The following is a 70,784-nucleotide window of genomic DNA, read 5'->3' as shown; positions in this document are numbered from 1 at the left end:
CGCGACACGCGGCCGACGGCGGTGCCGCCGCAGGAGGTGCCACGCCATTGACCGCCGCGGCGCGGCCATTATTTGATCTGATTCCATTACGGGCCGCGATTACGCCGCGGCGCCCTACAACCAGCACCGGTAGTTGGCGCTCAAATCAGATGGTGATTGATGGCGAATGGCGCCAACGCCACGCCCACTTCCCCGTGGCGGGCCGAAAATTGAAAGCCGCCGACCCAGAAGGAAGTAAGCTCCCGTAATTAGTGCTTATGTATTACGTCGGGGATAATTGGAAATAATGGAGAGCATGGGAAGGTGGCGGTGCGAGTGAGGTGACCAACGAGCTGAGAAACGGCGCCGGCGGCCAGGTGAGGGCCATGATGGCCCCTTTGGCCGCGTGTACGGTGGGCGCCCGGTGAACAGCACCGCAACACAGCAGCAGGTGAATGGTTCTCAACTGGCGGGCTGTTGGAAACATAGAAGCATCACAACAGCAGCTAGCAAACAGCCGACAGGTTTCCGTGTCGTGTATGTTTTTCTCTCTCGCTCCTCTACCCTGTTTCTTCTTCTGCTTTTCTCTTCGGATGCACCTTGAAACCAATGGCTTCCGAAGATGCCGTGTACTTAAAATGACCACATATCACAAGTTCGTTTGTACTTCATGCTTGCGGATGATATATCAAGATGCTTCCGCTGTCGGGATTGACGCCAGTTACAGTTTACGGCTCTGGTGCTGTCGAGCTCCATGAACCAACGTGAGCGAGTTAGTCAGGTGGTGAAATCCATCACCCTTGGTCGTGGTCCAGTCATGTGATTAGCACCGCGGATTAATGCATTAAATGAATGCATAATGCATGATCTAGAGGTCTGTTCTCAATATATATGCATGCTTCAGAGACTCAAGCCTGTTAGCTATTAAACAGGCTTTCAAGCGCGCGAGAGCATTTGAATTGCCTTTCAAAGAGTGAGAATGCCAGTGAGTCCCCGGCATGTTTCCATGACGACGGATGACACGCCGCCGCGAACGCGTATGTTTCGGTGCTGTGACGATTGAACAATGTTCGATTGTTTCACATGAGCGTGTCGACATGAAATTCGTTCGAAAGGTACTTTGAGTTCCCACGTACCGTTATTAGCGCGATCATTACCCGACACATGACGTTTTGATAGATTGGTCGATTATCCACGGCGCCCGATTTACAGCGGTCGATTATCCACGGCACTTTATTTACACGGCGAGGGAACGAGAACAGTCTTTGCCAGCCCTCCATATGGTGTAATTTAACCAAAACTGATTCGCTTTTGTAAGCTCAGCTGTCTAACCGTTTTCGTACTTGGGTGATGAGCTGATGAAATGTTAGGTGGTTGCACCAAAGCATGTGATGTGGTTTATCACCGCCTGCAGCACTGCAGTGGGCGTATGCGTCACTAACCCATGATATAGCTGCACGGGTTGCCGGCCCACCGCAGTTTCACTACATTTGAAAGATATGATTACTACGAATGGGCTTCCCTTACACGGTATCTTTAGCTGGACTGCCTGCTTCCTTTCTCGGGTGCCAACACTATTTAGATGCATACGTTGTTTCATCATGCGAGCAGTTTCATAATGAGTAGCGCTTTTATGTCATTGGAGGAGCCTTTCCCCGACCACAATGTTTGTCATGGCTGCACAACAAACGGTTAGGAATTCTAAAAGCAGCAAAACATCTATATTTTGGAGATTGTCCGGTCTTCTCAGCCCCACCCCACCTTGAATTTGCGAAGTTCCGCTCGTGGTCCCAGGTTTTCGCAGTACCTCCGATTCACTGATTACCGAGCCACGTGATACAAACTCAAATGATCTCGCTTCGCCTCAAAATAGTCGTCTTTGGTAAGTCTTAAGTGGGACCCGAAGGATTTATCGTTTGGAAAAGTGAGGACACAAAGATCATACCCCGAAATACTTCTTTTGAAGTACGGCAGAGCGCGCAGCATCTCATTTTATCCAAAATGTCACTTAATTTCCTATTTTAAGGCATGCTACATTAAACCATACTATCACACCGTGGCCATTTCGCCTTCCAAACTAAGACCTTGGGAGCATTTCTGAACAGATCTCGGGATCTTCACGAAAAAGACGCTACGAAAGAAATTACGCACGGAAAGCCCTTGTGAGGATCGACAAAATTATCTCTTTGTTTATTTATGCTTTATTGAGAGCAATCGCTGTCAAATACCCTGAATGATTATCAGGGAGCAGGGGCGTAGTTTCACTACATGAGTTGGGGTAGGGGGGGGGGGGGGCAAATGGGCAAATGTGCCAACAAACGGTATTCTCTCCAGATTTGTGTCATTTTCTTCCCAAATTTTTTTGGGGAATGGACCCCAAGCTGGGGGGGGGGAGAGGGGGCCAAAGCCCCAACATCTGAATAGGAAACTACCCCCATGTCAAGGAGTCTTTTCGCACTGAATATTACCCTCTCAAAACCCCTTGTGCAGCGTCGACCACATTTCCACCCTAGCCTTTGCACGGCGCTTTTGAGAGCGTAACGTCATGCACCTTTAAGGAATGCCAATTGTTTTTTTTATATTATGGTGGATGTCAGTTTGACCCACTAATGCTATAGCATTATGTGGAGCACAGAGGTATACCTTTGAGGCCACCGTAAACGGGTGTTCTTCACGCTTCTCTCAGCTGCTCCAGTTTATCCTCGGAGTCAGCCTCGTGTTCTGTAATATGCAAAGCAAGCAAACACATGTGGGATGTATTCACACCTCGTCACAGCGTCACACCTCGCAACCACCCCCTCGCCTCCTCCTCCTGGCGACACCACCCACGGTTCTCATCCCCGTTCAGCACCGCCCGGCGGCCGCCTCTTTCATCGGCCGGAGGGTGACGCCGCGGCGACCATCGCCCTCTGCGCTCAGCCTCACCGGCGCCGCCCTCCCTGCTCTCCTGCGCCGGCCGATGGCGCGGCGGCGGCGTGTGTGGCGGCGGCGGGGCGGAGCCGGCGCACAAAGCGCGCCGCGCCAGCATTGTCGCCGCTCGCGATGTTTGCCCGCCTGTTTTGACAGCGCGTCGCGCGGCAGGTGCCGCCGCCTGAGAACGCCGCGCCGTCCGCCGCCGCGCCGTCCGCCGCCGCGCCGTCACACCGGCGGACCGGGCGGCGCGGCGGGCGGCGGCGATGGCGGCCGTCATGCTTTGATGTGCGGCGAGGCGGCGCTGGATGGCCTGAGGCGTCGCCTCAGGCGCAATCGCTGCGGACTGGGCAGCGCTGGAGGGCGATGCGGCGCTGACGGGTGGGAGACGCGCCTCGCGCGGGGCGTCTGCTCCGAGTGAGGACATCTTGGCCATTCTCGCCAGGCTCGCGCAAAGCGTGCGAGCCACGTTTGGGCTCTGTTTCCTCTCCCACGCCGGCGGAGCATGCTCGTGTCTGCCAGTTTAGCTGTCGTTCCGGAGATGTCGCAACCGCCAGTGCCTGACAAGCCGCCAAAGCAATTGTGGACCTCGACCGAAGCGCGGTAACCACTCATAGCCGCCGGAGCTGGGCGGAGGCGGAGGAATCCTTCCAATGCTTTACGCTCTCTCCAGTTCTGCCGCCGCTTTGCGACAGCAGGCTGTTGTGTACCGCGACGCAGTCAATGGAAGATCGGTCGACAAAAGTTTCACGCGAGGACGGAAAACCGTTTGCGAACTCTGGTCTGGCGACCTGAATCGACGCTACAAAGCGGTCCAAGCCGCGGCGCAAACTGAGTTCTCATACTTAACGGTAATATCAAACGCTTTCTAGATGAATATGACGCAGTTATTGGAAGTTTCAGTGACGTCACACGACAGCAGGTGGCGTTAAGTCCGACTACTCAGTGCCCATGGGCTGGCGTGGTCTGTCATTGACCACCGTCCACTCCAACACTCGGCACATCGACTAGCCACCGCGCCTAGAAGACTCGAACACCGAACACTTCCCATCGAACAGGCAGCTCCGTCACGACTACGACCCATCAGTTTGGGGGCGGGGGGGGGAGTGGCGGGGGGGGGGGCACGTAAGATGCGGTCTGAAGCCCGCCCGTATCCGTTGGGCGGCGCTGAGACCGTGACGTGACCAGCCGGGCGAGCGCCTGGACCAGCCCGTCCCGGACCCTCAGCAGGACGCAGGACCCGTCTGCCTTTCACTTGCCGCGGCGGCGACACGGCCACCCCGCCGCCGGCACGCCCGCCGCGCCGGACACGGCGCCGGCGCCCGCTCGAACCGTCCCCACGAATGCATTCATCTGGCGCCGGTCCGCCTAAGGCAGCCGATCTGTTTAACCTGCCGCACCGCCGCCATGCATCATGCGCGTTTGGAAACATTTTGAGGCAAACTGTCGCCGTTGCGTCGGCGACGCGCCGCATTTGTCACGCGGCGCGAACGCTGCGGCGGCGGTGGCGCAAGCGCGGCGCCGAGCCGTTTGAGCGATGGCCGCGCTGTATACGGCGGGAGCTGCGCCAGCCCTGAGCGGTGTGGGTGGCGCGGCGGCCGGCGGGAGGGGCGTCAGCAGCGGGGGTCGCGCCGCTCCACCCTGCACCGGCGGCAACGTGCCGACCAGTCTGGGAAGCATCCGTTTCATCTGTCGTAAGACTCGGCCCCCCGCCGTACCGAAATTCCAGGCAATGCTGCGGGCAGTGCCGGTTGGTGCTGGAAGTCTGCAGGGCTCGCTGCAAACTGACGGCGCAGGCCCAGCCAACGTTGCAAGTGACGCTGGAAGTGGTACCGGGACTGTTGCTGTTTGGAGCACGTTGTTCTTGTTGATTTCCAAGTGCGCGGCCGGCGAAATTTATGCTTTGCTGAGCAAGGGGATGACAATAGACAAAACATGTAGGCAACGATTTTAGGTGGCATAGTCATACAGCATACTATCAAAATCATAAGTCGTTTTCAGACGCCCCAGTCAGGTTTTGAGGAATGTTTTGGGTGTTTTGCCACCTGTACAAGTGATGTTGACTTTCCGATGAGACAGTTCGACGGTTGTCAGGCCTATCTGCCGTAATGGGTTCCCCGGGGCCAGCGCTCAGATGCATCGAGTCTCTCGAGTGACTTCAGCGGTCTATCCATCACGTGGCCCCGACACTTTTGATGTTCCTTGACCATCTCAGCAGGTTTTAACATTTGGGCAGAATCTGCAAAGCATGTCCCACAGCGCTGGCCATCAACAAGCTTCTGACCTTGACATGACCCCGCCAAGCTCCGCGTGAGTATTTATTGGATTCACAGGTCGCCAGCTTGTGGCTTGGGTCCTTTCTGTATACGTGTGGCATGTCTAGGCTTTGTCGCGATAGAGGCGGTGTTTTTCCCTTCGATTTATTTGTTTTTGAGTAAATTTTTCAACGTGATTGACTATTCAAAACTCCTGGCTAAACAAGCCTCCACGGGATCAATATTTCACGGTTTTCGTTGCTCTGTCTGATTGTACCCAGGGCGTTAGCGTCACTGCCACCCCGTATTATACTAAACCCTCTTCAAGACTGCCAAAAAGTCGAACATGGGAGTTCTTCAGGTACCCGCCCTGGGGCCTGGCTCCTTTATATATTTCCAAATGATCTGAGTCTTTTCACGGAGGGAGCAGCGGTGTTGTAACATGCAGACGACACGCATATTTTAGTCGGCAGAAAATATAACAGATCTCTAACTTCGTCGATCACATGAAATGCGCCCTGGCACCTCTTGGTGTCTGGTTCTGCGCTAACAGTCTTAAAGTAGATGCAGACAAAACACAACTCATGCTGTTCGAAACCGTCGAAATCGGCACAACGTTCGCAAATTGACTGCCACATTTCGTGGTCATGGCTTCACCCTTGCTCAGAAGTCAACAATTTAAGTCTGGTTTTCGTTAAATAATGGGTAGATCTTCAAAAGTTTCATTCGATTATTTTAGATAAAACAACAACTCATTACAAAAGTAAACGCAACACGATTCCACGCACTCTTGTTACAAAACGTTGTCTTCCAGTATTGTCTCGTCTGTCATATCTAAATATCATTGTCTTCTTCTGTGATCTACACGTTGGTTAACTCCCAGGACTGTTCACAGCTCGGTTACTGCAGGAGATGCAGTGACCTGAGCTGTGAAGGCACCTGGGCAATGGTAACCAACAGAGTTAATCCAGTCCACAAAATTGATTACCTACACAGTCAAAGTCAATTCGGCCGCAAAAAGGTTTACCATGTGACGGAGCTGCTGGAGAACTCCGGCTGGGCACCGCTGGAGGGCTGGGGCACCATCACACCCTCATGCTGGAGCACTGCTGGGGGGCTGGGGCGCCATCACACCCTCATGAGGCGCCATTCCCACCCTCATGATGGCGCACCGCTGGAGGGCTGGGCGCCATCACACCCTTCATGCTGGCGCACCGTGGAGGGCTGGGCGCCATCACACCTTCATTGCTGGCGCCACCCGCGGAGGGCTGGGGCACCATCATCCCCTCATGCTGGGCGCACCGCTGGAGGGCTGGGCCCACCATCACACCCTCATGCTTGGCGCACCGCAGGAGGGCGCGGGGGGGGGCACCATCACAACCTCAGGCTGGCGCCACCGCTGGAGGGCTGGGGCACCAGCACTACCCTCCTGCTGACGCACACACTGCTTCGTCTCGACGAGTCCGAGGGCTCGTCCGCGAGCTTTTGATGGTGTTGGAAACTCGCGAGCGAAATACGGGGCAGGACGGCACCTCCACGTCACGGAGATCGCGAATCTAGATGGGAGAGACGCTGCCCGTCGCCGGTCGGCGGCGCTGGTACACTGTGCTGCCGCCGGGGCCTGAGGCAGCTCCTAGTTCCTTGCCCTCGGACGGGCTGTAATGCGCCACATGCGACAGGATCCTGCGACAACTGAGATCGTGCACGGAATGTGTGTTCATGCAATCCGATTCGCTCAGGATTTACGCATGTCTTTAGTTTGCACGCGCGTATCTCTAGGATTCGTCAATACCCTTTTGCTTAATGTTTTGTCTGTTCACGACGTGCCGGAATAGTCACGCGTGCGCGGTGGATCCCCCTCACATGCGTCCATTGTCTGATGTTGAACTTCTGAGAGATGCCATGGAGAGATCGACTGAAATGATGACGGCTAGTACGATCGAGCGTTGCCTGGCTTGATAGGAAAATCCGTCTATTCGGAATCCAGGGAATCCTTTGATGCTCTTCGGTGCTCTCTGAAAATCGCAAACTGCGTCATCGATCTAGGAGTTCCCTCTAATTATGTTATTGTGGTCGGTTACATTAGCTGATCAAATGTTTTTCCAGAGGCGTCGTTATATGCCTCTGGGATATAACGGTACGCTTGCGGAGGGGGGAGGGCTGCTCAGCTCCCCCCCCTACTCATTGCTAAATTCGGCCCCGCAATGCTGAAGTGAGCCCCCAACCCCAGTGTTCCTCTGAGCCCCTCAGCGCATACCAGTAAAGCGTGAATAATTGGCAAAAGAGAGGCAGAACAATCAGCTTAACTTTTGGTACAGTAAGTAGTATGTACCTGAGCACATCACCATTAATATCAAGTTGATTTTGTGTCAAATGATATCCTGCAGGCAGGTCCTGCCCTTCCTTATGTTTTCTGCCATTCCATCTCGTTCATACGTTAAGCCAGTCTGCAAAGGCCTGACAAGTTTTTCAGATTACACCAGAATTGGGATAAATAATTATTGACTGCAATATGTGGCAGATTTGAAAACGGCAGGGCGACCCAGATAAACCCTAAGGCATCTTTTCTCCTATAGTGGCGGGTATATTTCTCGCATGATCGTGACTTTTGCGGTTATCAATTGCGGCAAAACAATCAGCGGCAACGGTAGTCATCAGCGGACATACTGAGATGTTTGCTGTGATTTATATCCTATTCTAAGCTTTTCTAAATAAAATCTGATGAAATCTGAGCATCAAAGACGCCAATTCAATTAGTTGAAATCCGGCGAGAAATCAGGCTTATGGGTTAGGTTAGGTCAATCTATTCGGCTGAGCCCCTCAAACCGCCACCGAAACTGACAACCCTGTGTTTCTCCTAAAGTTGTTGAACACGTAAACTGTCTACAACGTTTTGTAAACGTTGTAAACGTGTCGGAGCCCAACCCATTAGCGTTTCCTATCATGCATGATCTTGTGTTACGATCCAGATGACAAATCGATTCGCGGCCGGGGCACCTCAGATCGGCCTTGTCGGACGCCTTTTCTGCGTCACAATTCACAACGATCCAAATTACTCGGGCTCCTGGCCATTTTAGAATTGCTAGCTAAGGTATCCTGCCATGCGCCACGTCTCTCGACAACCAACAATTCAAAGATTACAGAAGCCTGTTCTTTGACACGGTAGTGGCCTCCCCCTGGTCATGATCAAGCTCCGCCACGTCGAACCAGAGAGCACCAGCTCAAGGTGTATCCCAGACATTTGGTTCCTGAGGTAACCTCAACCGCCATCTAGGAATTGCAACCAAACTATGGTCACAGAAAATTCCGCCTGATGTCTCTAGTGACGCTCAGGAGCCTCGTCAGTGCTTGTTTCGCATTTTTTCCGACCCATCCACCCGTAGCGTGTTAGTGGCAGTTATCCCTTTAATTTTTTTCTAGAAGTGCCAGCAGCGTAATTTGTTGTTAACATATTTTGTGCGTCCTAACAAGGCGAAGGTCGACTCGTGTAGGTGCCTGCAGGTTATACCTATGTCGACGCTCTGAAAGCGGCAGCTGTTTAGATGGTCGGTTAAATAACACCGTCTCGCTTGCCGTCATCCAGGTGATGCGAGGAGCTAGCTTCTCGCGTCCCCAACCAAAATTCTAAATGCCAACAAGGAATGCCAATTCGCCCTTGGACTCGGTGCACAGCTGAACGAACACACCGGAAGGCGAACGCCAGCCGTTCTAACGACCCTTTCAACTTTAACGCAGACATATAGCCAAGGGGGGGGGGGCGGATGGTCAAGGGGGCCGTGGCCGCCCAGAGCCAAGACCTGTACGAGCACTAGATGCTGTACGATTTTGCTCGAATGTGATCCAAATTCGCAAAACTTTAGAGAAAATTTGACAGTTGGCCCCGCTGAGTAAAAGTTTTGACTACGTGCCTGCTTCCACACCACCGCACCGCCTACCCGCCAACTAAGTGGTGACATTGGGGACCGATACGACATCCGACTTTCCAAGCCGAGCTTGCGCCTAGGGGGACTGATCAACTAGCCGGCACACGGACCACCATCTTCACAGCCTCTCACGTAGACATGCGGCCAACATTTTCCCAGCGGGGCGGGAGCGGGCAAAATCTCCCAAATTCTGCAAACCCGCATACTTGATGTAATCCCTCGGCTGAAAGGCGGAGGGGGGGGGGGGGATGGGCTTCACCACGTCCCTACTCTCACGCATATTGAGATACGAGCGTCGGAAGCACAGCCGACAGTTACCTTGAACTCAAAATGCCGTAACCACTAGCAACGTTGGAGAGCATGACACATTAGCGAGACGATGCTGCCAGGACGAGCAACTTCATGCCTTAATGCGGGCAGAACAGACCGCCAGACCCTGGCGTTTCGGCAATGTGAGCTACCGTGTTGAGAACAGCCTGCCTTCAATATTCTGCGGGCCTACCGATCACACAGCGTTACCAAGGAACCATTAGCTGCTAAGCAACGCTGTTTAACGTAACTGTTCACCGTTGGAAAGGTCATCCTCGAATGACACGAGGTTACACAGATGCTAATTTTAATTAAAAAAATTGGTGAGACTGGTACCGCGCCCTCCGCCCCCCTCCAAGAGACACACTCGATCACTGCTTTCCTCCTATGGTTATGGTTCTCCTTCCACATGCCGCTCAGTATGGGGTCGCCCGCTGGCTGCGCTCTCGTGTTCGCTTCGCCGTGGGAGGAATCGAAGTTAAATTTGTTGACTTCAGCTGCGAACCGAGCGGCGAGCTTTGTCAGTTTCTTGTTCCAGCACCCCAACCAAAACATCATGACCGAAACACGGAGACAGGAAATCTTCTCGTAATGCATATCAACAGCAATGCCACGCACGAGTACGTTTAATGTGCACCATCTTACTCTGTGCAACCACGTACCAATGCTGAAAGAAAACTCGCATCGCTCCATCAAGTGTATGTACGCCAAGTTCATAAAATCACAAAATCCCCTCCCTACACAAACACGCACATACACACGCCAGAGAAAGCCCACACTGCATAACCTTCCCAGGTATTAGTGAACGGGCGTATCACAGTTAATATAAATATGGTAAATGGAGGAGGGGCCTGGATCGGACGAGAACCCGGGCGACACGCGCGCTGTACACCTAATCAGCGAGCGTCGCGTCAACCAGAGGGTCACCGGAATGGAGCATGGGCAGCGTTAGACGCGCAGCCTGTGAGAAGGCAGCATCTCTCCCTCTCGATCTCCGACAAATTAGCGTTGACCACACGCGGCCGCACGGAAAGAAACTGCGTTCCAGTAGCGCCTGCAACCCCCTCCCCCCTGACCCTTACAGCACCCGACGGCATCGACGTGGAGGGAGAAAAGGGGACGCTTAAACAACGGCCAGTCCAGGGGAATGTTTGCAATGCCCAGGTCGCGAGAGGTCACGGTTACACACCTGCACGGGTTACGTCACGGTTCGGCACATGGGCAGTCATCGCGCGCGGACGACATAAGGAAAGACAGGATAACATAAAGGGGAACCTCCCAGGGACGGTGGATCAGTGACGCGATTACAAAATACCGATGCGGGAGTAGATCACGGCCCATCCCTCAATGCTCGCCACAGAGAACTCCACGGGGACAGACTGCTGCCGAACCGAAGAACAACACCCAGGGAGCATCCGCAGCGTGCTGACGCCGGCAGTATGAGGCCAAGCGCAGGGCCACTTCGCCACGAGGTCCGACGACGGAATGTCCAGCTCGCCCCCCGGTCACCGTCGCCCGCTGCGTGGCACGCGGCGGGGAGTCGCGGTGCCGCCCACAGCGGACCGCAGGCACCGCCGGCGAACGCGCCAATGGCCCGCCCCGGCCGCAGGACGCATCCCGAAAAGGCGGGTCGCCGGGAGCTGCGCGGCGCCTACAGCGCCATCTCACTGGTGTGCGCAGTCTGAGCGCGGGCCGCAGAAGCCACCCGCTCGTCAGCTGATAAAACGCGAAAAGGCGTCGTGCACATGATCTGCTCCAATCGGAGCTAGCTCCCCGACCGAAGCCGACAGGGCGCCCCGGCCACACAGAGCGCGCTGTACCAGAGTAATAACAAAATGCAAGCAGAACCCACCTTCAAAACACTGATATCAGACGCGAGAGTCACGGCTTTGCGGGGAACTCGAGCTCAGCTGAGAGCTCGCTCCCCAAAGCCGCCTAGCGGTCCACTCGTGCTGCCATCTATTGACGCCGGCGGCAACTGCGCGCTAGCTGCGCTGCAGCTCCTTGTACATGGCGTTGGCGTCCGTCTTCTTGTAGTGCCGGTACTGGCTGTCAGCATTGGGCTGCGAGTCCTTGGGTATGACCGGGAAGCAGCACCACAGGATGAAGGCGATGAACGCCACCAGCGTGCCGATGAACAGGATGAAGTCCTCCACCGACTGCCGGGAGAGGGCGGGCCGGGTCAGGCGCGGCTCAAGGGCGACACCGCACCGCACACTCCCGCGGCGTGCACCATCGCCGACAGAGCGAGGGCGGGCCGGTACGGCTGCCACATGATGACGGTGCACCGCTCGACCAGTGCGGTGCTTTTCTAAACCGGAATGAGCGATTTGCGGGGACGCCTCCGTCAGCCTTCCCTGAGCATAGCCTGTTTGGAAGACTCGTGCACTTCAATCGAATCGACAAAAGAGCGATCCCACATAAACTGATATTTTGCTTCAGAAAACAGAAACCCACCGTGCCTCGCAACATGCCTACAGCCGGCAGTCATCCCGCGCCAGGCTGGCTGTCTCGGTCAAGGGACGGCTCGGCCCAGCGATCACCATTGACAGGTCACATCAGCACTGTTTCGGGTCACCCCAGCCCTCATGGCCACCAAAATGCCCCATTTATGGCACACTTCCAACTGAGCTTTAGGAAGTCATGACTCAATCGGCGTCAGGCACAATGTAGGCATGTCGCCGAGCACGCCGTAAAATATGAGAGAAGGCATGCTTTATTAACTTAAATCCGAACATTCTGATTGAATGTATATCTGGAGCCGGAGTCCACACTAAGGATGGCTTGGTCTGTGAACTCGGATCCCCATCTGATCCTGAAATTCCAGTTCAACAATTTCCACTGCAATCCCCGGCATGATCCACCCCGCCACTTGACCTCATCTGACCTTGAGCGGCCGTGCCACCGGCCGCAGGCCATCTCAGTCAGAGGCAAACAATGAGCGACGAAGCAATTCCGGCTCAATCACCCTACCACGGGTAGATCCGGAGGCAGGCGCTCTGACCCATCATGCTCAGGCCTACAGCGGTGGACATGACATGCGTGAAACATCTCCAGCCTTCCCTCTTCCATCTACAGTCGGGCCAACTGACAGTTGCCTTTATGCAGAGCACATCTCATGCCTAACAGCCCATTGCACAAAATATCCCTTTGAAGTGGACAATCACTTCACCGAATCACACTATCACACTATCACTGAAGCTGACTGACAGGCCCACGCAGGCTCTCACCGGCTCCTCCCCCAGTATGACAGAGTTGATGAGGTATTTAATGTCATCGACAGGTGTCATGACTGCAGCATGTAGAGCCTGAAACATGAAGATCATGGTGAGCATCTCAAGCACACACCCCATCCATATGGCCAGAAAACATCATTCAGTTGGATGCTACAAACTGCTTTGCTGCTGCCTCAGTGACCACTCATTTTAAATTTGCTGTAATTGAGGTACAGCATGGAATGGCATCATATTACATGAGAAGTATGCAACTGACGCAACTATAGAGTGCCTACACCTGCTGGAAGCTTGATTGATCAAATTACATATGCTGATGACTAGTAAATACTGCATGCTATTAAAAAAAGCCAGCAGAGCAACACACCCTTTGGGGGTGGGGACCACCTTATTTACCCATCCAATGGGCCGCCACAAGGAAACTAGGAAACCTTCTTTGCTATAGGCAAATGTGCATCATCTAGTCAAGGCATGCAGTCATGTCTGACAAATATATGCCCTACTCAAGAGTGCTCCTCAGTTATTTTATCTCATTGCAGCCATGTCTGGGAATAAGTGGCTTAAAAATATGGTGTACCATTTCCAAATAGTTTACTATCAACATGTATCTTTATTCTCTCAATGTGTATCAGCAGCAGTATGACCTAAGTACAAGCTCACTTTGCCATATGGCCAAAATTTTATGCATTCTATTCACAGCACCAGACTGCAGACTCACATTGTGTAGTTACAGGCACAACAATCTGATCTCTACACCACAATATGCACATGGGACATAATGGCACAGAATCGGCACTTGGGAACCATTTCATTTCATCATTATGACCATCAAAGGAGGTAACATGGAAATACTGTGCGGAGTTTTTGCTAGCAATTTTTTTTACTAATGCTTTCTACTTGGGCCTGGCAGGCATAAAGCCAAGCATTTATCTGGGGTGTGATGTGTTCACTTTCAGTAGAGCATGCTGCGTTATGGGTACAAAACCTGCCAAACAACAAACAAAACATTTTGAAAATTTTCATGTGCATACTAACACACCTAAACCTGCTAATGGGCCTTGTCATTAACTGACACCTGTCATCTGACATCTGAAAACAATGCCCAACCTACTGTCATCTAAGATTCAGCATATTACATCAAGAGTTGGTCAAATAAGTGAAGAGCAATCCTTTCTTGATACCAGGGGCAGGTCCAGTGTTTTGGCAAGGGCGGGATACTTCATGGTGGTGCCTTCTGGAACTGGGTGTGCCCCCCCCCCCCTCCCAGTTCACAAAAACTCTGCAGCTTTTGACAGCTTTGTTTTCAGATCATTATTTTCTTAGCAGTAAACTTTCTTGTGACAGACTGGCCCAGTGAATTTCACTGACTTTATTCAAGATGTCAACTTTATTTAAGTTTTATGTTGAGCTTCTTTGACTGCAAGATGAGCAAAAAGCTATCAGAAAATATGAGTCACCATGCATTTAGAAACAAAAAATTCCAACAGTGCAGGAATTAAGTGACTTAACAAAAATGGCTATCTCTGATTAAGCAATACTTTCTAATGCATCAAAAGATCAAGTTGTAATAAGTTGCATACATGTAGAGAGCATCTCAGGCCCTAGGTTTCACCTGTCAATTTTCTGACTGATATTGAAACACATTACAATATACAGCACCACAATTTCATGTCACAATGGCATAACCACTCTTGCTTGTACTACTATAACTCTTTTCACCGTAACTGCTACAATTATGTTTGAACGCACAGCTCAATCTGTCATTTCTATTACCGCTGTACTGCCTACAATTTCAAAAGTTCACACACCCCAAGACTTCAAACAAATTTCCGGTGAGAAGTTCAGGGCAATGCGCTGCTTCTACAAACAGTTTGCAACTAGAAATGATGTGGCAATGCAATATGCTGCATCCTGAATCAGCATACAAGTGTCCATGATACAATGCCAGAATTTTGGATACTTTGACGGGTTTGAGATGAATGATGCTGTATTGCTTGCTCCCAGTCATATCTTTATCTGCTGCATGTCTGTGTCATCCTTAACCAATGATCAATCAACAGCTGAATCTGTGCACCCATTGACATGGTTCATGCTTGGTAACAATTCAGATGTGATGCAGGTCTGATGCAGATGTGAGCAACATAACCAGGACGTCAACCTGAGGAGGGCCAGCTTCGGACAGGGCACCAATTCATTCAGCAAAATCCCTTCATTGGTACAGTGACTTTATTTTTTAGAATGATTTGGATAAAACTTCTAGACTAGGCATGCTATTTTGATGTCTCCATGACCTGTTTTTATGTAAAAGCTCTTCGGGTGTTTCACAATGCCAGCACGCACCACAGGCCTCATTCCCGGAGGCTCCCTTCATCTCTAGGCCATAGGAGATTTGGGACCAAATGTGCTCTCCTTGGCTACACCACTGCACCATGTGGGAGGTATATTAGTTTCTGAGTGAGTTGCAACTTGCACATGTGTGCAAAATAACAAATTGTGAGTGAGTCTCTGGGTTTTAACAACTCCTCTCAACTACTAAGGCCATATGGCCTTGCCTGCCTCTCCCCCTGGCAAGAAAGGTGGGAGCTGCTAGCAACCAAACCTGCACTCCTGGCTTTCCAGACATGCAGCTAAGCCACTACACTACCAGCACCCTGAAAACACTGGATTATGGATTGGGGTCTGTGGCTTGACTTTGGTTGCTGGATTTACATAACTGATGTGTTCACAATTTTAATTTAAACTTAATACAAAATGTAATGTCATCAATAAAATGTAATTCCACATAGGTATGCCAAACTGCTAGTGGATATAAGGACATATTGAGTTTTTAACTCATTTAATTTATCTTGTTTTCATCAACTCAGGAAAAGGAAACATACATCCCACCCTTGCCATGCAGCCAATACTGTTAAATTCAGGGTAGCTTGGATGTAACAAAAGCATGATTAACTGTTTCCCTATAAAAACAATAAAGGTGCAATATGCTCTTATAAGATGACATAAAAATATTCATCTAGACACAACTATACTACTCATCTTATCATACACAAAATAACAGTACTCTGAAACTAAGAACTGCTCATGGGCGTCCTGGCACCAACTTCACCCCAACCACGCACTCGCAACACCTGTACCACATCTACGCAGGGCTTGCAAATTGATTATGGTACAGCTATGGGCAGCAAACACACGACCAATTATACGTCGGTGTCCACTTCAGACTGCGCAGGAATTCTACCCGTCCCAAGATCCAAAGTGATCATGTCACAAAGAGACCAATGTGTAAGAACGGGTTTGAGCACCCCCAACCCACCAGCGAAACCACCTCCGCCACCCGCTCTTCTTAGTTCATGCAATCGTTAAAAGTAAGTCGTCGTAGGAGTGCCTTATTCACCAAAGTTTTCTAGAAGCTTCTCCAAATGAAAGGAATACCGAAAAACATTGGACAGTTTTCGGACAGAAATAAAGACCACAGATGCCCACAAGATCTATATGATACGACCATAAGAACCCTCAGAAACCAGAAATCACGACTAATTCAGGTCATCACACCCCAAAAGTGTGATACCCTACGCTCGTGATCAATGGCGCAGGCAAGGAGAGGGCAAGGCACTGAAGGTCATCGCATGGATCTCCCCCTCCCCGTAGTCTGACCCGAATCTCTTTCGGTAATCTTTTCCTGATCTGTTTGGGTCATCGTGATTTGTTTCTGTGCAAACCTAATTTGTTTCTGTGCCACCTAAGGGTATCTCCTCGTGAGGCACCATCTTTCTGTTGTGGTGGTACCGAGTGCTTCAATGATCCTGCGGGTGTTGAGGGAGGCTCGCAAGGCGCCTCTTACGGCCAGAAGAGAGTAGCCAAGCTAGAAATGCCCACTGCACGGACCCCGATTCCGGCCAGGGGGGGGAGGGGGGGAGGTGATAAACAACACCTGGACCGCAGCTTTAAGTTTTATTAGGGTTGCCGTGCCACGTTGTCCCCACAGGAATGATGAAAGGGTCTTGGGTGCCGAGGTAGTCACCTTGCGGGTCAAGCTTGGCGTCCACCAACACTCATCTTTGACCTGAATTTTCCTACCTGTAAGTGCCCGTTCCGACTCTGCACGCAGCCGGCTTGACAGGCACCGTGCTTGTGCGGCACTGGCCCGGCGTCAGGCGGCTCAGGCGACAGGTCGTCGCCGGAGCCGGAGGGGGAGTCGCCGGATGCAGTATCTGCCCCATGTCACGGCCGTGGGGTCATGCCCTGGCTGAAGCCGAAAAGATGTCTGGTCAGCCCTTCGTCGGTCAGGGAAATGGCTCCTGTAGACTCGCACCCGGTGGCTCCGCAGCAGTATTTTTTGGCGTTCTGGCCCGGGTGTAGCGCATCCGTAGCCCTGGCAGCATAGCAATGTTCACCGTGCCGTTCGCTTATTGGGCTCGTTGGTGGTCGGGGAACGGGCGCATCAAAACAACAAACTTCTATTTGACAGCCATGGATGGACCACAAACTATTCCGACCACGCCTACGCCAACCCTCAGTAAATGACGGATTAAAATGACTCCATCCGCTGGGTCCAGTTGAAAACCTGATGGTTCCCGTAGTGCTCCCTAGTCCGGGGGGGGGGGGGGGGGGGCGGGAAGGCACAGGCAGTCAGATCGCCCACCCGCGCGAAGGATTCGCTGTATGGTCATTTACTCTTCGAACCTTGACGGAGGGGGCAGGTCTTTGCCATTGAAACTGAATCCGTTCGAGGTTCAGCAGGCTCTGTCCAGGTTTTGAATTCCCAAAAACGTGTTGAGGTATCGAGATAATGGTTTCCGAAATCACGCCCTTGATGAAGCTAGAGCAAAATCGGAAAAAGTCTGGTGTCAAGGAGTTCAGTTGTCGAGTTCGCGGACGGGGTATACAGTCCGTGACGATAGAGGCGAAACAGCATCCCTGAAAGAATTCTGTGCAGAGGATCATCAACTACTGGGATCTGCGGGATATTAGCGAGGAAGACATCGTCGAAGGCACGACGAGAGAGAGTTTGGCGAACGCAAAACACAATTTGAAAAGGGTAGGTGGGGATTTGACGCCTACGGGTGTCATCGTCCTCACATTCGACAGCTTTGTTACCAGAGGGGGTGCAAATCGACCCTCCGTCATACGCTGTCCGCTTCTACGCGCCAGATGCGGGGCGGTGCTTCAAGTGCCATTCGTTTGAACCCTTCACCGACCGAAAAATGTCGGAAACAGATAACGTGCGGGATATGCGCAGAGGTCAGGCACGAAACAAGACCTGTGGGTCCGGTATCATTAAGTGCTCTAACTGCTTTGGAGGCCACCCAGCGCGGTTTCGCTCGTGAGCGTTTTCGAAACGGACAAGAACGTAAACGAAACGGAAATCTTGACAATCACGGTAAACAGTGGGCCAACTTACCGTGGGACTGAAAGTAGTCTAATGAAAACCACTAGGTCCGTTCTTACTGAGATGTAGCCGCCACCCAGATGGAAAACTGTTCAGCGGGGGCACCGACAGCTGCTGACCTATCCACAAACAAAGAGACAAGCGTTCCAGGACATGACTTTAGGGGACTGTGTAGTTCTCACACAGATGTTTCGCTCGCCGGGCGTCTCTCTGTCCTGTCTCGACAGGACAGGTGTAGTTTGCGCCAAGTCTGGCGACGCGGCGCCTTCGACATCCGACAGCTGCCATCTATAGGTGCCTCCAGCGCCTGTGACGTCCCTCCCGCACCTCTCCTGGGAGCAGCCCCCGAGCGGCGGAGGCCCCGAGCACGCTCCCGACGTTTCCAGGCTTCTACGCACCCTGACAGGGTCTTTTTTAGTGAAACTTTGTGTAAAGTCTGGTCACGACTGAGAAGTCCAGAAGACGAAATGTCCAGGTGTACCCGCCTGGGGGGCCGCCGCTAAGATGTCCGGCTGAGAAGCCGTCACTGAGATGTCCGGCTGGGAGGTCGCCGCTGAGATGTCTGGCTGGGAGGCCGTCGCTGAGATGTCCGGCTGGGAGGTCGTCACTGAGATGTCTGACTGGGAGGTCGCCGCTGAGATGTCCGGCTGGGAGACCACCGCTGATATATCCGGCTGGAAGACCACCGCTGAGATGTCCGACTGGGGGACCGCCGCTGAGATGTCTGGCTGGGAGGCCGCCGCTGAGATGTTCGGCTGGGAGACCGCCGCTGAGATGTCTGGCTGGGAGGCCGCCGCTGAGATGTCTGGCTGGGAGGCTGCCGCTGAAATGTCCGGCTGGGAGGTCGCCGCTGAGATGTCCGGCTGGGAGGCCGTTGCTGAGATGTCCGGCTGAGAGGCCGTCGCTGAGATGTCCGGCTGGGAGGCCGCCGCTGAGATGTCCGACTGAGAGACCGCCGCTGAGATGTCCGGCTGGGAGGCCGTCGCTGAGATGTCCGGCTGGGAGACCGCCGCTGAGATGTCCGGCTGGGAGACTGCCGCTGAGATGTCTGGCTGGGAGGCCGCCGCTGAGATGTCCGGCTGGGAGACCGCCGCTGAGATGTCCGGCTGGGAGGTCGCTGCTGAGATGTCCGGCTGGGAAGCTGCCGCTTGGATCCGGATGTGACGTGCTGTGGGGTTGCCGCGTTCAGCGATACTCGATCTTTCAACCTTCTAATGCAGTGGCACAGTTTTCCCTGGGTTAGATAACACCATTACGCCGTCACCGAATTGAAGACCGTGATCAGGGCTTCGTTCGGTTCGGTTAAGTTCTGGTTCTGTCCAGGTCAGCTTTTAAGGCGTGGGGCACCGTCCTGTCCAGTGGCTGGAAGTTGTGGTATGTGTGAGGTGGCATCGTTAGAATGTGCACGCCATTTTTTGGGGCCTCGCCCAAGGCGGGCACAGAAAGGCGACTTTCTTAGTTGCTTATGATGGCTCTGGATGGGTTCTCTATTGATGCTCCGGTGTGCTTCATGCAATGCTTGATGACTTGAAGGCAATGGTCACGTCCCTGGCGTGGGAGAGCAGGCTCCCAAGCAAAATAAAGTAATAATCATGAACAGAGACACATTGAGAGAGGTGAAACACTGGAGGGAGAAGTGGGACGCGCTGTATCCCATCTCTCCCACCAGCATCAGATTAGGCAAACATGCCAGCCCTAGAAAAAACGATACAATTTACAAGGTGCGAAGGCACACGAGACAATGAGCTCTATCTTCAAGATGGTCTTATAGAACATAGTTTGACAAAGACCAGGCAAATCTACCTTACCTTACTCGTCGCAATATCATAAAAACAATGTTTTGCCACCCCCACCTGCCTTCTGATACACCGGTGCTGCTGGAATAGGAAGATCTGGACGGTGTGAATATACTTGAAAACAACATTAGTGCAGAACGATCATCGCACGGTACAAGTCTCAGCGACTCCTCTATGCCCAGGTCCCGCGCCCTAGGCCTTGTGGTGGTGCAACTCAGTTTGTGAGTACACAGCATGTGCCCACAAACCGAAATATTCCTGCATCCCAGGTGTGTTACAGTGTTATGTGCCCATAAACCAAGCATATGAAAACACACACACACACACACACACACACACACACACACACACACACACACACCACACACACACACACACACACACACACACACACACACACACACACACACACACACACACGCATACATAATAACACCCACCTTCCTGATCCACCTTTGCCACGCTCATGGACGCTACTTATGTGGAGAACTAACATTAACATAAACAAAACCCTCTGACTGAATTATGTCCTAACTACCAATGGCGAAGTGGCACTGTGAAAACCATCCCATACTACTCCATGTACCAACTAGCCCCCGTTTCTCCTTCTTCTCTACGCTGCGCTGCCTGACGATCACAGAATCCTATGTGGGTTCTGCCAGCTTCAGCTAGCGCGGACCAGAGGTGCCACTTTTCAGCCCGTTTTACTTGCGCTCTGCGGGTCTGTGGACTTAAATGTGGCACCTCTAGTCCGCAACAGCCGACGATTGCAGAATGTGCAGCGGGTTCTGCAGCCAGTTCGCAAGGTGAAAATGGGTATTGACCTCAAATCAGTCACCCCTGGAAAATGATTTCCCCGGTAATGGCGTTGGCTGACAGCTAGTGGGAAGTCCCAGCAAGGGCATGCTGCCAAATCGTAAAGCCAGTGGGCAACCGTGAACAGGGCGCCAAATGTGCATGACGTTGTACAAGGTGTTCCTAGCATTTGATTGCTGGCACGCAACGTGCTTGCTGGGAATTAGGCACGTGTGACCACAGTTGGCTCCCACCGACCGAAACCATCGCTCAACGTCATTTCTGCCAGCGCATGCGCACTGAACAACACCTATTCACTGTCTTTAGGGCCATCCATAAGTCACGCCACGCATGGAGAGAACGGGTTTTATGAGGTGTAAACGAAGCGTAACAGGGGAGGGGAGGGAGGTTTTAGTCAGTGTAACATTACACTCAGACGTGGGTGCCAATCGTGCTAAAAAAATCCTTAAAAGTAAACTAAATACCTTAAAGACGAACACCGCGTTGACTCATGACAAGGACGCACATGTTATTTGCCTCGCAAAATGTTTTGGTTTTTCAGATTCGAGTTCAACTACAATTTCTGGTTCATTTGGTGGCCGAACGCAAGTCATCCGGCGTAAACAATGCGTAACTGACATGAGGGCAGTTTGAATGGTACAATAATGCGTAATGCAATTTATGAACGGCCCCTGAGCAATATCGATGCATTCAAATTATATGCGGCTGAATTTCTTTGATCTGTACTCAGTGCCGCTAAAGCTAAAGGCGCATTCAAAAGTTAGCAGACGTGGGTAAGATAAGGACACTGCGTGGCGGGATCACAGCCCACCAATGAAACCTACAAGCCGTCAGTCAAAGAGCGGTCGTAATTACAATTGCATGAATGCGTCAACGTACACAGCTGTGTCTGACTCAGAGGTGTAGTTTACAAAATAACGCGGTGGAAGGTTGGCGCACTTCCCCCACAGAGTACATGGGTTGGAGCCCTTCTCCCAACTGAATATTATTCAGCGCGTGTTACGCTTGGCGCGCGACTTAACCGAAGAAGACAATGTCCATACAGTGCAGAAGAAACCTTCAAGAATTTCAAGGATCTAGAACCTGAATGCGGAAAGAAGCTAGCACACAAATTGATACTTGAACACATTGATATTGGTTTTCTATCTATAAACACGTTCACACACACACACACACACACACACACACACACACACACACACACACACACACACACACACACACACACCCACACACACACACACACACCACACACACACACACACACACACACACACACACACACACACACACAACACACACACCACACACACACACACACACACACACACACACACACACACACACACACACACACACACACACACACACACACGCACACACACACACGTATGATATAATATACATACATATATATATATATATATATATATATATATATATATATATATATATACATATGCACGTTTGATTAGAAATGACAACTGACTCAGCACTGGCAAGCTTTTTCATCGTTCGCGTTTCCAGGCCTTTGACTTAACATTATCGTTTAAATTAAATGTAATGCATGCAAAATCACTCTTATGTTCGTCGATCTTCATGTTCTTATGCTGTGATATCTTATCTCATCGTCGGAGAAGACCGAATAGCACAATAAATATGTTTTGAGTTTCAAAGGATGAAAATCGTGCCTTACTCTTGGAAGGCCTGTTTTCGTACGGAGATGACGACCGAAGCATGGCCAATTCAAGTGAGACCGAAACCTGTTATTACTTTGATGCACATCAAACACACCCATAATGAATGCGCTACAAAGACACGAATACATTGTCACAATCACATCAATGCTACTCACCGGCCACCGCCTAATAGATCAAGGGTTGTGCAAGAATTTGCTTGTCTGTTTAAGGCTGGAGAGAGCTCGTTAAAAAATATACTTACCCAAATTTGAAGGCGTCTTCTGTCATTGCACGTCTCAAGACTGTCAGCACTGTCTGTCAGTCGCTATCGTGTCAATGTTCTGTCATGTTCGTATCGCATGTGGCCCAGAGGTGCCTCGTCACGTAAGTGCATTGTCCGGCGTCGTGAGTGTCATCTGGTCACACCAGTGTAGTGTATGGAACAAAGCTTGCGGTCTTCGATATTGCATTTGAATTGGTACACTACTTTGGTGCATACTAGTTTGTCGGATTTGTCTGGACTATTTCTCATAAGAAATTCAGAGATTGTCCTATTACGGTAATAACTGACGGTGTCTAATTCGTGGTTGTTCTTGCCTTATGTATATAATATATGGCATATATATGTACATATATATGCCTTTATAGATGTATGCAGAGATACAAGACACACACATATCTGTAAGTTTTGATCACTTACGAGGACGAAGATACTAATCCAATTCCAAATGGAATAATTAGAATAACATTACGTACGAGGTTTAAAATGAAATATTCTCAAAATGATGTCATAAGTTACGTTACGCATGAAGAGAACGGGTCTTTATGGGGTGCAAACGAAGCGTAACAGGGGAGGGAGGGAGGTCTTAGCCAATGTAACGTTACACTCAGACGTGGGCGCCAATCGTGCTAAAAATCCTTAAAAGTTGACTAAATACCTTAAGACGAACACCGCGTTGACTCAGGACAGGGATGCACATGCTATTTGCCTCGCAAAATGCTCTGGCTTTTTAGATTCGAGTTCAACTACATTTCTGGTTCATTTAGTGGGCAAACGAGTCACCCCGCGTAAACAAGTTCCGATGTTTTATGCAGGCCCCCAACCAGGGACCCGCCGAACATAACGGGTAGAAAGCGCGTCATCGAGGGCAAAGAAACGGCACGCTCATCAAGCTGATCAAGACGTGCGACCAGCTCCTCCCATGGAGACCGCTGCATGCATACGCTGTTCGAAGTGATGCTACGAGAAGTATATAAAAGCCACAATGCAAAATGCAATGCAGAGTTTCAAGAAAATAGAAAATATGTTCTAAAAAATAATAGGTTGCGAAAGTCATGCTCCCTCTTACGCACGGTCATTCGTCGGCGTCTAACCATGGCAGATGTCGACGAACTTCTTGAGCTACTGACGGAATTGAGAATAATAGTGTAGGGTGGTTCCGAATAACATTCTAGGTGATTGCAATTTTCGCTGGGAACTAAGAACTTTTGTCGTTGCCATCGAATGTTCTTATAGGGTCGCAGGTTCCGTTTCACGCGGACCTCCGACTACACACCACCGCAACGCTGGCGGTCGAGTCCATATGGTCAATGCTCATACCATAACCGCGGTGTGGCCATCCCAACGACGCCAGAAACTCATCAGTGATGAAAAGACACTACTTGCTTGCCGGGCAGTTGAAGATATGAGGGTGCTAACATAGTGTTCGTCGCTGAATATGGTTAGCTAGGGATGGTCGCACGGTCTGGCACATGCGAACCGGCGGCAGCAAAGGTGTGGTGCGTTCATAGTTTTGAGCACTAATGTTGAAGACGTGCTCCAGACATCAGTCATCATTTTCAGTAAAATCCGAGCCATTTATTTTGCGTCATTCCCACCGTCTCGTGGCCTAAGTTTCAGAGTGGCTATTTGTTGCCAATTGTGTTGAAAACGACCGTATTTATTCTAGTCTAATTGACAATGATGGTGTGCAATTCACGTTACAGTTCACTCAAAACGTCGTCATTATGATATATGTTGGCATGATAGATGGATGTCAACAAACTACGCCAAAGCAGTCGGGGATTTACTAGCGAGCATTTGCTAGCTAGTGGCCGAGGAAAGTTTGTCCTCACGCTAATGGTGGTGCAGAAAGTTGTGCCGGTTGAGATCGAGTGCAGACATTCAGACCAAAGACTTCTGGATGCAGACGTTCGTTTATCTTATGTTCAAGCACACACGTGACATCGCATAAGCTGACATGCCGCCATGTGCACGAAAGTCAAATGACTTTCGTGCACCTCGTTTAAAAAAACCTCGTTTTAAAAATCGTGATGTTCACGGCGCAAATACGTGGAGCCAAAACCATTTGTGGTGGAGATGTGCCAGATGCTGATCTTTACGCCATCAGCGCTTAGGCACAGGGGCGGGGTCTGTAAATGCCATGGTATCCCCCTCTTTCGAGGATGCTGAGGATTGATCCTATGGCGACGTATGGTGGAAATCGACTTTAGGTCGGTATTGGCCCCCCTATTTTCTGAGATGCTCCTACGACTATGCATCAAAGTATGACGTGCTTTTTCTTACACCGCGTCACTGATGGAGCCGGTCGAAAGCCTTGCAGCACAAAGTATTGTCAAAGGGAAGGACAACTCTTTAAGCCGGAGTATTTTCTATTATTAACCTTCGGAAAGTGAGTATGCGTGGTCGGCTTTGTTTGCATGCTGGGAGGAAACTTACACCTCACCTGTGCGTTAACACCTGAACGTGGGGTACTTCGTTGCTGGTGGAGGGTGACTACCACTGCTCTAGAGTAAAAAACAACGTCTTCGCGCTGCTTCTATCAGAACCTTCAGGTTTTTCCGTCAGCATGGGCTAAATCTGCCTTCAGCGCCTCCGCTTTTCAGCTTCCTATGGAACACCACACCCGTGGGCTGACCGCTACGACAGCCGAGTCGAGCCGACAAATCCCTGGGCCCGTCTGGGCTCAGCCGAACTGAAGCCTGCTCTCTTCGAGAGAGCAATCACCACGCATTTCGGCGTTGCCAGGATTGGTGTGATCATTGGCTGTTCTGAGCACGGAGCGATCACAATATGCGTGCTCCTAGTCGATCATTTGCTATTGTCTGCGTATGACTGCACGCTCATTCGCGCATGTGCTTTGGAATCGCCAACCCCCCAGGGACAGCGGTGCCTCCCTCGATCCCTCCGCACGGCTTCCAGGGACAACGGTGCCTCCCTCGATCCCTCCGCACGGCTCCCAGGGACAGCGGTGCCTCCCTCGATCCCTCCGCACGGCTCAGACAGGGCCAGGGACAGCGGTGCCTCCCTCGATCCCTCCGCACAGCTCCCAGGGACAACGGTGCCTCCCTCGATCCCCCGCGCGGCTCAGACAGGGGCAGGGACAGCGGTGCCTCCCTCGATCCCTCCGCACGGCTTCCAGGGACAGCGGTACCCCTCGATCCCTCTGCACGGCTCAGACAGGGCCAGGGACAGCGGTGCCTCCCTCGATCCTTCCGCACGGCTCCCAGGGACAGCGGTGCCTCCCTCGATCCTTCCGCACGGCTTCTAGGGACAGCGGTACCTCCCTCGATCCCTCCGCACGGCTCAGACAGGGCCAGGGACAGCGGTGCCCCCCCTCGATCCCTCCGCACAGCTCCCAGGGACAACGGTGCCTCCCTCGATCCCCCGCGCGGCTCAGACAGGGGCAGGGACAGCGGTGCCTCCCTCGATCCCTCCGCAAGGCTCAGACCAGGGCCAGGGACAGGCGGCGCCTCCCTCGATCCCTCCGCACGGCTCAGACAGGGGCAGCAACACCGTGCGGGACGTGGGGGATGCGTCCCCCTTAGCTCCGAGAACATGGAGGGACTGCTCCCGCAACCTCAGTGAGACCAACGAACGTGTGCTGCAAGGTTGACCTCAGCAGCAACCGATCTGTGTGCCTGCGCGGCAAGTATAGTCCTTTGTGAACATCTACGATTGTAGCCGGAGTACATTGTACAAGGGCAACGCTGTAAGCTGTCACGTTAATATTTGTCAAAAGTATTGGCTGTATTCCAGAAAACCGATCACGTACGATTTAACGCGGTGACTCGGATAAATGAATTACACTGATTCACTGGAACCGTTACACTGCTTTTGACATCTGCTTGCAGTTTGCACTTCTCGGTACGATATGGCGGGACAATGTTTGAGGCTCGTCTGAAACTCGTGGCGCGGCTGTGGTATAATGCCTAGCTGCGTTGTTTGGTCGTTTTGAGGGGATTCGTCAACCTTGATTAAACATTCAGACCTTATCGGAGAACTACATCGCTGCATGCACCAAACATACCGTTTGATAACGTGCAATGTTTCTGGCGTTTAGGTCAGGCCTATCTTGCAGGATGGTCTGTTATAATTTTGCAATGCTAATGACAAACTGACTCAGATGAAATAAAAAACATTTTCATCATGTGAGGAAAATATATTCAACGGAGATCGTAGACGTGCAAAAATACCAATGACCAACAATTTATTGAAAAGCATGCATATCGCGGTCCCGTCACTTGCCACACACATTTTCTCTACCATAATTACAACAAACTCATCTCACTGCTGATGTTAACCGTGCATTTGTCTGCATGTAATTGAAAACAGTTTTGCTTTTTGGCCTCCACCGCAAAAAATCAAAGCTGTTACTACCACCCTGTTTCTTGATTAAACTACATATTTTTGCGAATACCTTGACTCTAATCTTTTGTCCATGCGCGACAACGTTGGTTAAAGTGGCGGGAAAGGCATAGGTGAGTTGATGGTCCACATTATACAGTAATAAAACAACTCACCAGGAGCGTGGCAACATGGGTCAGTATGTGACTTACCATCTAAGGTAAGCACGCAAATACGCAACTTTCAGTGGCCGACATTTTTACTACAAAGACCCATTGTTATATTCGCGAGATGACATCGTGCCTGACATCAAAATGCCACCTTTAACCATCAGTTACGGTAAGACCTGTGGTCAAGATGAATTAAGAATAACGGTAAGTTGTAAAAAAATAGTCAAAAGCAGTGAATAAAGCATTAAAAAGTAGCACGACCGCAAAGATTTGGAAGAAATATCCACTCACAGTTTGCGCGTCACACCAGAGTACCAAACACCAAAACCAATGAAAAAACAAAAACAGCACACCACAGCAGCATTGTTTGGCAGGGAGGCGCTGTGGCCTAAATCCAAACACAAATCGGAAATTGGGGGCAGGTCATAAAATTTGGCCGAATGGACTGGGCCAAACCGGAGGGCTGGATCTGCCAGTGTAGCCGGGTGTCTACCAACCCATAGATACGTATGTCCGTCGCATAAAGTAGCGCGCTTACCGACACGAGGTCAGCCCTACCCCGCGTGATTAAATATAGTAGTTTCATACAATCAGCTCAAATCATAACAGCTCAGAGCATGAACGAAGCATTTAACTAGACAACATTGACCGAAAAGCGCGCACAGGCTCGGGAAGGTTAAACAGAAGAACTTCTGATTACGTGGTTGACCTATATCATTCATGGGCAGCTTAGCAACAACATGAGTAACAACATAGACAACACGTCACGAGCATTACCACTCCCCCTTGGCGAGTCCAAATCTTTTCGAAGTACCCTCCAGCACCTGAGACCCACTGGGGCATTCGGCCTCATTTTCTCCTTGATCAGCGGAACGACATTGTTGTAAATGAACGTGACAGGTGTGTCATCTGTGAGGAGATGGTGCTGCTCTGGCGCGCGGGCTTAGCAGCTACCCGAGCAGCGACGGAGCCCCAGGGTCAGAGGCTGCCGCCTGCCCGAGCAGCCGACGGAGCCTCATGGGCAAGAGGCTGCCGCCTGCCCGATCAGTGGCGGAGCTCCAAGGCAGAGGCTGCCGCCTACCCGATCAGTGGTGGAGCTCCAAGGCAGAGGCTGCCGCCTGCCCGATCAGTGGCGGAGCTCCAAGGCATAGGCTGCCCCCCTGCCCGATCGGTGGCGTGCTCCAAGGCAGAGGCTGCAGCCTGCCCGATCAGTGGCAGAGCTCCAGGGCAGAGGCTGCCGGCCTGCCCGATCAGTGGCGGAGCTCCAAGGCAGAGGCTGCCGCCTGCCGAGCGTTGGGGGGAGCCAAAGCAAGGGCTGGCCGCCTGCCCGATCGGGTCAGAGCTCCAGGGCAGAGCTGCCGCCTGCCCAGAGCGTTGGGGAGCTCCAGGGCAGAGGCTGCCGCCTGCCCGAGCGTTGGGGGAGCTCCGGGGCAGAGGCTGCTGCCTGCTCTGGCGCGCGGGAGAGGGACCCACGGTCTGGTCCTCCGCTCCCCGCTGGCCGTGTCGCCACTTCGCTAACAGACCACATGCAGGTGCGTGGAGAGCTGGCTAATGATCCGCAGCCAATACACCGACTTCCAGCACCGGGACGGATCAGCGCTGGCCCCCGTCGCATGGCCGGGCGAGTGAGTGGTGCGGGCGGAACGCCGTGGGGAGATAGGATCGCGGAACGCCTGTTCTTGTCACTATCGTCCTTCGGGTGAAGCGCTCGTCTCGCCATCTTTCTTTCCTACCCGTCTCCCTCTCCCTCTCCCTTTCCCTCTCCCTCTCTTCCCTTCCCGTTTCCCTCTCCCTCTCCCTTTCCCTTTCCCTCCTCTTCTCCCTTTCCCTCTTCCCTCGCTTTCCCTTGCGCTCTCCCTCTTCCAAACAACACCTCCAAAGCCACGGTAAAACATCTGGGAATCGAGAAATGATGTCCGTCCGGCGCTGTCTCTCATCATTGCAAAGACATGAGAAGTTAGGGAAGCGCGCTCCACTGCCCGCAGGAGCTGCTGGGCCGCCAACGATTCCACTAGCACGCCGCAGCCGCTCGCTCATCGCCCCCCCCCCCCCCCCCCCCGGTCGTACTCGTGAGGGAGGACTGCGTCCGGATGGCCTCTGTTCCGCCGCCGGCCGTCGTCACGGGAGGCCAATGACGCTTCGGGACGTCGCAGGGGCCTCGTCCGCCATCAGAGGCGCGGCGCACGTGGCGCCACCATGGCTGAGTGGGTGGTCCCTGCGCTCAGGCCATGAGTGCCGGCACGCATTTTTGGTTTTGGGAACAGGGACAAGTTGCGCACGAAGGGTCTAGGTCAGCCCCGTTCACTAGTGTAGGATCCCGGTCTGTGGAAGAAGGCATACAGCATTGGCTGCTCTGACCGGTCGTTTACAAACGCTGCAGCCAGGATTAACTATCAGCGCGACATGTGAAGCTGCTTAACTACCCCCCTGCATCTGCTATCATCGGCGTTAACACGTGGAAAAAAGTTGGGGCAGTTGTCTTTGCAGGCGTGCAGCATCCGAGGATCAACCGTCACCGACAAGGAAACGGAATATTTCGCTTGGCTGTGGTCGTCTGGTACTGACGTCTACTGGAAATTCTCTCCCCCTCACCCCGCTAAAGATGCCACGAGGTCGGAAATCTGTGTTTTGTTGCTGCTTTATCACGTCTCCAGCTACATTCTACCTCATCGCCTGCGCCGTGCAGAAAACAGGGTGTAAACATCACGCCAGGTACAAAAAGGCTGTCACGGTTTGCAGTTCCAAATTTATTGAGTTCCTCTTGGGAAACGACAAGAAATTGATCGGTGCGTGGTGACTGGAAAACCAAATTTTCCGTCCCAGTGCGAGCCAAATCCGGGCATCGCGTAGGGGCAAACGGACGCGGTGAGACCGCTGAGAGAACGTGGCGACCCTGCAAGCACCCCAAATCAGGAAGCTGCGGCCGTCGATGGTCCGCGCGACGCGGGAGTGGTGTCCAACGCCGCGCCGTCGCCGCGCGTGGCGTCCCTACTCGCGGATGTAGACTTCGATCGAGACCATGTGCAGAAGTTTGTTGTCCTCGCGAGCCAAAGCGCCAAGGGGAGAGTCTGGGTCCATAGGCGTTGGTTGTGAGCAGATTGGGGCCGGACGGTGGCATGTACAGCATGGAAACGTTCCAGCACGCATCGCTCGTGAAATCGCCGATGGTTGAGAGCTTCATCACACGTGGTTCTGAACCCAGCAGCCTGTCTTCGCGGTGCGCCTCAAAAGCCAGATTCCAAGGCAAGTTCGCTTCGATGAAGATCCTGTAGGTGGCGTTTGTTCCCGACTGCGATGTCTTCAGCCAGCCCCAGGATCGCGTATCCGTGTATGTAAGAGCTCAGCTTCGCTGTGCGTTTGTGTCCAAAATGGCGGCGTGTTGCTGAGCGGGAGTAAAGGGACATTTCGCAGCAGTCGTGTAGCACCCCTCGTAACCGGGCCACATCCGGCAGGCGAGCGGCAGTTCCTGGCCCTGACCCAGCCGTACATTCTACCGACGTAGCCGCCGTACCTGTCACCAGCGCCGAAGGTGTTGTAGATGACGCGGCAGGTGACTACCTGCAGGTCCGTGCAGACGCGACCACCGACAGGCGTCGCCGGTCTTCTGGCAGTCCGAGTCGCTGCGGCAGAACTGCTCGTGCAGAGAGCGACCTGGCATGACGAAGTACTCCCAGCCGTCGTCCGGCGTCAGCGTGCCGTAGCTGGCGACCCCGCTGTACAGCCGACACTCTCCGGACCAGGGGTGGAAGCCGAGACTGGCGCAGCTCGCGTTCTGGTGACAGAGGCCGCAGCAGACGCAGCTGCCGCCGACAGCCTCGCGCAGGCTGAAGGCTGCCATCGCGCTGGACCCCAGGTGGCCGCGGCCCCAGGCCGCCTCCATGCAGGAGTCGGCCGAGCGCAGTGGTACCAAAGCCGCTAGCCACAGCCAGAGCGGCGCGCACGCGCTTAGGGCGGCGAACATCGCGCTGCTTCGGATGTTGGGTTTCTTCCGCAGGGCTGTGCTAGTTCCTGAAAAGAGAATGAGGGTTCGGAATAAGGATTTTTTCTCGATTCCACGTGGTGTCGTGGTTACTTCCAGCACCAGCCAGCCCTGGACTAATGCGAATCGAAGGCGGGATAAGCTAGCAGAGTTCTCAAAAACGGCCGATGATGTCGTTCCCACGGTCCATACGGTCAATCCACCGATAATGAAGGAAAATTTTGTTAATTTTTTGTTCGTAAGTACGCACAGGATTCCTTACGCTTTGTATGATGTCTTGACCAGACCCATCTCACTTGTTCCCCACCATGTTGCAATATGTTTGACGACAGATTCTCGACCGTCCTTGACGCCCGTTATACAACCGGCTAATTTTTTCGATGGTTCCGGTCTAAGCCGGGGGTTCACACCTATTTGCTAAATGGAGGGATACACTATTGTCGCCTGAAAGTTGGCATCCCCAACCCATTGGTCATGCCAAAAGATGGATGGCCGGCCACCCAGTACCACCAGGAGGATATGATACAGGGTATCGATATAGGGTATACCCTGTGTACAGGGACAACAGGGTATATCCCTGTATACAGGGATACAGGGGTATACCCTGTATATGTACAGGGCATATATACAGGGGTAGACGGTGTCGAGCGTCCATTACAGCGTATTTGAAGATGCTACCGTTTCAAATTGTGCCGCAGGTGAATCACCGCTCGACCAGTAGCGACACGTCTTCGATGGCTTGGCTTGCGCAAGCCGTTCCCCCACCTGCACGAAAAGTGTCCTCGCTGCTAGATAGCTTAACATACTCCCTCTTACGCGCCCTGCATCCGAACACCAGCGTCGAGTCAGGTGAATCTACATCATGACAAGGTCACAAGCAGAGTGCGAAGTGTGACAAGTTCACCGCGGCAAGACGCAGCAGCACGTCGCTGAGCGGCGGGTCCAAACAGTGCGAACACAGAACACAAGCGCGTGGACGGACACCCGTACGACTGCCATTTGATTGTTTCACCATAGAGAACTTTCCGCTTGCTCCCTTGCGGCGAAAGGCGACGCCGGTGACGATGGCGGCGCCACCACTGACGGCGCAATAGCTACCTGTTCTTAACAGCTTAGAAATATCCCGATCAGTATTTTCTAAGCTGTTTAGCGTTCGTTCTTCTGCGATTGTAAACCCCCAGTGCATCAATTGGACGAGCTGTCGCGATGCGCTGTTCATTTGCTTGGTTTTTGCGCCTCTCTTTTCTGCGGCAAGTGCGAACACTGCTTCTCTCCTATGCCCCAAGCCCTGTCTCCTCCTCGTAAACGCTGTGTGCGACGCAGGTGTCCGATGAGTGGCATCGGTTATGTCGTGGATCTTTACACGGGGTGAACAGTATGCCGATGGTTTGCAGTCATTCGGGTCACCGCATCCCCTGGGGCATCTGGCTCAAAATGAGGACAGATGGACTGTCTAATAATCCAAATTAATTGCACAGATAATGCGATATGAAAAAAATTTAGCTCGGAAATTCGATATTCGACTTGCACAATAGCAAACGTCATGTGAAAAACGGCAAATAACGAAAAAAAAAGACAGTCAGTAAGATCTGATGTTTTGTTCTTGCATTTCGGCGGCAATTCTAAACGTTTTTTGCGACATGCGCGCACTTTTTGACAATGCAAATCCAGATATCCACCCAACTCAGCGCGTCAACCATGCTTTATGTCATCAATCGCATCCATGAGTAGGCTTTGTTTAGCATTCACACATTCACGACAACCCAATCACTTGCATTTCTCCACGTCTTGCCAACACACATTTTATTTTCATTTTACCTGAATGCCCATAGGTTCCCTCGTCTGCCCATTTGTTGCAGCCAAAGATAAAACGTAAGCCCAACTGCTGCTCCTCTTCCACCGTCCAGTCCGGATTTCTGACAGCGTTCAAACTCTGCGTCCACGGCCTGTTACCTTGATTGGACCGCCGGGAGGGAATGTGTTGAAACGTCTCGTGCACAGTCGGCGGGTGGTTGGAGACAACCACGGCGACCGAGGCGACCGAGGCGACCGAAGCGAGGCAACCGTCCGGCCCCCCAGGTGAGGCGCGAGTGGGTCAGCCTGCTGGCAGACCGGGGTGCCAACACTGGAAACACCATCGATTCGGACCTCCTGTGGCTGCCGGTGTGCGCCGCCAAGACTCGCCGACTCAGTCACCTGCCCGCCGGTTGGACACACGGCTGACGTGGTTCGCAGCCACAGAAGATCAATGAGCCGAAAGTTTTTAAGCGCCTTCATATGCGCTGGAGGAAATAACGGCTTTCAGTTTCAGGGGACACGTGAAACGAGTCACCGCTCTTTTTAACTGTACACATGTGGAGGGAAAAGCTTGCAGATCAGTCGCCTGACTTGTACTGAATAACCAGGTGCGTTTACTACCCTTAATCATTCCAACAAGATTATTCTCCGCCATTAGTTTTGATGTTGAAAATGACTTCCTTGAAGATGCCGGGACGGGTGCCGGTCAAACCACGATATCACGCGATCATTATGTTACACTGCATGTTAAGAGAATACCTAAAATACTCCATGCACCTGGTCACGTGGTGTCCATGAATGAGCACCGCCTTGAACGCCGATCATTTTCATAGTACCTTCTGATGACTGTTCACATCTTGTTTAAACCGGTACCTGCTGATATGCTGAATGTCGGCCGTTTCAGCGTAAAAACCGACACGACCAAAATACCAAGAGTCTTGTCTTGCTTATGTGAATGCCGCCTCTTTGCAACTCCAAAACACAGAAATGCCACTACACTGCTTTTTTCGGCTCGGAACTTCAACCAGCGCGAGAGGCCTTCTGGTATCCGGAACCATCCCCGTCCTGTTTAAAACAAACGTTCTGTTGGCAGACTCGAGGCCCCTTGTTTGACTCAGACATCCGGTAAGGCACTGACCTGGACCTTCACAGAAGTCTCGTATTGTTGCAGGGGCCCCGACCAATGGAAATTATGGGTCCGGGCTCTAAGGGCCCATTTCCCTGCTTGGGAAATGGGCCCTGAGCTCGGCTCGACATGGGGCCGACTGTTCAGTATTGGCGGTTTCTGGCCGAAATACAGGCCCACACTGTCCTACGACTCCTAATTGATACAAGAGGCTCTCTGGCTGGCATCTGAGGTCGCGGCTTTACGGGCGGGGCCGTCCTTTTTGTGGCTTACGGCCAGTTCTTTGAGCCCCCGGTCCTTTCAGCCAACAAGGTGAGACACTGATCTTTGGTCCCGTGGGTCCCTTCCACTACCCGCCTGGCTTCCTAAAAATGAAGTCTGTGACGGACTTGGGGGTTACTTGCCGACCCACGGCCCCGTCTAAGGTCCTGTGGCCCCTGACAGACACAGGGGCCCCGAACATTGTTTCATGGACCCAGACCAATGCAAATCGTGGGCCCGGCTTCACTTTTACTTAGAAAATGGACCACCAGAGTTCAGACCAACAATTAGTCAACTGTTCGATGTGTGTAGTCTCTATCATAAGCGCCCGCATTGTCTCAGGGGGTCTTCAATCGGTGCAAGAGGCTCTTTGATATTATGTCATCGCCATTGCGTGTGGGGTCCCTTATGAGATCTGTCCCCCGGCCTTCGGCCCTTATGCCCTCCAATCTGGCTCTTGGTCGTCAGTTTCAGCGGCCTCCGGGCCCCTCTTTCGGGCCTCATCGGGCACCGCCCTCCGTCGATTTGGGCCCTTTGTCAACATAGGGGCCTCTGTTAGTCACTGTGGTTCCTGACGGATACAGGGGCCCCGACCAGTGTAAATCGCTGGCTTTAATCGCAGGCTGGGAAGTGGGCCCTCAGACCTACACCAACACGGAACCAACTGAGCGGTGCTGGTGGTGCTTGACCAACATATCTACCCTTTATCGATTCAGGAGTCCACAATCGGCGCAAAGGGCGCTCTTACTGTCAGCGAGGGCCGGTCCCCACAGACTGGGACCCTGAAGAAGACCCTGGCGAGCCCTTCATGCCCTTTGGCCCTCCAATTAGGCCCCTGAACGCCGGTCTCGGTAGGCTCTCTTGGCTCTCTTCAGTCTTCGTCGGGACACGGCCTCTGGCCGAATCGGGGCCCCTAGCCAACGAAGGGCCCCTGTCGGGCACTGCGTGCTTCTGACAGAGGCTGGGTCCCCTGCCAATGTAACCCGCTGCCCCGGCCCATTCCCTGGCTGGGGAATGGGTCTTGAGGTCCTTGCCGACACGGAGTCGACTGGGCGGCACTAGTGGTGTTTTAAGACGCATGCCAACATGGAAGCCGGTTTTACTCAGCAGTACCTGTTTAGCGCAAAGGGCCCTAACGTAAGGTTTAGGGAGGGTTAAGAGAGTAATGCGTCCTGGAAGTGATGTGAGCAATGAAACACAAATAAATGCTCTTTTAGAAAGCTCATCCAGTCTATCATAAAACTACCAATAGTCCAATAACCCCACGCTGATTTATACTATGGAAACGCTATCACTTTTGCGATTCAAGGTATTCCAAAAGGTTAGGCTGCAAAAATGTTAGGCATGTACATGGTGCAAATATATCAAAAGGCTGGGCGGGCTCACATCGGGGAGCATCTCAACACTACAGCCTTAATTCGGCGGTCATTTGACGTTTTTGGTTCTTCCTCCACGATGTTGGGAGCAGGGAAAACGACGAAACTTCGTCACGTCAGACAGGGCGAACCAAGCTTGCTTTCCGCGGGACTCATACCCCATAATCAAAATTTTCCCTTGGCGCCGCTTTCTGGCCGGGTGTATATGGTGGGTCTTGGTGGATTCAGCGTCAGACTCGACTGTGGCGACCAGCTTCGAGCGCATATTATGTTATTATGTTGACATATTATGTATGGTGTGCACTGTTGGGAGTCAGTTAAATGCCTCACACTCGCACGTAAGACCGATAACATGTCGCCAGCCTTCACAATGGCAATGTATGCCACTGCCATGTGTTCAGTTTTTTTCCCAGCATTTCCATTCGTCAGTTATTTTCCCAGCACTGGCAGCTATTCAGTCTGTAGCTACTTCATGCATGAAAATCCGCGTCCATTCAGCGTTTACAAAGCTGTTCGTTTGCGCACACCACAGCCAGCCAGGTGCACTCGTTCACAGATCCTTGGTCTCCGACGCTGGGCTAACCTTTGCGTGGCTGACCAGCTACGTTTTGAGCTGTCTGCCCCGTGTTTTCAGTCCCATTTCAACCTGACCCTCTCAGGGGTTCTCAATCTGCTCTGGGCGTCAACGTTGGCACCGTCTATGTGCCGGCTGGGTCTTACAATCCAAGCGGTCGAGTGCGTACATTCGAGTGCAGTATGCCCTTCATTGCAGGGATGCTCTCAAAACACGTTTCTAGCCTTTTGAATGGAAAGCGAGCTTGCAGCGTTGAAGGTGCTCAAGCGAATCTTTCAAATAAAAAGAAGCCTAGCGCTATTGCAACCGTGCACTGATTGTCAGATGTGCTATTGCAACCGTGCACTGATTGTCAGATGTGCTATCGGCTTGAGGTGGAACAAGTGTCAGTTAATGGCGGTCACAGCTGACCGTCCCCCTGGCAGAACTCCGTGGGACTTATGATATTTTCACGGCGATTCGTGCTGTGGGGTCGACGAGAACGTGATAATTCATGGGAAACCAGTGCATTCGTCCAGAAACTGTAACAGTGATGAATGAGACCTCAGAGAAATGGGACCCATTTGATTGCGGTCACGATTCTCTACATGCACGAAATGCTAAGATACAGATGAAATATGCGTTTTAAATACGCTACGTATTATGTTGTGCAGAGGCTCACGCGCGTTGCTTTCCTCTGCCAAGAAGGGAGGGAGCTGTGTTGTAGACATCCATAATGCACAACTTGCCATGCAGATTTACAACCGAACGATTTGAGCCTGCGACGCAACACGCGACCCAATGATAGGTCAAATAATAGATCATGCGATGCATTGATAGGTCCGGTGATAATTTTCATGTCTCGGTTGTGTGCCCTTTGCTTGAATCATCAGCTGCGGTTTTTCAAAGAGTGCATTAGGTTATGGAGCGTCTCAAAGGTGTGCGTGAGAGGGGCAAGTGAATAGCCTACTTTATTCAATGAATGAGACCCACTTACTATCCATTAGGATCATTTAATCGAACACCTAATCTTGAAACAAAACAAAAAACTGAGGTTGTGTAAGTCGGCTGAGTTGGAAATAAACGTGAGACTTCTTAATCAAGAAATTGCCATTCTGACTCAAAGACAACCTGCGGTGCTTAAACGTCCGCGCACGGTAACGTGTGTTCTCGTGCCGGTGCTGGCTGGGCCGGCTTCGTCGGCGTCGACGGCCGATCCCTGCCACCGGAGGACATGTGGCCGGACGTGGGGTGTCGGGCTACTCGGCCGCCGCGCCGGCCGGCTGCGCCGTGCGCGTGAGAGGGGCACCCGGCTGACAGCCCTCGCCAAATGCAGATCGCCGTTCATCGCAGTTTGGGGTCTTCGTTACACAACCTACATGTCCCGTATCAAATGTCCTTTGCATACATAACAAAACCCCGGCCTCAACCACTGTATACACACACACTGTAAAGGTTACGGTGTGGCGAGGCCTGCCCAAATATGGGTATCAGTCATGTACCCATAAGCAAAATATTTACACCATCTCGGAATCTCTGCTGTGTAACTGCATGTTGTTATCATGCCGGGATATTCCATGGCTGAGCCTGAATGAAGCCTTAATCATCTGTACTATGAAGTTTCAGAGCTCAGCTGTTCTCAGCTTGGACCGTTTTCGGTCTTGTGCCCACAAACAAGCTCCAGCGCACATGTGCCCACAAACGACAATAATGGGATCACGCGCATGCGTGCGCGCGCGCGTGTATGTGTCATTCTGCATTTACTGTAACCCCTGTACCTGTTGCTCTGACCATGCCATGCTGAGAATGAAATGGTTACGCATTTCGTTAGGGTGGAATTAAGTGTCACCGCTGTAACGAGGGATGAGAGGGAGCGGTCCTTGCTCATCCGGCGCGTTCTCAATCGCACACCGTGCCTCTGCAAATAAGGCGTGCTGGTAACAGTTTATTCGTCGACAGATTAGTGATGGAAGATAACAGCTGCTAGCCCGACCAAGACCTGGCGGCGATCGTCCTCAATAAATAAAACAATGGGCCGCGACGTTACCACACTGGCAGCCTTGCCCTCCGGCCCACACAATCCATACAAAATTACAAATAAGGTGCACATCCTGTAAGGCCTTCCAGTCGCGTCCACGGACCCAGCGGGCAGCCGTCGCCTAGTACGCCCGCCCCCCGCCGGGGCGGCGCCACCGTAAACTATGGTACAAATGCGGGCCGATCTACGACTACGTATATCCTAAGCCGCGCAGAGGCGCCGCAGTGCTGTGCGCGCGGCCGCGACACTGCGCCTCTCCACAACGCGGCGGCAGGCACGTAAAGCTCCGAAAACATAGCACCATCTCAACTCGCGCGTGATAAATGCAAAATGAATCACAAATAACAAGAACATGGCCGACTCTGGCGGGCACTACGACTGACACGGCCGGGCGGCGCGGGCGCTCATCTCACTCGCCGGAAATGTATCACAAGTAACAAAACGATCGCAGCAGCGGCGGCGGCGGAAGCAGCCTACCGCCGCCACTCAATTGCGTGGCGTCGTTGCGCCGTGGCGGCGGCGGCGGTGGCGGCCGCTTCTTCAGCACCGAGCGCGGAGAGTCCATAGAGCGGCTGGGCGGCCGGCGGCGCCTGCTCGTCTGGGCCGCCGTAATGCTGGCGCCAGCCACTGGCCCACGTGCTGTTCCTTGTTGGCGTCCATGCTGGCGAACGGGTCGCGGGAAGCCGAGCACTTCGTGCGGGGACTTCAGGTCCACCTTGCACTTCTCGGCCACCGTCCACTTTTTGTGCATGACGCGCTGCAGGTCGCGCAGGAAGTCGCGCGGCGGCGTGACGTTGCACTGCGGCGAGTCCAGCCGGTTGGGCGGCGCCGCCGGCGGGCCGGCCGAGAGGCGGGTCGTCTCGCTGCGCTTGGGCGGCGGCGGCGGCGGACGGCCGCGCGCGTACACCGGCTGCGGCGGCGCCTCCACCACCACCGCGGCGTCAGCAAAGGAGATTTTCTTGACGCGCTTCTGGCCGCCGCTGCTGTAGATGGGCTCGATGTTGGGCATCGGCGGCGGCAGCGGTCGCCGCGAGCTCGGCCGGCGGCGGCGACTCGCGGCGCGCCGGCGGCCGCGGCGGCAGAGCCGTCACGCGCGGCGCCTCCAGCTCGCGGGGGCTCGGCGGCGGCGGCAGCGAGCTCACCGACCCGGTCATCAGCTCCTCAGGCGGCGGCGGCAGCGAGGCCAGACTCAGCATGCTGCCGCTCATGTCCGGCGGCGGCGGCAGGCTCTCTGAGTCGCTGTCGCCGGCCGACTCGGCGGCCGCTGGCGGCGGAGGCGGCGGCGGCGGCGGCTCGACCAGCCGCGCGCGCACCGTGTCCGTGCTGCGGCTGCTGTCCGAGCTGCGCACGCTGTCCGAGCGCGAGTCGAACGCTTGCGCCCGCTGCCCGTGCTGCGCAGACTGTCGGAGCGCGACTCCATGCTGCGCGCGCTGCCCGTGCTGCGCAGGGTGTCAGTCGCCTGCCGCTCCCGGCGGCGCGTCAGTGTGCCGTTCAGCGACTCGCCGTCGCCGGTGGCGCGCCGGCCAGGCTGCCGCGTCGGCGTCGTCGGCTTCGAGTCGACGGTGTCGGCCGTCTCGTCCGCCTTCACCAGCAGCCGCGTGGTGGACGTCAGCGGCAGCTTGGGCGCCATCGACGGCTTGCGCTTGATGTGCCCTGCGGGGTGGTCGCTGTCGAAGGCGTTCTCGGACGACTTGCTGGAGCTGCTGCCGCTGCAGCGCGACAGCACGCTATCCTGACGTCGCATCGGAGAAGCGCGCCGAGCCCAGGCTCGAGCCTGCCGGCCGAGAGACGGCTGTCAGAGCAGGCGCAACCTGGCGCGTCCACCGCGCCAACTCAAAATCCAGTTGGCCTCAGCCGTAGACCGTGATGCTAGATCATTCAAGACTTAAGCTCGCGGAATGGCTAAGCAATTTGCATTGAACGAAATAGAACAAAGAGTGAAGCAAAAGTCTGACAAAATAGTGTTGCTCAGAAGCATTGCAGAGACAGGAAGAGCGCATAGAGGACACAATTCGCAGCTACTTCCATCTGTACAGACTGGCGAAAGCGTGCTAACCAAACATACAAGACTAGCCTCCTAAGGCAGCCCTCTTCTCCGGTCGGGTGCCAGACCCCTTCCCGTCCAGAGCGAGCCGGCGCGGCCCCTCACCTTCGCTGAGCCGCTCGGCCTGCTCGGCGAGCGCGGCCAGGCTGGCCTCGATGGTGGCGCCCTCTTCGCGACTCGGCGTGCCGGCCGAGGGCGCCACCGACGCCACGCTGAAAGCTGCGCGCGTGCGCCAGCCGGTCGATGTCATCCTGCGCCAGGTCGTCCATCAGCTGCCGGTAGTTTTCCTGCAGCTGGCGGCCGTGCTGCGAACGGGGCCGAGGTCAGGTCATGTCGGGTCGGGTCAGGCTCGTAAGCGGCCTCCCTGACAGGTCGTGGGGTAAGGGGAGGGTTCTGTGAGGATCACGCAGCCGCGAGCGGTGCTGCCGCTGAGTCGTCTCATTGCACAGTGATTTCAAGGGCCTTGTTCACAATTGTCGCGTAGGCACGTGCGCTTACGATTACGAAGGCCATTTCGGCGGCGAAAATACCTTTAAACGAACGCTAAATACGTGTTTGTCACCACAGTGACCTTCCTGCACCCTAATATACGACTGACATTTACATACCGCCAACAAAAACCACAAAACACAACGCCTCCTAACGATGACTAACCGATATACATCACGATCGGCACCGGTCTCCGCGGGCTTGCGGGGACAGCCCGCCCGAGACGCAGGCCTGCTCGCTGCTCGTACCTTGGCCACCCGGATGCCCATCATCCATTGGTGCAGGGTGCGCGCGTCGTCGGCGCACAGGTAGCGGATGTGCTTGGGCGCCTTCACCTGGATCTGCGGGTGCTTCACGGCGAAGCAGTAGTCGGAGGGCGCCTTGTACTTCTTCTTCTTCCAGCCGATGCCGTAGTACCACCTGGGCGCGGGACGGGAGCGGCGTGAGTCCACGCTGGCCGACGGTGCCGACGATCCTGCGGCGGCGGCGGCGGCGGCGGCGGCGGACGCCGAGGCTCGCACAGCCGTCCGGCGCCGCACGGCCGCCGTACTCTCCGCTCTCGCGGCTCGCCGCCAGCGGCGCCCGGCACGAGGCTGACGGCGAGGCCGGAGGAGGCCGGGCCTCTGACCGCGGCCGTGACGCGTCCGCACGAGGCGCGTCATGAGATCATCGCGCGCCGCGCCGGCCGCCGAGCCCGACCGCGCGGTATTGTTGAGTACCATGACGTCACAGCGAGGACGTCACGGCGCTCAGCCGCAGACTGGCTGCATGTGCGGCGCGACACGGAGCCCGCTGCTGACCACACACCAGTGCCGGGCGCAGAGTAACAGAGCACTCAGCCTGCCCGACGGCCGGGCCGTCACATCAACAGCTGCCGTGCCGGCACGCAGGCCCACAACTCACCTGGTTGATGTCGAACTTGGCCAGGCAGACGAGGTCCTTGGAGCTCTTGACTTTGCCCTTGGGAGAGTAGTAGATGCCGGAGCCGCGCAGGACGAAGTGGTGCCGCTTCCAGGCCTTTTTGCCCTCGGCCTTGAGCCAGAGCTCGCTCTCCACCTCGGGCACGACCGAGCCGGACGCCGAGAAGAACTCCTGCCGGACAAGCGCGCGCGGTTAGTGGTGCCAAGCGCGTCAGCACCGCCCAAGCTTCACAGCCCACGTCGGCACGTCGGCGCCGACGGCAGACGTCGATTCCGGCGAACGGCCCGGCGGAGGGCTTTTTGCCGGCCGGCGGCAAACATCAGCGCTACAGGAGCCGACTGCCGACACCGTTTACTCGGCGCACGACGAGGCGCCGCGCGCTCCACAGACAACCGACCGCCCCGCAGCGATATTGACCGCCGCGCCAGAGCACGCGCCGGAGCGGCTGCAAAACAGGCGTCCAATGCAGATCTGGTGCACGCCGGCCGTGTGATCTCGTGCCGCGCGGCTTAAAGGGGTCATTTATCAGCCGTTTGATCCGCTGTGCGCGCGTCGCGTGGGACGAAAGAGGAGTAGTCACTTTCGGCGGGCCGAGTAGCCGATTTTTCATCGTAAGCGATGCAGTTAGCGAGCCCATTCAACAGCCCTGAAAACCGAGCGCGCTAGTGAATCAGGCGCGGCCAGCGGAAACGACAGGCCCGTTAACGGACGGAAGTCGACCTGAGGATTTGCGACCATGGAAGCCTTTTGGAGAGCGAGTTAATAGGGCTGTCGGACGACGCGTTCCGTCGGAGGCTCGTCGTTCCCGGCAAGGAACTACGAGCCCCGCAAGGCCAGGAACATCCAGCAGTCATGCACATCGTTCCCTATTAACCGCCCATTGTCGTCGCTGTTCATAGACTTAATGCCGCATCCTCATCGTTTTTTTATCGACATGATGTTCCACACTGGACCGCAGCATGGCAACGGGTCATTTTTAAGCGTGGCGATACCTTCAAGAGCTGCTTTAGCGTCCGTAGGACCGCTACGGGCAGCACACCTCCCGCCACGGTACGCGCACACCGCACCTCTCCGGCCAGCAGACCTCCCACCCACGGCACGGCGCGGCGCACACCGCACCCCTCCGGCAAGCAGACCTCCCACCCACGGCAAGGTGCGGCGCACATCGCACCCCTCCGGCCAGCGGACCTACCACCCACGGCACGGCACGCGCACGCCGCACCCCTCCGGCCAGCAGATCTCCCACCCACGGCACGGCACGCGCACACCTCCGGCCAGCAGACCTCCCACCTACGGCACGCGCAATCCGCATCTCTCCGGCCAGCAAACCTCCCACCCACGGCACGGCACGGCGCGGCGCACTCCGCACCGCTTCGGCCACGCACCTCGGTGAGTTGGAGGCGCGCATCGTCGTCCATGTGGGCGTGCTGCGCGCCGCTGGAGGGCAGCAGGTACTGCTCGGGACGGGCGAACAGGTCGTATTTGTCGGGCCGCTCCTGGAAGCGCAGCTGATTCTTGGAGTCGCGCGTCCACAGCATCAGGTTGTCCACCAGGTTTTCGTGGTCCTCGTACAGTCGTTCTGCGGGTCAGGCGGGCCGGACGGGTCAGGGGTGAGGTAGGGAGGGTCGGGCGGTGGATCCGATGAGGGGTCAAACGACAGGTCAGAAGCAGGGTCACAGGTCACCGGGGTCAGCTGAGTGGTGACGGAGACGGGGCAGGCGGGCAAGCCCGCACTTCGGGCGGAGAGACACACAGTGGTTCGGTACGCTCTTGGCAGCCTGGGAGTCGGGAAACTCGGGGGAAAATCAAGAGCAGGGCCAATTCCGCCACATACAGGCTCCATAACACCGCTGAAGACTGGCAATTTAGAGTCGACGTCCGTCAGTGTTCGGACTACGCAAACAAGCTCTGCTAGCGTTCGAACTATACAAACAAGCTCCTCAAGTTACCGCCCACAATGCGGCAGAATATCACAGAGCGAAAGTCCCAACGCAATTTCAGCCGGAACAGCCAAACAAAATTTCAGCCAAACAAAAGGAAGGAAGGTCGAGATGCGGAACAACAAAACGGTCCGAGGGCAGGCCAAGTTCAGCAGACCACAAACAGCCAATCACTGGATGCGTCTGAGAGCTCGGACCAGGCTCACTTCCCAGAGAACTGGGGAAAGCCTCTTGAAAGAGGACACCGTGGTGGGGACGTGCGTGGCCGCGTGGACATGTGCGACTGAGAGAGAGACGAACATATGTAGGCTCAATTTCCTTTGCATGGCGAGTTGCCCACCCGAGCTCTTCCACGAAAAATGACGCCAACGATTTCAACTCTCACATGTGGGCACTGCGCGGACACGAAAACTATGCGTCCCACAGCCCGAGCTGTCTGACGTAGCTCTCACAGGCGCCAATCGACGGCCCGACCACGTGCGGCCCAGGGCCTCACCCATCAGCAGGTCGGGCAGGTACTCGACGACAGCCCAACGCGGCTCCATGCGCACGTGGTTCTTGTCGGCCAGCAGGCGGGTCACGTGACCGCACGTCATCTTCTCGTCGACCAGCAGGCTCTTAGTGCTGCCGTCGCCCGTGAACGCCTTGATGAACAGCTTCTTCACGTTGGCCTCTCTGATCTTCTCCAGCGCCAGCTTGATCTTCTCGGCCTTAATGCGCGCCGCCTGGTCCGCCTGAGAACAAGCCAGGTGGCGAGCGCGTCAGCCACGGAGAATGCGGCGTGCAGTTTGCACAGCGCGCCGACAAACCACAGACGCGACACATCAACGCAGGTGGCGACGGCGAAGGCAGCTGCACGGGCCGGCCCGCCCGCCCCAATGGCTGACTTCACAAGCAACCGCCAGAGGCCGGCCACCAACGTTAGTCTAACTCGCATTCTTCAACGGTGTCGCTGCTAGTTTTTTAGTTTTTTAGTGTCGCAACAGGCGTCGCTGCTGCATTAGCTGGGTTCAGCGTCGGGGCCTGAGCGAGCGTACGCCGCCGGCTCCGCTGCAGCCGCGGCCCGTCGTCGGGAGAGGAGGGCGACCTCCAGCGCGTTCAGAGATGAGCGGCAGTCGGCTGCAAGTGGACCGGGCAGCAAGCGAGCAGCGGCGCCCACCGAGCGATGCGCGGCGCCGCATTCCGCCCTGGCCGGCGCCCTGTGGCGTCAGCTCAGCGCCGCCCCCCCCCCTCCCCCTCCCCGGCGGCCCGAGTCAACACGGCGACCCGCCCACCGGCCGCCGCCGCTGCTGGTCGGGCGGGGCTGAAGCTGAGCTGGCTGGGAGGCGGCCGTTTGGGGGCGGGCGCAGCGAGCGCCGGCTACGACAGCAAGGGGCGAAGGTCGGCTGCGGTCGCGACAGCGTGTCAGGTGCGGGTGGGGCAGACGAGGCAACGAAGAGTGGATGGAGGGGGGTGGGGCACGGAGTAGTCAGGTAGGGCCACTCCTACGCGTATGGTCTTTTGGCCAACATTTCAGAGTGCACTAGTATGGAGAAACACCGACACCATTGTACTAAACTCACCACCGGTGGCCACACGGGCCAGTGGCACGAAAGCATCTTCAACGCGTTTTAACCCGGCACAGCCAGAACAAATTCATCAGGCTTGCAGAGGCCGGGAGGGGCCAGTTGCCATGGATACCACAGCCGAGGCCAGCCTCCCAGGCCGTATCAAATGCACCCACATGAAGCTGCAGCTGTGGTAACGAGCAGGCCGGGGGCGGGCGGGGGGGGGGGGGGGGGGTCACAAGTGGCGTTGAGCGGGGGACGGGCCGCGCCGATCAGGACCAACTGGAGCCTGCTCGGGGGGGGGGGGCGTGCCCCTGGGCCTCTGGCTGACGAGCGCTTTCCCGTGCCGCCCGGCCCAGCCCACTCCCGAGGAGTCCCAGCGCGCGGTGCAGTGCGGGGCTCGGAGGGCCACCTGCGGGAGAGTCGGAGGGCACGGAGGGCCGCCTGTGCATCACGCACATCTAACGGTCAGAAGCACCACCGCCCGGCCACCGGCAGAGGACGGCGGCGGCCGCTGCTGGCCGGCGCGGGTCCCACCGAGCGCTCCTGTAAACAGAGTCGGCCGCACCGGGTCCCGTTTACCCTGCGCCCGGCGGCCCGTCTGGAGGGCATCAGCTCGGCGGCGGGCGGCTCAAATTAGGCCCGTGCCGGCCGAGGCCGCCCCCAGCCCGTTAGCGCCTGGAAAATAGCGGCCCCGGCCGGTACCTCACACTCGGCGGCGCAACCGCACTGCCCGGCCGCTCACTGACCGCAGCTCACTCAGCCGGAACGGCAGCTCAAAATAGAGAGGGGGGGGGGGGGGGGGTACGGAGCGTGCACCGCTCCAGATGGGCGCGCTCTGTGGAGCGGTGCGGCGACGGCGAGGGGGGGGGGGGGCTGAATCAGCGGCAGAGGCCCCCACGCGCCGGCAAGGCTGCGCCGGCGCGCGGCCGGCCCTCAGCTCGAGGCGCGTGGTGGCAGTGTCGCCCCGCCTTCCAGTCCATCGGACAACACGCGGCCGCCGATGCCGCGCCGGTCTCGCCGCGCCCGCGGCCGACGCCGCACGTCTGATCGCCGCGCACGGCGAGGCGCGCCTGAGCTCGCCTCCGCCGGGGCCGGAGACGCTCCTCGCCGAGGGACGGCCGGAGAGCGTGGCGACGGCCGGGCGCCTGCGCCGCGCCGGCCGGCCGGGGCCGCGGCGGCCGCCGTGTGTTTGTACAGGCGGCGGGGTCGGGCACGGAGCCGGCCTGGACGCTCGGCCGGTCGGCGCTGACATCACCCGGCCACTACTCAAGGACGCTCCCCGCCCATTCATTCGCGCCGGCCGGCCGCCGCGGCGCCGTCTTTGTCTGACCGCTGACACGGGATGCCGCGGGGTAGCCGGCGGGACCACACCGGGCGCGGAGAGACTCCCGGGCAGTGCAGACCCGGCAGGCCAACTGGCGTGTGAGGGAGGCGGGGCAGAGAGCCGAAGTGGCCTGAGATGGGAGGAGAGAGCTGCAGGCAAGGCAGGTCGAGAAAACAGGCATGCTAGAAGGTGGTGCCCTTGGAAGGGACAAGGAGAGGAAATGAGGTGTACAAAGGGCCATGAGAAAACTGCTGGTGAAACCCTGCAAAGGGAACTAGGGAAACCAAGCAAAATTCTTAAAGAAAAACAGGAAACTTCTTGGCTGGGTGACATCAGAGATACCATGAGGGTCTCAGCAGGGGCGGGAACGCCGTCACAGACTGGATGCAGTGGGAAGACCCCTGTTGGAGTACGGGTCACACCACTGGGGGACCGTCATGTGGACCCAAAAGCCCGCAAGATGACCTGCGAGACCCCAGAGAATGTCCCGCAACACTGCATAACCGCGGTCAGCACAGGCAGTACGATGCGAGGTCTCCGCATCGGTCCGCGGGCCACGCCGCCGCGCCTGCAGCCCCCCCCCCCCCCCCCCCCACACACACAACGCTCAGGCCGGCGGTGAGCCGTCGTGCGCGCGCAACGCGCTGCTCCAAACAGACCAGCGCGCGTCGCCGGCATCAATTCCGGCAGCAGATTAAGAGGCCGTCACGTCGGACCGACGGCCAGGCGACCGCTGATTTACGGGGCGAGGCGGGCGGGCGGCCAGGCGGCGCGCCGACGGCCGCGGAGCCGGCCCGGCTGCGGCCGCCGGTGCCGGCCAGCTGCGGCAGATCCGGCCACTCGGGCGCGCCGCCTCCGGTCCCGGTGGCGTGCAGGAGAGCCCGCCGCCGACCTCCACCTCGCGGGCCGACCGCAGAGCGAACGCCGCCGCCCGAGCTCCGCCGACCCGCCCGGCCGAGCCCGGCGGCACGCGCGGCGGGACGGAAGCTCACCTGGGAGGTGGGGCTGGCGGCCGAGCCGACGCCGCTCGACGACTTGGAGACCTCGGTGCGCGCGCCGCTGCCGCCGCTGCCGCCCGACGAGGCCGACGACTCGCTGGACAGCATCGACAGGTTGTCGGAGAAGGCCGAGTCGTTGTCGGGACTCTCGGTGCGCGGCCCTGGGGAGCAGAGCAGCCGTCAGGCGTCGGCCGGACAGGGGACCCGCAAGGTCAGCCCAGGTCAGCCTGACTCGGCCTGACTCAGCCTGACTCGGTCAGCCTGACTCGGTGTGTGGTGTCCTATGCACCGGGCATCCTGAGAATGAGCAGTGGGCAGTGAGTGAGGAACATGGCGAACAAAGACATGGGAGAGGCGAGATGTTGAACATTATTCCCAGCATGTTTGTAGCGGTGAGGGCGGCGGTCAAGGCGTGCCAAGCAATACCAGACATCGCCAACTGCTTCAGAAGTCTGACTCACAGCCGGTTCGTGACGGCGTCCGCATTCCCTGGCATTGTAGCACATTCCGACAGTCGAACCTTAACCACGTGTCGAACCACGCATTCGAGTCACACACACGCATACACACGCTTCAAGGTGCGGCAGGGCGCGGGCCATGCAGACGCTGCAGCGCTGTCGCTGCTCCTGGCACTCCATTGGCACCTTTCTCAGACCGCTGCGTCCACTCGACGTCCGACGCGTAGTTGACCTCGAACTTGGGCCGAGCGCCTCCGCCCATGGTGGCGGGCTTCCGTGCAGGGACCGGGTGCAAAGGCGCCAAACTATCCGTGCCGCACGCTTCTGCGGACAACAGCACACACTCAGACACCGTCCAGTGACACCGCAGCCGCCCACACGCCCGTCTGTCCCGCGATCACCCCCTCGGCAGATCTCCGTGACTAAGACTGGCTTTCCTGCCGGCCGCGTACGCGACGCGGTGGTGCATGACATAGGATTCCGCAGCGGTGCGATCAATGTCGCCGGCGTCTTCGCCCGCTACAAAACATCTAATTCAGCGGAAACCTTTCCCGACGCCGTCATCAGCCGTTTCAAAGGAAAAGTTACGCCACCGCGGCGCACAATGTACACGTAAGAGGATGCACGGCAGCCGGGCCATTCTCTCCGACAATTTGCGGGAGGACTGACGAAATCACAACTGACGCGCGCCTGAAACGCGATCACCAGCAGCCATCTGTCGCCGCGGCCTCGGCCACGCTCGGCCGACCACCGCCGAGCCGGAGCTGTTTGTCTGTCGGCTCCCGTCCCCGGGCGCGCCGCGTTCGCCGCTCCCGGCTGACGGCGCCGGCTTGTGTCGCGGCGCCGACGCGGCAAAAACAATCAACCGGCGGGGCAGACAATGCGTGCGTCGCTATGTAATGAGCCGGTGTGCCGCCCGATCACGCTACAGCGACGACGCAAATTGGCGCCGGTCGTCGGCAGTCCTTTGTGCCGGTCACCGCGACCTGGAATTAGCTCACGGCCGGCGTCGGCGACAAACGAGTTCGGATGAGAGATCGGGGAACAATGACGGTCACACGGCCCGCCCGATCGGCCGGTGGCGAGCTATGCCTGTCCGCCCGTCGGCCGGCGGTGAGCTATGCCTGTCCGCCCGATCGGCCGGCGGTGAGCTGTGCCTGTCCGCCCGTCGGCCGGTGGTGAGCTGTGCCTGTCCGCCCGATCGGCCGGCGGTGAGCTGTGCCTGTCGGCCCGTCGGCCGGCGGTGAGCTGTGCCTGCCCGCCCGTCGGCCGGCGGTGAGCTATGCCGGTCCGCCCGTCGGCCGGCGGTGAGCTATGCCTGTCCGCCCGATCGGCCGGCGGTGAGCCATGCCTGTCCGCCCGTCGGCCGGCGGTGAGCTATGCTTGTCCGCCCGTCGGCCGGTCGCTGGGCGACGTCTCGGTAGCGCGGCGGCGGCGGAGCAGCGGCGTTCTCCGCCGGCCGGGGCCGGCGCGCGTACCGCCGCAACGGTGAAGCCATGGGCGGGCCGCATCGGGGCTGTCCAGCGACCAGAGGGGTTCTACGAGGAGCGCAGCAGCGCCGTCGTCGGGCGGAGGGCGCGGAGAGTCTGACCGCTTTCGGCCCTTGCAGCAATGCGTATCTGAAGTTTGGGCGTGCCGGTATGTACCTGTACACCACAACAGTGATCTGACCTCCGATCTGTGATCAACAGTGATCTGATCTGACCTTTGTGCAAAGCGGCTACCCCACATACCCCGCTCTTCTCTACAGCGGTGTGCGCGGACACCAGACTTCACCCTTCTCGCTGTCGCGCCGGCACCACCAGCCGAGCGGTGATTTCCTGTACTGAAGAACTCTTCGCCCCGCGCACTGAGCGACCGCCTGTGCCTCCCCCTCCCCCTCCTCCACACACACACATGCGCGCCCGGGCCCGACGCCACCTCACCTGTCTTCCTGGAGCCGGGCGCGGTCGGCTTGTCCTTGATCTCCTTGTCGAACTGCGTCTCCAACGCACACAGCTCCCCTAGAATAGCGTCCAGCTCGACGTCCTTCGAGTCTGCGGACACAGGCGCCACGTCAGACGCGCGCAACGCGGCGCTCGGCGCGCGCCAGCCTCTGTTTGTGACGGCGCCGTTACATATGGGTACTGGTGATCATAAATCGGCCGGCTGCATGGCAGAGCGCCGCTTTGTGGCCCAGATCCGGTGTGTTCATGGCCGCCCCGCACGGCAGTCCGCGTCCGGCAGCAAAACTCCACCCAGCTGCCGGGAGGGGTCTCAGACTGGGCCTCAGTACCGACAGGGGCAGCTACGCGGGGCGCAGTGGGTACATCCGGCCTCCTCGAGCCGGTCAGCCCAAGCCTGTCCAGCGATGCCGCCCCACGCCCAACAGCCCCAAAACACGGCGTGAATGCCCACACAACCGATGGGCTAACAAAGGAGGAAACAGCAATGCCGTGACGAGCGTTCGGACCCCCCAGACATGCAGCGGCGAGGATGTCCAGCGCCCCAGCGGCGTCCAGGATCGAGCAGCGGTGCTCCGCTATCCCAGGCAGGCCACACGTGACGTGACGTGACGCCAGCGTGACGGCTGCCACGCCGGCGAGGTCACCGACATCTCCCGGCCGCCGTGCCGTGTTCAGCAGCGGTCTGTCGCGCCCGAACCCGCTGTGACGGCCCGCCACTGTCTGTGGCGGTCAGTCACGAATCTCCCCGCCCGGGTCTCCCGACAGGTGTCCGTAGGGGGGAGGGGGGCGGAGCAGCACGCCGCCGCGCGGTAACGAGGCGGGTCGGGCCGGCCGCGCCCCCCACACGCGGGCAGTCGAACGGCACCTGAATCACCGGTCGGCGGCCGAGCGGACGCTGCGCCGGCGATGGCCGGCCGACCCGGCCGGAAGCCGCATGCATTATGCATTTACATGCGTTGTTACGGCCGGTTTACTGTCCAGGCCGTCCTACCGATCATCACAAGTGCTATCCGCTCGTATCAAGCGAGCTATATAACCCGGCGGACGGGCGCCGGTAAGCCCGAGTGATCACCATGCACCTGATCCCCAGGGTCTCAGTCAAGCACTGATTGTCTTCCCCACCTCCTCTGTCCTGCCTCCTCCGCTCTGCCCGGCTTACCTTCGAGGACGGCCATGGAGAGCCGGTAGGAATCGGTGCGTGGCGCATGGCTGTACTTCTCCACCGAGCTGGCCGAGCCGGGACGCCCGCCAGACCCGCACGCCGTGCCCGAGTCCAGACCCTGCAACAAACGGCACCAGGGTCAGGTCAGGTCAGGTCAGGCCGCACATCACTGGTCGGATCACGGCCAGGTCAGGTCAGCCTCAGATCCACATGTCTGATCAGGAATTGGGTCAAGAGCCCGATCAGGGCCCGGTCGCACCTCCCGAGAAAACAGGGGGCGGTACACAACACCCTCCCGGGCCAGGGGCACTCGCGGGACGGCGGCGCGCGAGGGGAGGGGGAGGGGGGAGGGGAGGAGGCTATCGATCGAACGCTGGCGGCCATCAAAGCCAATCTGCCGAGCGGCGCGGCGCCGCTCTGACGGTGATCCGTCTCCCGTGCGTCCGCCGCGCCGCCGAGCTCATCTTAGCCAGGGCGCCACCGCGCCACGTCGGTATCGGTGACGCCCCGGCCGCAGGACCCCACAAAACGCCGCCAGGATGCTCGACCTGCAGGCCTTCCGCCAGGATACTCGACCTGCAGACCTTCCTCCAGGATACTCGACCTGCAGACCTTCCTCCAGGATACTCGGACTGCAGACCTTCCGGCAGGATACTCGAACTGCAGACCTTCCGCCAAAATGCTCGACCTGCAGACCTTCCGCCAGGATACTCGAACTGCAGACCTTCCGCCAAAATACTCAACCTACGGACCTTCCGGTAAGATGCTCGATCTGCAGACCTTCCGCCAAAATACCCGACCTGCAGACCTTCCCGCAGGATACTCGACCTACGGAACTTACGCCAGGATACTCGACCTACGGACCTTCCGCCAAGATACTCGACCTACAGGTCTTCCGGTGGACACTCGAGCTGCAGACCTTCCGGGCCGGCCAGCCTTCCTGTCATCTAAACAGGTCCACCTACTGTTACAAACAGCTGTGGTGCCAGTGATCGAGATCCTCTTACTGATTATTTGCATGGCCCAGAGGTGCCTGCCTGACCGTTAATCAAACGGCGCCTAGCACCGGACCCTGCAGGTTGCAGGGCTGTTCGAGCTGCGCCCGGCCATCCAGGGGTGGCCGACCCGTACGGCTGCGTGCCGCGGACACAGCGGCGCCTACCGGCAGTCAGCGGACAGGATGGCTCTATTGTCGGGGGACACACCGGGACAGGACGTCGGACAATCCGCCGTCCGGGCCTCCTCCTCCTGCAGCGGCGGCTTTTTGCTGTATTCAGCCCGCTGCGAGCCGACAACAATCACCAGGGACAAACGTAAGGCGATTACAGCGCATTCATTGCAGCCGTGTCCGCCGACAAAAAGACATATTGCTGACGCTGATTGTCGTTTTTACGCAACTCGGCCGGTGGGCAGCGCCCGGGAGAGCTCAATTGAGCCGGAGGGGGGGGGGAGGGGGAGACGCACGCCTTCAGGGTGACAAAGAGGAAGGCCGGAGGAAGGCCGCCCTCCGAGAAGACAGAAGACCATCACAGCTGACAGCTGACCCTGGCCGCCCTCTGAGATGACAGCGGACGGCCACGCGCGGAGCTCTAGATTGCTCACACTTCGCAGCCGAGAGGCAGCGTTACGCTCAGTGCACCCGGGGGAGGAGGGCCAGACAGCCGTAAAGGCGCCAGATAGCTCGCTCGACGGCCGGCCGCCGCTCCGAGCGCGCCTGCAGGCTGGCGCCGGCCGGGCGGCCCCGCCAAACGGGGCGGCGGCGGCGGCGGTGGCGGGGGCCCCGGCGGGGCGGCCTACCCGCAGCCCCCCCCCCCCCCGCCCGACTCCCGGCGCCGTTAGGCTCGGCGACACGGCCGCTGGTGCCCCGCCGCCGAGCGTTGAACCGGCGCGCGTGCGTGCCGCGGCGCCGGCGGAGGAGGTGAGGTCACGCACGTCCCGTGGGGCGGCGCGGCGGGGCGGTGACGACGGTCATTTGGTGGCGCCACGGCCGGCCGGCCGGCGCCGGCCCCCGCCGCCCGCCGGCCTCTGCAGAGGCGCCGGCGCGCCGCATTAAAGCACGGCCGCTCGCCCCCCGCCGTTCGGACATTTGTCCTCGGCTATAGACGGCGCCACACGCACCTCCCCGCCGCTGACGCCGCCGCACAAGCGCTGCGAACCCCCGCGGCGCACGGCGAGGACCGCGCGGAGGACACCCACGCAAGGCTCTGCGGCGCCTCCCGCACGCATGCACCCGCTCCGCACCCCTCTGCGCTCCTACCTGTGCCGCGCGTGCTCCTGCGTGGCCGCTGGCGCCGGCCGCAACCCGGAGGGCGGCGCACGCACCCCGACGAGGCGCACGTCACCGGGCACCAGCCGCCACTGGCCGGTGCTCTCCAAACAGAGCGTCGGCCGGCGCCGCGCTCCGGACGCTCGGCGACGCCTATCCAAACAGGGCGGCCATGGGCGGCCGGCGCCGCCGAGTGGACGGCTGTTTACGGCGCGCCGCTCAACCAGCCGCTTCCTGCGGCGGCGGCGGCGGCGGCGGCGGCGTTGCCGAGCGGGCCGGGTCAGACGCCACGCGAACGAGGAGGCGCCGGCCTCGCCGGCCGCTGGCAGTACTGCGCTAGGTACCCCGGCCTTTGCGCGGATTTTGGCGGGAACGAGACACGGGACGCCGACGGTGGTATCAGATCGGCAGGTCGGCCTGGGATCATCCCGGCCCGATCGCAGCTCACCACCGGCTCGCCGACCGCAGCGGCGCTCCCGTGTTTGTTTTGTTCCGCGCCGTCAATGCTGTTCACTTTTTCCCTCCAGCTGACCGGACCCGGTTTCCTTGAGCCGACCGGTGTCGCAGGTTTTTCCGCCGGCCCCTCCAGCGCCACACGGCGGGCGCCGCCATGGATCGCCACCACCGCCCGACACACGCGCAGCAGCCCAGGCCCCTCAACCCCAGCTCTGAGCCGCTCATGTGTGCCCCAACCCGCCGAGCGCCCGCGCGTGCCGCGAGACGAGGCGAGGCGTGCGGCGGCGGCCAGGAGCCAGCAGCGCTGGCGGCCCACGGCGGAGTTTCCGGCGCGCCGCTGGCGCCCGGCGCGCGGAATCCCCCGGCGCCGGAAATTCCGGCCGCGCGCACGGCCGTCGGCCGGCTGCCAGCTCCGGCCGCCAGCCAAACAGCAGCCTGACTCACAGGTGCGACCGGCGCCGTCAGCCGTCCGCCGCGGCGTACGAGCGCCCCCGAAGCGGCGCTCGGCTCGGCGGCACAGCGGCGGGGTGCGCTGGCCGCCGGCCGGGCGGGCACACGTGCGCGGCGACCCCCCTATTTCTGCAGCGCCGCCGCGGCGAGGTCGGCGCGGCCGGCGCCCCTGCGGCGCGGTGGCAGCCTGCCAGCGCCGCGCCGGGTTACATCAGCGACGCGCGGCGCCGCCTCGGCGTCGGAGCCGACGGCCGCGCGGGGTCGACAAACCCGGTCACGTGGCGGCGCGGTCGAGCGCGGCGACACGCGACGCTCGCCGCCCGCGCCCTGAGACACGGCCGGACTCGCCGACACCGCCCGGCGGGGGTGGAGCGAGGCGCGCCTGCTCCCGGAGCCGGCGGCGCAGGTGCAGCAGCCGTCCGGGGGGTGACCGGGCTATTTTAGCCGCCGCGGGCGCCGCTGGAGGGCGCCCCGGCCGTCGCCGCCTCGGCCGAACGCCGGCCGGCGGACCGACGCGCCGCCGTGTTTACGGAAACGGCCGTCGGCGGAGTGGCCGGCCAGCTCGCAACCAGCAGCTCCCGCTGTCGCTGCAGCCGCGCTGCAGCCAACTGCAGCAACTTAATCAACTGCATTGGTGCCGCGCCGTAATTAGTGGGCCCAAGTTTCTTGCCGGCTGCCAAATGGAGCACAAAGTTTTAACGGTGAGCCAGCCGCTCACCAGAAGAGCCCAGCCCAGCGCACCGGCGGCGGTTGGAGCCGCAGCAGCTCGGGCGCAGCGGCTCGGGCTGCGGCGGCTCCGACCGGATCGATTCCATTCTGTCTGCCTTGCAGAGAAGCCCAGGGCACCAGCCCGGGCCTCGTCAATCGCTCTCATGACCCAGCAGCCGGCGCGGCCCGCCCCGCTGTGTTCGGTCCTGCGTGGGCTGGCCGGCGGCGCTGATCGTCGACCATTAGTCGGCGGCGACAGCGTCGGTCGTCGACTGAGGCGCGCGGGCCCGACCGGGCCGCCAGCGGCGCTGTAGAGCGCGCCACAGATGAGGGCAGAGGACGGAGGGGAGCGCACGAGACGACAGACATCTCTCGCGACCGAACCGGTCCGTCCCGCCCGCCCCGGCCGTGCTGGCGCGCTCAACCCATCCGGCCCGGTCCGACCCAGCGCGCTCACAACCCCATCCGGTCCGGTCAGACCCGGCGCTCAGAACAGAAACGGAGGCATCCCGCTTATCGCGGCAGCCAGCAGCCGCGCCAGGCCATCAGCACCGCACCGGCCGGCGCCGCACTGGGAGCGCCCGAGCGCCGCCGTCGCCGCCGCCGCCCAGTGGCCGGGTCACGGCGTCCGGGACGTATCGCCGGCCGGCAGCGGCGCTCGTTAGCCGCCATCAGCGGAGGACAGGGTCGGGGCGGGCCGGCCGGCCGCCGCCCCGCCCCGCTATCCCACCTGATCGGTCTGGTCCGCGCCCGTTCTCACGCGCCGCCGGCCGTGACACACGGTCGGCGTCACGGTCTCGCTCAGCGTGACGACGCGCTGCACTGTCGCCGGCGGCGGCCGCGGCACTGGCGGCCGCCGCGCCGCGCGCCCCCCGGCCGCCGCCGGCCGCTCCCCCAATCAAAAAACTCCCCTCCAGCGCGGAGGATCTCGCAGGGGAATCGATCGGCGCCGCGATGAGTCACGAGCGGCGTCCGTCACCGGCGCTGGATGCTGATGGGGTGGAGACGGGGTACCTGTCGCGCGCCGCGGACGATGACCGGGTCACGCGAGGCGCCGCCGCCGACACGACGGCGCAAACAACGACCAGGCAGCGGTAAAGGCGAGCGTGGCGAGGCGTGCCGAGAAGCCGGCCACCCCGAGCGGCCGACCACCCCGAGCTGCCGGCCACCCCGAGCGACTGACCAGCTCGAGTGGCCGGCCACCCCGAGTGGCCGGTCGGCCACCCCGAGCTGCCGGCCACTCCGGGGCGCCCGAACACACAGCGGCCGACAGAACGAGTCCACTTTACATTAGGCGCTTAATTCGGGACCAGTGCTCCGCTCGAGATGGGAATAAATTAAGGCTTAATCCCGCCCCCACTGCAGCCGGGTAATGAGGCCTGAACGGCAGCGGCGGCGACGACGGCGGCGTACAGTCCGTGGCCGCCGACGCGTCCCAGTCCGGGCGCGTGGGCGACGCACGACTCACGCTTGTTTGCTGCGCGACTCACTGACCCCCCCCCCCCCCCCCGATGGGGCGGGGCCCGCGCGTGACGTGGCGGGAAACACGCGATCAGTGTCGACGAGGTGACGCTCGGTCATGCTCCATCACACCATAGGGTCCGCCTCTTCCCTCGAGAGCGACCGTGGCCCAGTTCCGGCCGCATCCTGCCCTGATGACGTCATCGCCGTCTCCCGACGCGACCGGAAGTCGAGGCCTGAGATCATCCCCACCACGCCTGACCGACCTCAATCCCAGCCCACCGCTACCGCTCGCCGCCATCGTCGTCTCCGCCGTGTCATCTCGTCGTCACTCGGCTCGCTCCCCCCCCCCCCCCCCCATCGCCCCCGCGCTCCTCCGCGTCATCATTACGGCAATGAGCGCTCCCGCCCGGCCGTCGGAGGGGCGGTCCGAGGGCCGTGTCAGCCGCGCGGCCCCGGATCGGCACGCGGCGCGGGTCGGCGTCGCTGCCCCGGGCCGCTGCCGGGTCATCGTCGCCGCCCCGGGCCGCCGCCGGGTCATCAGCGGCCGGCCGCTGAGCCGATCGCCGCCGGTCACGTCCGGCGCGCTCGACGGGGCGCCGGGCGCTCGCGCGTCGTTACCGTCGATGCGCGCCAACGACGGCGCGGCCCGGCTTCAGCGCCGCTGGTCCCGGCGGTCGTTTACCTGACGACGGCCGGTATGAGGCGCTCGGCCAGAGCGGGCCAAACGCCGCTGCTCGTCAGCGGCGCTACTTCTCCGATTTAACGCCCGAGATCAGCAGCGGGGCTCTCCAATGTCTGGAAATCTCGAGGATATTGAACTACCTGCGCTGTCTGAAAAGCACAGGCGTTCCGCCCACAGGACGTCTTCATCTAATCCGCAAATGGCAAGCTTCGGGACGCGCCGCGGGCATTGCATAATTCAAAATCCAACGCGGAAGTTTGCGAAACTTTCGGTCCGGTGGTTCGACAGCTCATAAATCGTTCAATACACGTCGCAGCCCATATCCCCGGAAAGCGTGAGATAAGGACGCAGTGAACTGTCGACTGACGGCTTCCCAGCCCAGCGTGACCGGGGAAGGACCCGCCGCTGCCGCCGCCGCTGCGCGCGGAAATCTCACCAAAGCCGTCGCACGCCGCAGTCGCACAATCAGCCGGCCGATTTTCAGCCGACATCGATTTCCTGTCAGGCAGCAGCGGGCGGCGACAGGCGGCGGCATACGCCGTGCCTCCGGGCTCGACCGCCGCCGCCGCCGCCCCCGGGCTCCGCGCCGCCACCTCCGGCTCGGCCGTCGCCGCCCGGCCGACCCGGAAGCGCCGGCGGCCGCACCTCCAGGCGGCGCGTGCCGAGCCTGCAGGGTGACCGCGGCCGGGAGCAACGGCCGCCGGCCATTAGCGGCTCCGGAGGCGCGCACTCTCGGCCGAGACTCGAGCGCGTCACTGGCGCCGCCGCAAACAGCGCCCAATTAGCGGCGACCAGAGCGGCGCGCACCGCCGCGCCACGGCCGCCGCGCAAAAACGGCGACATCCGATATTGCAGCCGGGAAGAGGGGAGCCGGCGGCCGGAGTCTCCGGCGCCGACCTGCGTCTTTGTCCCGCCCGCAGTCAGCGGCGTGCGTCCTCTGGCGTGTGCTGTGCCCGGCGGCGGCTGCACCACAGGAACAGGCGGCGGGCCAGCGATCGCCGATGATTGATTCTACCTCCCACTGGACGGTGATTGGGGCGGGGGTCACGCGCTCACACGCTCACACACGGCTGGCCAGCCTCACACGCGCAGGGAGGCGGCCCGGCGCCGCTCCCATACGCTCGTTAAAGCCGCTTGTCCCACGGCGATAACCATAATAGAAAGGGTGATTGTTTACCGATATGACAACGCCCGCGCGTTCATCCGTTCGGCATCGGAGCGCCTCGGGGGCGATAAGTCCCGGGGTATCAAAACGCGGCAATTTAAATCAGTGAACGTGACTCGACGGCCGGCCAGATAAGCCACGGCCGAAAGAAAAACCCGAGGCGTAAACCACGCCGGGCGAGAGAACCCGTCGTCGCATGCAAAACAGGCCAATAAAACGGCCCGCTCGGCTGCCGCCGTCGGCGCCGACGGCTCTCGGTCCGCCGGCGCCGGGGCGAGTCCACCCGCCGGCCGGGGGAGGACGGCAGCTCAATCTCCCGCCGAGGCCCGCGCCATAAATTATGCCGGCGCGACCAGGAAGCCGGCCGGCCGACAGAGCGGGCCGTGTTTACCCGGCTCTCTAGCGGCGCCGGCGAGCCCGGTGACGACAGCGGACGGCTGCAGCGCGCGGTGGCGCGTCGAGACGGCACACCGCCGCCGGCCAGCGCGCGCCGACGCCGGTCGGCGCCAGCCCAACCGAGACGTCGCCGGCAGCTCCCGCTAACGGGCTCGGCGTCGGCGCCGCGTGTCCGGGCCAGGTCATCCAGCTAAGTGGTCTGGCGATGGGCCGCCCTCGAACTGATCCAGCCGCCGATCCGCTGCCAGAATCATCTGCCCGGAGCCTGCTGCGCGCCAAGTTTCCGCCCAAATACTCTGGCGGAGTAAATGCTCTCTAGCCCGCAGCGTTCGCCGATTGGCCTGGTGCCTCCGCGTCGGCCCGGCGGGTCCCAAGAAGCCGTCGTCTTCCGCGAGCCCGGCCACCACTGCCGTCCGCGCTGAGCACCTCTCCACGGGCTATCGTTCCCGTCCGCCTGTTGGAGATCATCTCTTCTGAGCCGACCCAGCGGGGCCGGCGGTCAGTGTCAGGCCGACCGGTGGCAGCGGGCTGCTCTAATCGGCGTAATCAGGGCCGACGCGCCGTGCCCGGCCGGCGGCGGCCGCGGCGCCGCCGGCCGCTGCTACCGTGGGAAGGCGGCGCGTGCAGCCTTTGTCCGGCCGCCTCCTCCAGCCCGAGCGTTGGCAACCGGCGGCGGTGGCGAGCGCGGTCGCCGCGCCCAGTCAATGGAGGGGAAGCGACCGCACCCCGCCTCCACCGCTGATGCATGGCTACTGTTTACTCATAAATAAGCGCCCTAGGGTCGGACGGAAGCCGGATATTGTCCGTCCTGCTCGGCCGGTAGTGTGGGGCTGGTTTCCCCGGAGCAAAACAGAAGGGGAGCGCTCTGAAGGAGCTGATCACCGTTCAGAGTCGAGCAGAAATGGCAGCGCCTCGAGGAATGCAGCCAGTTCCGCAGGGAAATGATCCCGCTGACGGAAATGGATTTTCCAATTCCTCGCTTGATTGCGCGCAATGCGTCTTGAGCGGCCGTCGGGCCGGCGGGAGGCTCCACCGAATTGCCAACCGGGCCGACCTCACTGACAGCCGCTGCGCACGAGGACAAGGACACGTCGGCTCGGCCAGCGGGCTTTCCCAAGCGGTTCTGGCGGCAAACCAGCTGGCCGAACCCAGCTCAATGTCAAGCAATGACAAAACACCTCTGTCAAACGAGCCAAATGGGACTTCCGCCAACCTCTGCCTCCCGCGTGCCATCTTGTTAGATCGTTGTTATTCATTACAGAAATCCTCCCTTCATCGTCAGTTTCTCATGCGGTCGCACGTTTTTCCCGCTTTGTTATGTCGTAATTACAAATGGGCTCGCTCCGGCAATGGCGACGGCTCGTCGAGCACGACGAAATGAGCCGCGACGGCCGCTTCATCGCCGACCTACCTTGCCGGCGAACAGCCTCCGCCTGATGATCCCGAACATGACGTCCACGTTTCCGGCGCCGCGAGCAATAACGGGAGCCGCGCCAAACGGCAGCGATTACCGAGCGGGGCAGACGACCGGCGCTCACTTCGGCAGCGCTCGGCGCCGGTCAGCGGACGCGGCGAGCTGCCGGCGAGGCGTCCAGCGGCGCACACGTCGGCGCCGCTGGACCGGCGATGGCGTGAGCCCCCGCGGAGACTGCGGACACGGGCGCACCGACGCCACGACAGTCGTGCGCGCGGCCGAGCGACAGGTGGCGTCCACCGGCCAGTCTCTCCGCCCGTCTCTCTGCCCGTCTCTCGCCGTCAGTCCGCCGTCCGGCGGCGGCCGGCGCCTGTCACAACACCTGCCGACGCCGTGACGTGACGTCCGCCCCGGCGCGTCTCTGTCCGGGCCGACGGCCGCGCACGCTCCAGCACCAGCGCCTCTGTCCCGAGCAGGCAGCCGCGCACGCTCCAGCACCAGGGCCTCTGTACCGGGCAGGGGCCGCGCACGCTCCCGCACCAGCGGCTCTGCGCCGTCTCTCCGCCGGCCGGGCGCTGCCTCTTGCGTCCCCGCTTCGGCAGCGGCGGAGGATCGGTCCGTGCCACTGGTGCGCGTGGTCACGACGGCAGTCACAGGGACCAATCCGCTCCCCGTCCAGCGACCGACTGTCCGTGCTCTAGCCCCGGCAGCGACGACCGTCACAGTCTGTCACCGGCCGACTGCTCGCTCGCCCTGAGGCCTGCGCCGAAGCTTCAGCCGCGGAGTGAGGATCGGAGCTCCCCAGGCTGGCTCCACACTCGTCACGAGACCTCCGCTCGCGCGTCGCCGGCGGGTGGCGCCGCGTCGGCGTCGACGATCCGCTCCACAGGCGGCCGGGACTCCGTCGGCGGCGGCAACCCGGGAGCGCCGACACGCACGTCCGACCCCCGCAGCCGCCGCGGCCGCACAGCGCGTCCCGCTCTCGGTCGATGGGGAGACGCGGCCGGCCTGCCCGCCCGCAGGTGCGCCGCCGCCGCCGCCGCCGCCAACCGGGGGACGCCGTCGCCCCGGGCGCGCGGTCCCTCCCGATAGACGGCACCCTCCCGACGGACGGCACCCTCCCGACGGACGGCACCCTCCCGACGGACGGCACCCTCCCGACGGACGGCACCCTCCCGACGGACGGCACCCTCCCGACGGACGGCACCCTGCCGGCAGACGGCACCCTCCCGACGAACGGCACCCTCCCGGCAGACGACACCCTGCCGGCAGACGGCACCCTCCCGGCAGACGGCACCCTGCCGGCAGACGGCACCCTCCCGACGAACGGCACCCTCCCGGCAGACGACACCCTGCCGGCAGACGGCACCTGCAGATGCCAGGTTGGGCCGAGCGGGCGCGGCCCGCGCCGCCGCCGCCGGCAGACGCCACGTGCGAGACGGGTACGGGACAGCTGCGTCCCGGAGCAGCCGGCTCAGCGCAGGGCGGAAGGGGCGGACTTTTGTTGCCGGCGGGACACCGCCGTGTTAATCCCTGCCTAATGAAGAGTCAGTTGTCAGCCAATGGGCTTCTGCGCTCCTCCCATCTCTGCACCAAAGGGAAATACGAGACAGCGCCGCCACGGCTATTTGTAGTGATAGCGATATCTTCGCGTCCTTGTGGTAACGATTACTTGAGCTCTGGTAGTCCTCTAGCCCCACGCTCACGAACGTCAGCGGTACTTGAGCGCGGAGTGAGCCAAACATCCGCTCGAACATTAGCACTTGAGAAGGTCGGTCGTGTCGGGCCGGGCCGAGTCGACTCGAGCCGGGCCGAGTCGACTCGAGTCGAGCCGAGTCGTGAGCCCTGCCGACATCTGGTTCGCGGGACTCAGATGGCGCCACGCTGTCCTCCACATCCCCGCCGCCGCCGGCGACCGCCCACGGCCTACCGCGCCGGATGACAGCATGAAGGCTGGCGGCGGTGATGTCAGGCGGCGGCGTTTATTTTGCCAGCCGCGCCGAATTTTGCAGCGGCGCGCTCCGGAAGGCGGCGGCTTCCTGCGCGGCCGGCCGTGGCGAGGACGGTCCGAGGACCGGCGCACCCGCGCGTGGCACGGCGGGCGGCGCGCCACGTCGCCGCGGCGTTCACCGCGCCCCGCACGTGAGCCAGACAGCGGTTGTCCGGATGACGGTGGAAAGCTGTCCGGATGACGGTGGATAGCTGTCCGGATGACGGTGGATAGCTGTCCGGATGACGGTGGATAGCTGTCCGGATGACGGTGGGTAGCTGTCCGGATGACGGTGGATAGCTGTCCGGATGACGGTGGGTAGCTGTCCGGATGATGGTGGGTAGCTGTCCGGATGACGGTGGATAGCTGTCCGGATGGCGGTGGATAGCTGCAGAGCAGATGCCTGCTGCGCCGTCGGATGTGAGGGTTTAAAATGTACGGTGGGCTTTCGCGGCCAGATGGGGGATGAACAGTGGCGGGGTTCATCAATATTCGCCGGTGTGGTCGCGGCAGTGCCGCCTGTAAATCTCAGGCTCGTATAGCCAACTTTACGTCTGTTTACTGACGAAATCGAACGGGGTTTATGACGCTGAGAAAAACTCTGAAACACGAGAGCGGTTCCTATTGACTCGGAAGAACGTGAGTCGACTGGCTGACTGGCTCGTGTTTGCTCGAGAAATGTGCGTCGCGCTAAACAAACGAGCAAAGGCGATGAATTTCGGTCCTTATTGAATGATTGTTGGCCTAGGATAAACCCATCCACGTCCCATAAAAACTGATGAGCCAGCAAACATCACCAGGCGTAATTATTACACACCACCGGCACGTGTGACACACGAGACCAAATGCATACTATTACCATAAGGGTGCTGTCAGGATAAGAATAAGAGATAGCCTCCCGTCGACCATTAATGGCTATGTCTGAAAAAACAAACCGAGGAGCTTTGTCCCCATCTACCCCTGCATCCAGCCCAGTATACATTAACTCAATTACCCTCAATAGGGGGGGGGGGCACAGCTGGGTGAAGAGGGAGGGGATGGGGCAGGCCACGTACACAAAAGACCCCACCAGACCTCAGCCACCGGAGGCCACGTGGCATGAGGACTCAGTGACAGGGCACAGTGTGACAGGGCACACTGCAGGAACAATACGGCCAGCGGGTCAGGCCGAAGAAGACGCTGAACACTGAACACCAGCAAAGAGCCGTTGCCGACGGAAGCCAGGTCTACGGGAGGCCTTCCGACGGTCGTCCCTCACGCTATTTTCGGACGCCGGGAGGCAACGGACCCGTCCTACGAGGACTCTGTCTCGTCTTATCTGGCAGACGTCTGACGTCAGCACCGGCGCTGCAGGCCGGGCCCGGGCCAGCTGCAGCCCGTATCGGGCACAGCAGGCCACGACAGAACTGGAACGGGCTCCGACACAGAAACACCTGCAGCGGCCGGCCCCCACTCCCGGCGGGCCCGGCGGTCGGTTTTCCTCGGCGCCAGATTACGTTTCGCACGCTCATGACGGCAGCGGCCGCCAAAAACGCGGCCGTGATTGGCTGGGAAACGGCTGTTTTTCTGAGGCACGGCGCGGGCCGGCGCGCTGCCGCTGCATCAACCCGGAAGCCAGAGCGCGGCAGGTCACCGCGTCCCGGGGCGGCGCTCGGGGACAGACCATGCACCGCTCTCAGCGACGCCCTCCAGAGAAGGGAGGGGGGGGGGGGCGCTCAGTTAGCACGCGACACTCAGCCAACTCGTTTCCGGCCGGGCGGCGTGAGCGGCCGTAAACCCTGACAACTACGGGCATCTCGTCTGAGGGCGGCGCGCCACGCGCTCGTCAAGGCTCCCAAATCTCGCCCGGGACGTTTACTACCGGCGCTGGAGCCGCCGCTCGGCGCACGTGAGCAGGCGTGCGGACCGCTCGACGGTAACTACCGGCACTGTAGCGGCTGGGACGGAGGTGACAACGAGACAGACCCCATGCCGCCACATGGCGCGGACCCCCGGGACATCCCAGCGCCGGCCGGCGGGGCCACGCGTTTACGGCACCTGACGCGGTCGGCCGGCGGCGGCGCGCTGGTTACCCTCGCCCAGGAGACTCGACCTCGCGCTGATGACAGGCACGGTCCGGACCGCCGCTGCCGCGCCGCTCGTCACCTCTCGCAGGACGCCGGCGGACGGTGCCGGCCGGCCACCAGCTGATGGCGGGCGGCGATCCTCGGAGGCCCGCCGCGTGGCCGCTTATTTCCTCGCCCTCCCGTCGCGATGAGTCAGGCCGGCCACCCTCCCACGCGTGATTCAGCGCCGCGGACCGGCCGGCCGGCCGCCGCTCGCCGCACCACACCACGACCCCACGCTCTCGGGCGGCAGGACGGCCACCAACGACGACGCGATGAGGGGACGAGCGATGAAGCAGTCGCCCTCCTCACCCGGTCACGGACCGCCCTCAGCGACGCCCCGGCGGTCGCTCCGAGCGACCGACCCAAGCCAGGCGCTCACTGCGGGAGTGGTCCGCCACGCGGTCGGCCATCAGCGGTGATTTTTCAGCGCGCCGACGGCTGGTCGCGGCCGAGTTGAGACGGAGCAAGCAGCCGCGCCTTTCGGTCGTGATGCACAGTGACGGCCGCGCCCTCCGTCGCCATGCCGGCCCGAAGGTCGCTCCGACCTGTCGTCAGCCGGCGGCGCGTTTAATTCCATGCCGTTCTCAGTCCACTCCGGGCCCTTCTCAGTCCACTCCGGGCCGTTCTCAGCCCGCTCCGGGATGTTCTCGGTCCACTTCGGGCCGTTCTCAGCCCGCTCCGGGATACTCTCAGCCTGTTCCGGGCGATTCTGTCAGCTCCGAGCCGTTCTCATCACACTCCGGGCGGTTCTGAGTACGCTCCAGGCCGTTCTCAGTCCAATCCCGGCGCGCGGTCTCCGCCCGTCGCGTGCCCGAGGACGGGCGGACGGCCGGTGCTGAGAGCTGTGCAGGGCGGGCCAGCTGGCCGGCTTTGGGCTCCAATCCGGCGGTCAGCGCAGCCAAGGTCGGACAAAAAGCCCGCCCACTGCCGTGTGGCGCACCGGTCCACTGTATGTACTGAACGGAGGTGAGCTGGCTGTTCAGGTCCGAGTAAACAAAGAGCCGCGGAGTGGGGGCATCGCTCGGTTCACATGGGGTCAGGTCGCTGGCCTGATCACGTCCACAGATCGGGCGTCGATGCCAGGCTCGCCGGCAATCTGTCAGAATCAGGTCTGCAGAGTCGATAACATTATCAAGTCGGGAAACGAACTAGCCGGCACTACTGATCTTGGCCGCCCGCTCCTGAAGACAGATGGGCTGAGCGCGTTTGCGATTGGGCTCGTTTGACAACTGTTACGACATCAATACGTGACAAATCCCGTTTGAGATGCACACCGACACTGATTGCCTGCAACGCGTCCACGGCCCAGCACCGGCGGCCGTGTTCGTCGGGCGGGCGCGCCATCCTCGCCCTCCTCGTCGGCCTCATTCCACCAGTGACCTTCCCTTCCCGACAGTGCTGCTCGTCCCCCGAATCGCTGAGTTTGCACCCAACGACGGACGATGTTTGTTTACAGATACACCGAGCGCCCAGCAGGCAAAAACCGGGGCCGCCAGACGAACCGAGCACCGGCCAGCCGGCTGATAACGAAAGGCCAAATAAAGGGGTATGACTTGCACCCTGCAATAGCCTGGCAGCTCATCAGGGGGGTTGATCGCCCCTCTGCCGCTGCCAGCACCCCATCGTTCATCACAGCAGCGCCGGGCCGCACAATGGCTATGGTAATGCATCTGGCGGCCGGCCGGACCGGACTTGATGAAACGGCTGGCAGCGCGGCGCCGGCGGCCCGTGACCCAGCCGGGCGGCGGGCACACGGCCGGCGTCCCCACGTGCTGACCACGTGTCACGGTCACCGCACGTGCCCCGGCTGGCGCACCTCTATCGCTCAGTCCCGCACCACCGCCACTTACCGGGCTCAGTGCCGCGTCCGCGACCGTGGTCATTTCGCGCCCGGCTTGCGCAACGCATAGCTGCACGCCCGTGTTCCATTTGTACCGACGCTATTGCATTTGCACGGCCACAGGCTTCCGTCGTCCACGCGTCTCTGGTGCTGTCTTTGTACGCGTGTCGGACGAGCTCTGCACGGCGGCCGTCACCGCGCCCGCGACGCCCCGCGACGCGGCCGCGACAGGCCGACGGCCCATCGTTCGCTGCCTATCTGCCGGAAGCCTTGTAAAGCTGACAGCCGTCAAAGCGCGCGTCCAGGGCGGACGGGGACCGTTAGAGCCGGCGCGACGCGGGCCTGCTCGCAGAGCGGCTGCCGGCGCCGACACGCCGGACAGCCGGGGCCAGCGACGCGCTCGAGACAATCGCGAGGTGTCTCGCGGCCGGGCGTCAGACGAGCGGTGGTACATCGGAGCGACCAGACCAGCACGCCAGCAAAGACCCGGCCCAACGGCACAGAGCACACGCACCAGGCTCAGCTGACTCGGCGACGTCCTGAGACATGCAGCAAAAATCAGGCCAAAGTAGAGCCCGGAGGATAAGGTTCCAGGAGAGTGCCACGCTCCCGCGCGTCGCACCGGTCCCACACGCCGCACATGGCCGCGCGGTCTTCACGTGGTGGCGCTGTTCCCACGTGCACGCACGGTATCACCCACCCCATCGCTGTCGTACTCGCTGTCCGAGCTGGGTGGAGATGCAGACAGCGATATCCGGCAGGGGCCGCGGCCCAGCATGCTGACGACCGTCGCGTCGCGCGCGCGCTGGCACTGTGTCCGGCCAGTTCGCACCACAGAGCCTCACGCAGCCGCCGCGTCACCCACTGAGTCAGCGCCCCAACTGAGCGTCCCGGCCCCCGCGCGCGGCGGCCGGCGCACAACCCGCCGCGTGATTCAGACGGCGCCGCGGGAGGCGCGCAGGGGGCGCCACCGCCGGTGGCGGGCGGCCGCCGCCGCGCCCTACGGCCCGCTACCGCAGGTCGGTCACGGGTCAAGGCGGCAAAGCGCCGGCGCCGCCACCGGTGGACGTGACGGCGGCGGACCGGCCGAGCGGGCAGCGATAGATAGCCAATTTCGGCGTCGATTCCGGCGCCAACCGGCCGGAAATGGCCGCTCGCTCGGGGTCAGCGCCTGACCCGGCTGGCGCCCTGAGGCCACGCCGCTGCCGCCGGCGGCGGCCGGCCGAGTTCCTGCCATGCCCTGGGACAGAGTCGGCGGCCAGACGCCGGGCGGTGTCCGGCGTCCGGCGCGTCCGGCGCCGGGCGAGCCGTGACGCCGGCGGCCGGCTGTCAGCGCAGCCCGGGGCGACACGATCCAGAGCGGGCAGCGGGGCGGCGCCAGGCAGCGGTGCTCGGACCGGTGGCGGCGGCGGCGGCGGCAGCGGCGGCGGCTCCCAGCTCCCAGCTCCCGGCTCCCAGCTCCCGGCTCCTGGCTCCTGGCTCACGGCTCACGGCTCACGGCTCACGGCTCCCGGCTCCCAGCTCCCGGCTCCCGGCTCCCGGCTCCCAGCTCCCGTCTCCCGGCTCCCGGACAGCGGCCGGGCCCGGGACGTGTCTGGGAGCCCTCCGCCGTGGCAGAACCCCGCCAAAGGAAGCGACTGGCTGACCTTAGGCTGCTGACGCCGGGCCGTCGGGGCCAATATGTCAGCTTGGATATCGCAACACCGCACCGTCATGAGCGATGCCTGATCCTCACTCCAAGTGAGACCCGTGAGGTGGTTGTTCCGACCAGCCACACGCGTCCCATACGCTCACTACCCGCACAGGAGGGTCGCGAATCTCACCCTGATTCGCCATACAGCGCGAATGACCTGGAATGTCGCGTCCGGCACCAGCCACACAGTGAGAACCCCTCCCGCTGATGCCGGGCCAGCGGTCCCCGCGGGTGGAAGCCGACGCGGTCCGACGGGGTGCCGCCTGCTAGGGGCCGCGACCGGCGCCACACGCGGCCGGACCTCTCTGACCCCGTCGGTCGTCCTCTGGTGGACGATCGCCAGTCCCGTGACCCCGCGCCCTCCGGCAGACTATCACGCGCCACGTGACCCCACGCCCTCTGGCGGCACGCGCGTGCGCCGCGGCCCAGCCGCCGCGCCTTTGTTCCCGCCATTACCGCGAAAGCGGCTTTTTGCGCCGCGTGCGCCGCTGAATGCTGTCAGCACGCTGCCGACCCGGGAAAAAAACCACCGGCCGCACCGTCCGTCTCCGTATCAGCTGCTGTCGGCACGAGCGGCGCACAATGACGCGACCCGCCCCCTGGCGGCACGGGGCAGGTGAAACCGCCGCCGCCGCCGCGGCAGCTTTGTCCCCGGCGGCGGCGGCGCGCCGGCCCCGGCGCCGCCCGGACCGCGCTCGCGCCACAGGCAGCGCCATCTGACGGGACGGTGGTGCGGTACCGCGCCGGAGGGGGCGGGGAAGGGGGGACACAGCGGGCAGGCGGCGCCATCTGTCGGACTGGACCCGGGCCCGTTCAGCCGGTGGCGTGAGGGGGATGGGTCGGGACGGAACATGAGCAGGGGTGTTTTGTGGCGAGGAATCTTTGCACGTCATTGCTAACGTTGAGCCACACAAATAATGTGCTCAACGCAATATGCGGCATTGTAAATTGTAAATTACGCATACAGTAATTTGCGGAAATGACTGGAGTGAGTAGTGAGATACCAGCAGAGCTGCAGCGCTATCCTGTAAACGCGTTGGCGGCCGGGTCCGACCGGCGACCGAGTCCGGCCCGCCGACCGCGTGTGATACCATCTGCGCCGCCCGGTGATGGGTGGACCACCGGGGAGAACCGCTGACTGATGACGCACATGTAACGGCGCGGCGCGGCCGCAGTTCGCCACGAGAGGACAGACGTCCCCGAAACAGTCACAAGTTTCAGTCTGCGGGACAACTGCAGCAAATTGCGCCCGAGCAATGCCGTTAGTTCGCGCCATCTGTTCACCAGCGTCCTTGTCCCTGCGCCGAGGCGGTGCCAGTTTTTGCGAGTCAGTACCGACGAAACGGGCTCGAACAAGAGGCCGGCGAGGACGGGGGCGTAATCGGGTCACAACTGCAGCTCGGCGCCGGGCTCCCCGCCCGTCGGAACACCTGACTTGCGCGAACTGCAGCACAAATGGCCCCGACAAAAACCCCCACATGTGGCCGACGCAAAACCGTGCGCCGCACCGAGCTACTGCACTTACGAGGCCCGCCGAGAAGAACCCGGTAGCTACCACCGCTCCGGCGCGGATCAGGCCGTCCAGCGTGTGAACGGACAAACACCGCGACAGGCGCTCCTACCCGGCTGAATAATGGCACCGGACACCGGGCCGCGCGGCCGACCGGCCGGGCCAGCAAGGCCAGGGGGCACAAAGGCGCTCGTGACGGGCCAGCCGACGGCCCACAGCAGGCCCGCACGCACCGGCCGCGCGCAGCCCGTCAATAACGCTGCATTTCCATTGCAGATCGCCTCGGGCGCCACTTAGACGGACAGGCGGTGACAAAGCTGTCCGGCGCGGCGCGGCCGCTGACGGCGCAATCGGGACGGGCATCGACGCGCTCCGAACGCCGACGCCCGAGCGCCGGCCGGCGGCAATAAACAGCTTTTTACGCCGGCTGGCTGGCCGGCCGGCCGGCCGATAGCGCCGGCTGGCCGGCGCAGCGCGCGTCGGCACCTATGCAAGACCCTCGGGGCCCTCCCATCAGACGCGGCCCTCGGCAACCCGCCGGCAACCCCTCGGCAACCCCTCGGCAACCCGCCGGCAACCCCTCGGCAACCCGCCGAACGACGGCCGATGGCGTGCGGTCAGAGCGTCGCCAGGTCAGCTCTGCCGCCGCGGCCGGGCAGCTGGCGGGACCCGTCCCCCCGACCCACGGCTCACCACGGCCGGCAGGGCCGCTGGGAACCGCCGGCGGCGTCGCTCATGCGCCACCTGACGGTGGGACCGCCGCATCGGTGGGACCGCCGCATCGGTGGGACGCCGCATCGGTGGCCGCATCTCCGGCCAATGCGGGCATTCAAGGTACACTGCATACGTGCACGACTTCTCCCACATCACGTTGCTGCACACAAGTCTCAGCATTTAGTAACATGTAAAACACTGTCGGGGCCCTGCACAGGAGCGAAGCCGCCAAAGCAGGCCGGCAGCACCGCGAGCGCGCCGCGATCCTGGGCGAGCCGGACGCCGCGGCCCCAGGCACGGTCCCACACGCTCAGGCACGACCCTGCGCGCGCCAGGCACGGCTCTGCGCGCGCCAGGCACGCCGCGCCCGGCCACGCACCCTCGTCCTGAAAGTATAAATCCGTGCGAGATAAACGCGCAGGCAGCCAGGACCTGATTGATGATCGGGCCGGGCGGCGGCGACGGCGGCGGCTCGAGTTGCACCGGTTCTCCAGGAACGGCCGCTGCGGGGCCCGACGAGCTGGGCGGGACGTCCCACCCGCCTCAGCCGCGCGCGTCGCAGCAGCCAGCCAGGCGCGCAGACGTACTGCCAGTCTGACAGGAATGACTCCGAACTGACAGCCGCGCCGCAAACGACGCGCCGGTCGGCTCAATTTCCGCCGTCGACGTCGACGTCGGCTCGTCGATGTCGACGCCGCGCGGGGGACGGCTCCCGCACCGAGCGGCCCCGACCTCCCGCCAGCCCAATTTCAGCCTCGCCCTGTTCAAATCGCACAGTTTCCCTAACCTATACGGGCCTAAAACGGCTCCAAGTTAATGTCGACTTTTATTACGGACTTTGATGTCAGTGATGAATTGGACAAATGTGAGCACCTGAGTG

At 59.6% G+C, this 70,784-nt stretch overlaps 2 protein-coding genes across 6 annotated transcripts; both read right to left on the bottom strand.

Annotated features, from left to right (window-relative positions):
- Positions 1–10,965: 10,965 nt before the first annotated feature.
- LOC119096199 (uncharacterized) lies at positions 10,966–16,018 on the bottom strand. Of its 5 annotated transcripts, none has more exons than XM_037218991.1 (3): positions 15,923–16,018; positions 12,607–12,684; positions 10,966–11,535 (listed from the first exon to the last, which is right to left on the bottom strand). In XM_037218991.1, exons 2-3 carry the CDS (start codon positions 12,664–12,666, stop codon positions 11,362–11,364), a joined length of 234 nt encoding a protein of 77 aa, XP_037074886.1. In that variant the 5' UTR covers positions 12,667–12,684; positions 15,923–16,018; the 3' UTR covers positions 10,966–11,361. The 5 variants fall into 5 exon arrangements, with proteins under 5 accessions (XP_037074886.1, XP_037074885.1, XP_037074887.1 ...); XM_037218990.1 differs by lacking the exon at positions 15,923–16,018 and adding an exon at positions 15,729–15,906; XM_037218992.1 differs by lacking the exon at positions 15,923–16,018 and adding an exon at positions 15,744–15,906.
- A 14,056-nt stretch (positions 16,019–30,074) lies between these two features.
- On the bottom strand, positions 30,075–60,172 carry LOC119096614 (amyloid beta A4 precursor protein-binding family B member 1-interacting protein-like). Its single transcript, XM_037219512.1, is given in 17 exon segments — positions 30,075–30,154; positions 30,675–31,001; positions 38,694–39,243; positions 39,320–39,466; positions 39,646–39,883; positions 39,945–39,990; positions 40,366–40,477; positions 40,479–40,565; positions 40,998–41,169; positions 41,636–41,841; positions 43,056–43,249; positions 44,107–44,344; positions 47,477–47,643; positions 48,127–48,264; positions 49,866–49,976; positions 51,046–51,166; positions 60,047–60,172. Coding segments are annotated over 17 exon segments (2,973 nt in total). The 5' UTR covers positions 60,086–60,172.
- Positions 60,173–70,784: the final 10,612 nt, after the last annotated feature.

This window comes from Pollicipes pollicipes, unplaced genomic scaffold, assembly GCF_011947565.3.
Source record: "Pollicipes pollicipes isolate AB1234 unplaced genomic scaffold, Ppol_2.1 Scaffold_4295;HRSCAF=5057_pilon_pilon_pilon, whole genome shotgun sequence".
NCBI lineage: Eukaryota > Metazoa > Arthropoda > Thecostraca > Pollicipedomorpha > Pollicipedidae > Pollicipes > Pollicipes pollicipes.
The sequence above is the reverse complement of the archived record's forward strand: the minus strand, read 5'-3'. Positions and strand labels throughout refer to the sequence as shown.

Excerpts from the sequence above, each read along its gene's own strand:
- LOC119096199 (XM_037218989.1), bottom strand. The coding sequence starts at position 15,232 with ATGTCTGGAAAGCCAGGAGTGCAG. Across the intron at positions 12,685-15,208 it reads CTGGAAAGCCAGGAGTGCAG|GCTCTACATGCTGCAGTCAT; the intron begins GTTTGGTTGCTA and ends TTCATGTTTCAG. Across the intron at positions 11,536-12,606 it reads TCATACTGGGGGAGGAGCCG|TCGGTGGAGGACTTCATCCT; the intron begins GTGAGAGCCTGC and ends CTCTCCCGGCAG.